Source organism: Hibiscus syriacus, unplaced genomic scaffold (genome assembly GCF_006381635.1).
Source record: "Hibiscus syriacus cultivar Baekdansim isolate YM2019G1 unplaced genomic scaffold, ASM638163v2 tig00003435_pilon, whole genome shotgun sequence".
Taxonomy (NCBI): Eukaryota; Viridiplantae; Streptophyta; class Magnoliopsida; order Malvales; family Malvaceae; genus Hibiscus; species Hibiscus syriacus.
In genome coordinates, this window is record NW_024061971.1 from 1,159,298 (window position 1) to 1,231,386 (window position 72,089).

At 34.2% G+C, this 72,089-nt stretch overlaps 1 protein-coding gene, 2 non-coding genes and 2 pseudogenes across 3 annotated transcripts; 2 read left to right on the plus strand and 3 right to left on the minus strand.

The window, feature by feature from the left end:
* Positions 1-19,547: 19,547 nt before the first annotated feature.
* Positions 19,548-19,705, minus strand: LOC120177492. Its single transcript, XR_005521417.1, has one exon. It is a non-coding gene; the product is annotated as a U1 spliceosomal RNA (small nuclear RNA).
* Positions 19,706-20,390: 685 nt separating this feature from the next.
* LOC120177485 lies at positions 20,391-20,553 on the minus strand. Its single transcript, XR_005521415.1, has one exon. It is a non-coding gene; the product is annotated as a U1 spliceosomal RNA (small nuclear RNA).
* A 7,711-nt stretch (positions 20,554-28,264) lies between these two features.
* Positions 28,265-31,403, plus strand: LOC120177410 (annotated as a pseudogene).
* Positions 31,404-33,923: 2,520 nt separating this feature from the next.
* On the minus strand, positions 33,924-37,512 carry LOC120177421 (annotated as a pseudogene).
* Positions 37,513-51,457: 13,945 nt separating this feature from the next.
* LOC120177180 (40S ribosomal protein S24-1-like) lies at positions 51,458-53,285 on the plus strand. The gene is made up of 5 exons (XM_039183406.1): positions 51,458-51,654; positions 52,031-52,072; positions 52,185-52,355; positions 52,914-53,000; positions 53,104-53,285. The coding sequence occupies exons 1-5, from the start codon at positions 51,583-51,585 to the stop codon at positions 53,134-53,136; spliced, it is 405 nt and encodes a 134-aa protein (XP_039039337.1). The 5' UTR covers positions 51,458-51,582; the 3' UTR covers positions 53,137-53,285.
* Positions 53,286-72,089: the final 18,804 nt, after the last annotated feature.

Below are 72,089 nucleotides of genomic sequence, written 5' to 3' on the forward strand. Positions count from 1 at the left end.
TCCATTCCCAGTATCACCTCGAATTCATCAAAAGGTAATTTCATCAGATTAGCAGGGAATTCAATTCCCTGAATCCGTATGGGACACCCTCGATACACCATATTGACTCGAGCACTGCGTCCTAACGGATTAGTCACTATCACCTCGTTGCTTGTAGCTTCTAACTTAATATTCAATTCTCTCACTAACTTACTACAAATGTAAGAATAATTATACCTCAAATCAATCAATACAAACACATTCTTGTCGTACAGTTGAAATGTACCTGCTATAATCTCCGGATCATCTCTATCCTCGCTAGTCTTGAGATTATACACCCGAGCTATGGAGCGTATCTCTTGTGGAGTCGAGGACTCTGACTGACTTCTTCCTCTACCTCTTCCCCTTGGAATAACCAAGGCAGACCTATCTGGTTGTACCGATTCACCAACTATCATAGGATAATCCTGAACAAAATGTCTGGTGTCCCTATATTTAAAACAATCTCCAGAAATCATTCTACATATCCCTGAATAATTCCTTCCATAATGTGGACATTGTCTGACTTGGCTAGGGTTAGATCTTCTAGCTCCAGATCCCACTGACTGAGTTTGTCGTCCCCTCATTGGATTTGATTCCCTTGCGGAGGATGCCAGTGACTCTGATCTAGGCTGAGGTCGAGGACCAGCATCTCTACCCCTTTTTATGGTTCCAAACTCGACGATACACCTGTTATTTTTTATGTTTGAGCCCGAGAATCTCCGAACCTTTCATTCTGAGCTCTTTCTAGAGCTTTAGCACGGTTCACCACTTCTTGAAACGAGGATAGATTTAATACAATTAACATTTCCTTCAGTCTTGGACGTAAACCTTCCACGAACCAATCACAAACATCCTTTTCTGTAGGAATAAGTTCAGCAGCAAAGCAACTCAATTTGTTGAATTCCCACTCGTATTCATAAACTGTACGGTTCCATTGCTTCAGATTCATGAACTCTTGCTTCATTTGTCGGATGAACTGATCTTCGATGTATTTATACTTGAAATCTTCTAAAAACAAAGACCAAGTTACATAATCACAGGGCATTCTCAATGTAACGTTATTCCACCAAATCCTTGCTTGCCCTCTCAGCAAAGAAACCACTCCATCTAGCTTATCAGCATCGGAACAATGAATTCCCTCAAGCATGATTTTCACGTCATTAAGCCAAATGTCCACAGTAACAGGACCTTCTTCGGCTTCACCTCTAAACTCTGGTGCTCCTAAACCCTACAACTCTTTTGCAATATTCATTCTTAGAGTTGAAGTAACAGAAGGTTGGAAACGCGCCAATACCGCGTCCATTGTTCTGACGAACACATCTTGATCACTTACAGGCACTCCAGAGGGTTCCTGATCTTCACTCTGCCTGGCTAGGACAGGTGAATTACTGCTTTCAGCAGGTCTATCATATTCTGCTTCACTTCTAGAGCTACCATGTCCGGACATCTATAAAAATTACCCATATCCTTCTATTAGCAAAACATTATACTTACTATTATATCAGATTAGAAGTTTTCTCTATTTTGTTGGCATGTATACATTATACGACACTTTAGACTCTGGTTTATGCCGAGAATCGACTAAATTGTAGCTCTGATACCATTAAATGTAACACCCTTAACCCATATCCAACCTGAATATGAGTCCGAGGTGTCACATTAACTTTTCAAACTTTGACACTTAAAGGAAAACAGGGAAATTTTAAACTTTTATTAAAATCAAATACATTAATTTACATAAAAGAGACCACAAAACACAAAATTGATCAGAGTATTCATAATTAACCACTTATTACATGCCAACACTCTATACACAATCAAAATACCTACTTTGTCAATTACTTCTGATCTGATCTTTTAGTAGTAATGTTGTCATTGCCGTTTCTATTACTGCTCCTCTTGTTTCTTGGTACCTACGTGTAAATCACTTACACGCTAAGTCGTAAACTTAGTGAGGCATAACATAAATATATGTATACACATGTATAACAATGAATTTATGAACATGCATTCTTATCATTGATCAGGACATTTCAACTTTCATGTATCTATTACACTATAACATATATGATGATAACATGTACACATAACACATACATTCTCATGCTAATTTCACTTTAATTTATCTTTGGATTGCCCATATACATTATTGAGAACAGAAGGTACACAAGTACATAGAGGTTGTGCACTATACTGTCACCACAGCTCGTATAATTCCCTCAAGGGGCACTGAATATTTGTCCCAAATGACCAATATGTCCCTAAGGACCACTATATCCTGAAAGACCACTGATAATCCCTCGACTCTTGGCATGCCAATTATACTTATAGATGTCATACTAATTAACATAGACTTAATTATCATTACATTTCTCATTTCATATTTCTTTCATCACTGTCCATGTAAACACATAAGTCACTTCATATGATCATTTCCATTATTTCACATACCTGGAAGAATTCTCTAATAATGGCATTCCTTCATATAATATCATGTTAAATCATGAATGAAAAATGCATGGAATCACTATAACGTTAATACATATATATATATGTATGCATGTGCATGTGCATGAATAGGGAATCATAAATTCAATGATAAGAGATAGACTTATGGCAAGTCTTATCTCAATTCCATTTCATCTAGGATATGCACTCACCTTAGCCTTACTTTGACTCAATCCTTCGATTGTTCTGGAACGAGATTACGTTCTAAATCTACATAGTAATACATTGATACATATCAACATACTGATTGATATATTCTAAATTATCACTCCTTAGGCTAAAAAGAAAGCTATTTTTATCTTTTAATGAAGATATGCATCGATGCACTACATCATGTATCGATGCATCCCTTGACAGGTGCATCAATGCACTATCTATACATCTGTGCATAAATCTCATTCGATGTTTGTATTTTAAGCAGGTGCATTGATTCACTCCTTATGCATCGATGCACTAATTGCATTCGATGTTCATTTATTTGAGAGTGCATCGATACACACGACCCATAAATTATATTTTAAGCCAAAAAATCATCAATTCTTCACTCAATTCTTCTCTTTTAAACACCTATCATGTCATTAAACCCAACCATCATTACTTAAACCAACTTATATCCATGAAAATCATCTTTAACCTCAAAATCCTATCCCTCATATGAAATTCAAGAATCATACTCAAATTTCAATATGTTCTAAATACAATTCTAACACTTCATATTCCTTACTTAGCATGATGACAAGTCAAATTTAACTTCAAATTCAACTTATCAACTCTTTTCCATAAATTCATTTAAAAACCCATTTTCTTTAATCTCTTATAACTTCTTCATCTTTTGATTACAAGACAACTTAAGCTTTCCTTAAGCTTAGTTATCATCTAATGATCAAAACCTAACTTAAATTTCAGCAAACAATTAGCTCATAAGAAATCTCACCTTTGTATTGACCTCTTCACGTGTGGAGAAAGAAGAGAATAAGAGAACTCTGGAACCTTGTGTTTTGCTTCCTTCTTTTCCACGTGTAACTAATATATATATATATATATATATATATATATATATATATATATATATATATATATATATATATATATATATATATATATCCCTTCTTTAATTATTTCCTTGCAAAAGACCATTTTATCCTTTAATTCCATCTTCCTTGCAATTTATCCCTATACCCAATTACAACACTATTCAATTATTTTGCTTTAATTATCAAATTCTGAAGATTTACAAGTTAGTCACTAACCCGATATTGAGGTTGTTACAATAAGTTAGACAAGCATTATGGATCTCAAAAAAAATAATTCATAAAATAAGGTGAAACGTTTTTAAAAATATCAAAATTTCTTAAAAATAATTCATAAAATAAGGTGACACATTTTTGAAAATATCAAAATCTCTTAAAATAATTCATAAAATAAGGTGACACGTTTTTGAAAAAATCAAAGCCTCTGATACTACCAAATGTAACCCCCCTAAACTCGGCCTGGACGTTATGCATATGTCTAGGTGATTACGTATCACATTCAGAAATTCTTTTTTTATTTTTTTAAAACAACGTTGAAATCCATGTTTCATTAATATATGAAATTTATCCATAATAAAGATTTATACGATAAACATATATGAATACATATTTTAGAAAACCATATAAAACACATATGTATCAAAATACCACAGAAATCGTATAAAATATTTAGGAAATAAAATATCGGTAATACTGGTATATCCAAAACGATAGCAAAATTCATGTCACCAAATACAACAGAAAAACATGTATAGATATACGATCATACAAAAGTAAAAGTAGTTAATCTCCCCTGATACCAAATCTGTTAGATTATGGTCTGCTGTTATCTGAAAAGGGTAAAATTTACAGAACGAGCTAAAAAGCCCAATGTGTTCCATACAGTGTATAAAAACATACTGATGAAATATTTCATTAAGATCAGTTTATTAAACATGTTTTAAAAATATGAACACTACCCCATCCAATCAAGTCCAAAATGTGTAGGTTCCCAGAACCATACACCTTGTTATGTCCAGTAAGGCCCTGAGCACAAAGCCGAGGAGCCTGCAAGTACACTTCCTCCAACAATATTTCTCACCCAATGACAGAAATAAACAAGTATGTATTCGAGTGAAAATGGTGATTAATCCATTAAAACATGAAAATGTTTCATGTTTGAAAATCATATACATAAAAACGAAAATCAGATGTTGGGTAAACAATATCCAGAAATCAGGTATCATGTATCATGTCATAACAATATTCAAAATTATCACCAATCTGAAACAATTCAAATGATATTTTAAAAGAGTAAAATAAAACTGTCAGGAAACATACCTGTAATAGTCTGAGTAATCGAATAGGGAAGCCTATTATTGAGTCTGTCGATCACGCTCTACGGCAGCGCTAGATCCTACAAATCGGAAAAATCCATATTGGAATCCTAATATGAATAATCTTAACCTTTATTTAAATAATTTACGAAAACCTACGAGCAATTCTTGTAGTACGCGGATCGGGCGGATCTGACCGACCCTAACTGATACTCGCTCAGGTAAAACACGAGTACCTTCATAAAATATCTTATTGGATCAATTTCATAATCATATCTCAAATAAATAATAAAAAATGCTAAAAATACTAAGCATTTTTGGGTTAACGAGCTCGATTCGGGGCTTTCGGGTCAGAATTTGGCAAAACGGACTTCAAAATCAGATTCAAGGCATCAAAAAACATAAAATTTAACTTTTCGAAAATTTTGACTTTTTGGTCAAAGTCAACGGGTTTGACTAACAATTTCGAGGCTTTCGAGTTCGAATTTGGAAAAATGGACTTCGGATTCGGATTCATGACATTGAAAAACATAAAATATGACTTTTCAAAAAAATTGACTTTTTGGTTAAAGTCAATGTTCGGTCAAAGGTCAACAGTCAAAGGTCAACAGGTCGGGTCAACGAGTCAGGCCGGGTCAAACCGTGTCAAATCTGGGTCAAACTGCCCCAACAGTTTTCGAAGCTACCCCACGCGCAGGGACTGCCCCAACAGTCCAATTGAGTCCAACAAATTTCCAAAAAATTCCTAAAATTATTTTAAGCAATTTTGAGACACTTACCAAGTTTGGTTCAAAATTTTGAGCGGTGGAGAGCTCGATTTCAACACGTCGAAAACTTCAACTTCCTCACCTCCCTCACGCATCGGCGACGACGAAGACACGACGAACACCGGTAGACTCGGAACGACGCAAGGAACACGATAGTGCGAGTGGTGTCAAAAACGGAGCAATGATCGGCGATGAACTGACGATTTTCACGGCGGTGGTGTTAAAAAAAGTCAAAACTTTGAATTGAAATTCACGTCATTTGACAGTGTTTCGCTATGATCGGTTTACGAAGTTTTGTTCACCGATCGACGACGAATACGATGGTGGTTTCGGATCGACGATCGGTGATCGGACAACGTCAGGATTGGGTTTGAAAGTAGGGGTGCAGGAGGAGGAAATTTGGCAATTGTTTCTGGTTTCCACGATAAACCAATTTCACTCAATTTAAAAGGAATTGCTTGTCGACACAAAAAGGTAAAAATTCAGGGTTAGCTTCCTAAATTTTCTTTAACTTCTAAAATGACTTACAAGTTCTAGAAACTTTTAATTTGACCCTCAAAGTTCACCGAATTGCTTATATTTAATTTTTTTTTAGGTTGTGGCAACGACCGACTTCAGCACCGATATTGTAGTAGGAGGTGATTCCGAGGTCTTCGACTTCTATGTTGAGGGAGCGGAGGTGGGCTACCATGGCATCTTTTAGCTCAGCGCCGAAGGAGTCAGCTCCGGCAATAACTTTGAGGGGCGTGGCGTCGGAATTGGCCATGATGCGGCGGTGGGAGGAGGAGAGTAACTGAAGTGAGCTTAGGAATCGAAGTAAAGGAGGAAATTAAGTGGCTGTTACGAATAGATCTAAATTCAATTAGATGATATACTCTTGAAGAGATAATGGACTAATACGCGACTGACAACCATCTTTCATAATATAATATACAAAATATGCTAATTTTTTTAAAAGATCGTCCAAATATTGGTTTAATAAGTAAATCGATATCACTTAAGCATGTATTGAGTTTGAATCTTTATGTATGTAGAAAATTTCCATCGAGAGATTCACTCATTAAATTAAATGTACGATCCGTGTCGATCATAATTAATCAAGTCTTAAAAATTAGGAGGATAACTAAAAAAATTTTAAAAAAAAAATAAATGGAGAGAATTTAATAATGTAATTTCTATTATCTTATAGGAAAATTATAAATAATACGAGTGTTCCTTGTCTTTGCCAACGCATTGGCACATGCATCAAATGGTCCGCAAAAGTCTACTTCGAGAATATTCTTCAATTTATCCACAAAATACAAGGTTTAATTATGATTTTAGTCACTATTTTATTCTTTAATTTGAGATTCATCCTTTTAATTTAATTTGACTCTCTACTTTTGTAGACTCAAAGAATATTTTTGCCCTCATACTCAATCAAAATTATCATTGCCCCTCATTTTTAATTGTATTAATATTATCAACGAACTTTTAAATATTATGGATATTGTTTTTTGATCAGTGAAAATTGTTGCTAACTTTAATTTTAAGGAAAAATAATAAAATCATACCTAATGTTACGTTTTAGTTTTATTTTGGTTATCTACCGTTAAAAATGTAATGGTATGCTAATATTTCATTATAAGGTAATGACACGTCATCATTGAAAAAATAAAAAAATATAACGTCAGTTGTTCTGTTAGCTTTTTAACATGTGACCAAAATGAAACTAAAACGTAACGTTCGGTATGATTCTAAAAAAATAATAGTTGAGTAACCAAAACGGAACAAAAGTAATTATTGAGGGTACTAAATATATAGTTTACCCTATTTTTATTATATCACAAGTAATGTGCACAAAATAATTTCCAAATTCAAATACTTTCCCTTACAAAAAATAAACAATTGTCGCATGGTAGCATTTTGCATTGAAATTCATAAACTATGAGTCCAATTTCTTCCAAGCATACAACAAGGAGAATCCTCCATTGCTCCTATAAGACCTAGTAGATGAACATCATGAGCTTCTTCCACATCATTGCTCTCATAGGCCCACTGTACCACACTTGAGCACGATGGAGACTGAGACAAGCTTGACGACATCATTGGCGTTGACCTTCCTCTAACCGCAAACATTTGAATAGTTCATTTGATTGAAAGCATATTTAAATCCGTATTTCCTTTGAAATATGTATTCAGTAGGGATGGTAGAACGTATTTTTTATGACTGATTCTTTGAATAGTTCGAATGCAGATTATATAAATAAAAACAAAATGAAATCAAAACGTAACGTAACGTAACGTTATGTATGATTTTGAATGTTAATTTCACGTCAACATTTCTATTACTTTTTCAATGGTGGGTGACCAAAATGAAACCAAAACATAATGATAGGTATGATTTTGAAAGAAATAATAGTCGGGTGACCAAAACGAAACAAAAATGATAGTTGGAATACTAAACGTGCAATTTACCCTATTGATAACTGTATTATATGTAAATGGAAAGAGAATGTAACTTACCCAATTGCTGCTATTAAGTGCCAAAATTGGAGTTACTTCACTCCACAAGTGATGATCCTGTAAAAGGAATGATGTAAAGCATAATCCTCCTGATGATACCTGCAATATATCAGCCAAGTGTTTAGCCAGAAAACACCGTTCAAATTCTAAAAGTTTCTCGGTTTTCCGACCAGGAGAAGTGAACGTCTGCCGAACTTATCGATTAAACTTGCACCGGCAACAACCATTATCTTCTGTAAACATGAATATAGGAATCCTCGGCCATCTTGATACATGCACTTCACAAACATCCATAGTTAACTTTAAAACTGCATTAGAGTATTGGATATCTCAACAACAGCTAACGTAGTAAGCCCAACGTATTTGATAAGCCTAGAAACAAAGAATTTTATTATGTTAAATATTGTGACACAGATATTATTTGGTTTTAGGACACATGATTTACCGGCAGACACAAAAATAACACCAACGTAATACCGTTGGTAGAAATAATTTGGTCTTCGTCGACTATTGACGGTTTATTTTTTTATTTTAACAAAAAGTTGCAGTCGACGAGAAAACAACCATTAGCTGGTTCTCCTTTGTGAGAAGGATGATGGAAGATGGTTAATACAGATAAAGAATAACAAAAAGAATTCCCTTCTTTACTAGTGAATTGACCTAATCTATAGATGTAGACACCCGTTTTTGACTGTATTTAAAAAATATTATATTATTATTATTGTTATTATTATTACTATTATCATTATTATTATAATTATTATTAATATATTTACACTATTTTACAGGCCTAAGTTCAAGCCCGAACCAATTACCCACATGAGATCCAATTCCAGAGACCAATACAAACCAGCAGCCCAAGACCCTGTTGGAGTCCATAATCCAACCCGACCCGTGAGACCCAAATCAAGCCCATACCTAAGGACCAACTGAACCGACCCGGATCACCTAACCCTAAACAACTTGATGTCATATAGTGCTCTGTCGCCGCTGCCACTAATCCTTGTTTCCTGCCACTCACAAAAAATGCATATGATATTATATTCAAAACATCATGTGTTTAATATTTTATGCTAGATCTGTAAAAACAATGGGCTATAAAAATCCGAATCAAATGTAAGAAAGGGGATCGGATTCCTTTCGATTTTTTTTCAATAAAAATACAGCAATCGAAACACTTTTTTGGCAATCCAACTCTAAAACCAAAAGCAAGTATTCAATGTATTCCAGTATTTTTTTTACGCTTTGTTTATGTGATAATGTCTTAGAATGTAACTAAGATATAATCTAAATTATAAGATCGTTCTTGTTTTTCATACGAATTTTACAAAATGCTTAAAGAAAATAAATAGAGATAGGGGTTAGAAGTAACCTTGTGGTCGTGGTGTCCATCGGGGAAATAGTGGTGACGTCGCCGGAGTTGTGGTGTAGTCGTCGTCGGGTTTAGAGTCGAGTGGTCGGTGTGGCTCTCATGTTCTCGAGCTCGGGCTTTGGTAGAAAAGAAATCGAGGTTTTTGATTCATCTATGGGCAGTGGAGCCTCCTTGGTGATGGCTAGCAGCATTTGGAGTGGTAAATGGCCACCAATACGTGGTATTCGGCGTTGTTTGTGAAAGTTCCACTTTCTCGACCGCAAGGAAAAAATGATGAGAGAAAGAGATTCAGTGGGGGTTTAGTTTAAGTTTTAGGTGATATATTAAGTTTAGGGTTAATTACTTAGTAAGTCCCTCTAATTTAGCTACTTATTTCTATTCTAGTCATCGATTTAAGGTCAAATATCCATGTAAGTCCTTGTTCCTTTGTAGTCTCAAGATTCGGGCATTGGAATGAAGTTACATTATTTCATTTTGAGCCTTTATCTTTCCATATTTATATCTTAGTCACCAGTTTACTTATTATACCATCTTTGTTTATATTTGACTTTAGTCATTATATGTGTAATTATTCCATTTTAATTATAGCCTTGTTTTGGGTTTAATTAGTATTTGCTCCCTTATGTTTCTTGTTATTTTATTTTAGTCTTCTATATTAGTTTTGGGTCATTTGCAATTCTAGTGCCTATAATGTTTATTATTTTGATGTTAGCTCTGTTTTTTATATATTTGTGGTTCAACCCTCTGAATTCTTGTTTTGTTGTTTTATTCTTTTAAATTTATGTTTTTGTTGTTTTAATCCCTTAAGTTTTTGTTTTTCTCTTGCAGCTCATTTCTAAAATTAATTTAATCCATAAATGTTAATTTTAATTTTAATTCATTCCTTTCATTTACTTTTTTATTTCGATTTTAATACTAACTCTTTTTTAGGATAATTTTAATGAATCAAAGGTAAGTAATTTGAATTGAATCTATAAATTTTAATTTTAATTTCAATTTTTGCAATTAAGACAACTGACAAATTAAATGGTACCAAAAGGGCAATTCAAGGGTGTTAATCCTTCCTTGACTGTAATCGACTCCCGAATCGGACATATTTCTGGTAAAACATAGATCAGGTAAGATGGTATCCGATCAACCAATTATTTACCCGAAAAACGACCGCGACAGCTTGGCGACTCCGCTGGGGACATGTAAGTGAGTCATGCCATAATTAATTTTCTGTTGTCTTTTTAAGCAAAAATAGTAAATTGAAATTGAAATTTATTTATTCGATTCTAATTATTTATCTTTGATTATTTTTTAAGTAAATAATTGTACTGACGTTTTTCAATGATTTCATATTTTCAAAATTTCTCATCTCAGGCTCTATATTCGAGCCCCAACCCCATTTTTTAAGTGGGGTGAAAGTGACGCTTTCGTGAGAATTTATTCTCCGTATGGGCATAGCAAGTAACCTTCGGGATTCATATATTTTATGTGTTCGTATGAATTTATTCTCTGTATGGGCATAAGGGAATGTATCCTCTCGAGTTTAACTTTGTCCATATAAGCTTGTAATGGGCTTAGGGCTAAGGGTCTGGCAAGCCTAAGAGGGCACAGCAAGGGGAACTCGGGTACCTTTCTTTAGAACCTAAACCGGGAGACTAAAAGGAGTTACAGCCCACCCCAAAACCTCATTTCAAACCCTAGGCTATTTTGAGATTATTTTCTGCTTTATTCTTGCTCAAAGCATGTGAACTAGAAATTTATGTGATTAGGACTGGTTCAAAATTAACATATTGGATAGAGATCATGTCCGGGTATGAATAATAAGCATGTGGGGTAGATATCATTGGGGTAGGATTTTTTATTTTCATTATTGTTTTGATTATTATCCTTACCTTACTAACTCTTTCATTTCATTTTTGTTCTCTTTCATTTTATTTTTATCATTTACATTATTGAAAAGAGGTGTTGATCCACAAAAATGTATTCGTTAAATGTAAATAGTATGCATTAATGGACAAAGGGGTTGTATATAAGAGATGAAAAACGTAGAGGGCCGACTATGGTTAGAAAAGACTCAAAAAGAAAAGTAGACAATCTGTAAGATAACTATGTGTCACATTCAATCAAGAAGACATGGTGCCCACCATTAAGTACATCAAAAGTCAACTTTTCAAAAATGGATTGGCAATGGTTACAGGGGAAAAATGAAGGTTACTGATCTAGAGAGTCCCTTCACAGACAACAAGAACAAAATGGCAAAGCGATAGTTAAATTGGAAGTCATTACTGACGAATTCAAGAAATAGGCAAATGAACTTCATATAGTTCCTATTGATAAAAAGGATCCTATGGCGTTTCTGTTAGGGAACAAGTTCAGCAAAGGATGAAAGCCAGAGATGCAGTCATTCGATACTTCTGGAAAAAAGTACAAAAAGCAGTTCGCCACTTATATTGTTTAGCCAGAGAAGCTGCAGCGGTTCGATAGGGTATTCAACCGGTGATAAACAAAGGCAGAAAATTAATCAACTTGTCAGAAGCTGTCAGGATGTTTTTGTCTCTTAAGAAATAACATTTTTGTCCCAATAAGGATTATTTATAATAACAGACACATTTTTGGATCAATGCCTCGAATATTTCATGCATCATTGCATTTTTTATAGTATTCATTTAAGCATTTTTGCATATATTAATCATACCTTGTGGGAAACCTTGAGGAGTTGTTTCTAATGGTAAATGCATTCACACAGTACCAAAAATGGATGCAAAATTTGAGCAACTGAAGAAAGAATTTGAAGAGAGTTTGCAAAAGATGCGAGCAGAGTGGGAACTTACAATGGAGCAGAAGCAAAAGGCCACCATGGATCGTATCTTCCAAAACCAAGATGACCTAATTAATCAAATTGTAACAAAGCTTAATGGACATAACCAAGAAAGAGGCAAAGAAAAAATTTCCTTGACCCTAGAAGCCTCTGAATGTGTGAAAGCACAGGTTAATCCACAAAGACTCATTTCACCCCACAAGCTTCCAAGTCACCAAGTAGACTTCCCTACCAGTAAAACTCAAGCCATTGTGTTAAATCCTCAAGATAATTCTACTGATAAAAACATATCAAATCCTGATGAGATGAAAAGATCCATGAAGGAGATTTCAGCACGTGTTTATGGAATCGAAAAACTCCAAGAGAACTTGTCAAGATTCAGCAAGAAATGAATGATCAAGCAAAGAAGTTTCAAGACGAGTCAAGGGAGCAGATGTCTAAATTGATGCACATGAGTCATGGAGAGAAGCCACCAGAGGATTATGCTATAGAGGCTTTCAATGAGACTTTGAATGTTGCTTGTGAGACCAATATGGTGACAGCAGATAATCTAGAACATGCTAAGGAATATGGTAATCCAAGTCAATTCCAACAATCGGGTGTGATTCTAAAAATGTGATAAAAATTAATCTAGGAAAAGCCACAATTGGGGGTGAAACTTTTAACACGAAAGTTGAGTATGGCTCAAAGAAGAGAGGCATAGAAGAAGTTCAAATGACAGTCAAGAAGGCTAAAAAGAACAAGAAGAAAAAGAAGAAGATACATCTCATTCAGATTCTAATGTTATATTTAGAATTGTTGCCATTTCTCTTTGAAAGTGTCCTTCTGACACCTATTCCTCCAAAGTCTAATACTTACTGGTGTCCAGATTGGCAAGGTGTTAAAAATTCATGAAGTTATCATCTTGGAGATTTTAGTCACTCTACAAAAAGTTGTGTGGCTATGAGATTAAAGGTTCAAAACCTCATTGCGAAAGGATTGTTATGCTTTGAAAATGGAAAACCTAAACTTCCCAGAGACTTAAAACTTATCAATGAGGAGAAATTTGTAAACCAATGTTTCCCACAAGATGTTTATCCAAAGTTGAACCTTCAAAATGGATATCTCAATGATCATTCACTAAGTGTTCAGGGTGATCATAATAGTGGCAAAGAGAAAATGAAGTCTCCACTCAGTTTTTCTTCATCTTCATACAACAAAATATATTCCAAGTTGCTTGAGACCTAACTGATTACTCCACGTCTGGTTAAGCCGCTGTTACCACCTTATCTGAGTTGGTATAATGAGAAAGTTTCTTGTGAATATCATGCCGGAACCCGAGGACATTCCATCAAGAATTGTGGTCACTTCATACGATAAGTCAAAGATTTTTTTGCTCATGGAGTTATAGAGATGGATGTCAACAATCAGTTGGTTTTAGTCAAATAATTGGGAGTCAAACACCAGAATGGAGTTGATAAGGTCAAAACAAATGAAGTGCATATAGAAGAATACCTGAAGAAAGAAAAGATCAAAATCCAAGAGATTAAGGTATGTGGGGAAAATTTAAAGGATTCAACTCTCAAGACTTCTTTGATGCTGAAAAAGGAGAATGAAATAGGGAAATATGATAAGGAAATTAAAAGAGAAGTAATTCGACTCAAAAGATGTCTTGGAAAAACATGAACCTCAAGGTTTTTCAGATGCTCATTTCTGACATGTTATCTCATTAATCAAGAGTCGATATATCACCCCCAAGGTCTTTGAGAATGAAGACTAGCCCTTCTGCTTATAGCTATGACCCGAATAGTGTTTGCGATTTTCATCTGGGGCATTGGGTCATCCTACTGATAAGTGCATATCGTTAATGGATGAGATAGAAAAGCTCGTTGACAAGGGAGTCATGACACGAGAAATGATTGAGAAATGGAGATCAAATGGGGGTAAAGATCCTAATCCAATTGGACATCCAATATTCAATGTGTAATGGGGCATTCTGATCAAGATTCGGTTGGGGCATCCATCAGGATTACTGGTTGCATTCTCAGGCATGTCATCTTGTTTGAACTTGTTTTTCTTTTGTACTTCTTATGTGTGAATGTTTTTAAGTCATTTGACGATCAAACATTTTAAATAAATGCTTCATTTTGAGGAAATGAACAATGAGCAAATTCTAATATTGAATTCTTTGAATATCACCTTAATTAAAAGCTTTTTAATAATTGAGGTTATAAATCTTTGACAAATGACTAGATTGAATCCCTGCAAAACAAGGACCCCTTTGATCTATAAAATAAACTAGAATACATACCCTTCTTTTACAGGAACCAAGCTAGTTCTCTCCTCGCATATATAGCTAATCAAAGGTTTTCTATTCAGGTATGTGTTAGGAGCGAACAGAATGGGGCTACTAGCACATGAGATTGAAAAACTAATTGGTTTTTACCTCTGTTTATAACATTCAATGACGATCATGATTTTCTCAGATGGAATGGTCAAGTAGGTTAATATAGTTTAGGTCAGTTGCTTGGGAATTGAACTCTAACGATGAGATTTTTTTACCTTCAACAAACACCTAGACTATAACATGTTCTCCTCCGCGAACTTAAGAAATAGAATCCGTTTACCCAACAAAAAAAATATAATATATATATATATATATACAATAAAGCTAAGCTATTCTGCTAAGGCAATTGGTTATAGAGGAAACTCGAAAGCTCTGGCTTTATGAATAGATTATATTCAAACCATGACATTGATCGGGTACCTGGTAATTCGGTGTATGCTCCACTTTGATTGTCAAGTCAAAGAGTTTGTGATGACATGAATCCTTCAGCTAGACTGATAAAGGTGATTATAATATATATACAATAAAGCTTGAGTTGTCTCTATAGAGCAATTGGTTAAATGCCCCGGCTTTATGGATAAAATTTAGCTAGCTAGACAATGGAAAATTAAATCAAATTTACTAAATAAGAAGTTTCGGTGAATATGGAATAAGGTAGTTAAGGAACGCCTGTTATAGTTGAACTCACACAAGCACCCAAAAATCTCAGTTTTAGACCGATATTTCTGCACTACCTTGACTAGGTGAGTCTTCGAAGCTTGAACAAATGGAAGATTTTAGAGAACTGAAACTGAAGTGTTCTGAAAGGTCTAGCTATTGATTATGCTAGTTGTGTCATTTTTTTGGCTTCCGATTAAAATGTCAAACCAATAAAGAGGGGCAAGCCATGATTGAATTGATGAAACAAACCTTAGATTTTAGGTAGCACACCTCTAAACCAACTTTTTGATCTTGATATTTGTCAAAGATTCGTATCTATCAAAGATTAAAAGAGCATTTGATTTTTTAATAGTCAATGAACTCTTGTTTTATGATTTGCTTTAATTGTGAAACCTAGAAAGAGGCAACATTTTCAAAAAAATCCTTTTGATAAATTTCAAAATTTTGAAAATAAGAAGAAGGAAAACATTTTCAAACAAGATTAGTTCTCTAAAAAGAAGCATATCTTGAAAATTAATTAATATCTCTCCGAAGCTCAAGATCGAAGCTGGGGGAAGAGAAGCCAAATTTTTTGGGAAAAATTGAATGGGGCAAGGAAAATAAATCGTCTCAGGTTGAGGTTTACAATGGTACACCTTGGTGGAAATAAAGACAAAATGAGTCAGGGATAGAATGAAGATTGCTCACTCAACAATTCCCTTCACAAATCAACATTTTGTACATCGGATTTAATCATGTTGAAGAATCCAAGATCAAGAATCATAAATTGAAGATTCCATAATCAAGAGTCATCAAGACTGATAACCAGATATTGAGATTTCTCTCTAAATCCTAAAATAACATATCTTGTATATACATTTTAGGCACACATAAGAGCATTGCATCCATATCATCGTATATGTGTATAATCTTGCAGGTTCATGCTAGAGTCAATTTCAACTTCGCAGTGAACGATATTGGACTCGAAGCGACATAATATTCGAGATTGTATTTCAACTTCACAACGAATGATATCCAACTCAAAGCCAATTTGGTGAAACAATACTTGGATTTCAACTTCACAATGAATGATATCCAACCCAAAGCCAATTTGGTGAAGTACAACTCGAGATTGTATTTCAACTTCACTACGAAGGATATCTAACTCGAAGCTCAACTTCACAGCGAATGAGTCATCCACGATTTCAACTTCACGAAGAAAGATATCGTGCCCAAAAGATTGACCCAACTTCACGACGAATGAGTCATTTGTGATACAACAATGAAAAACAAATGTCATTCAGAGTCAATTTCAACTTCACAGCGAAAGCTATTAAACTCAAAAGAGATGCAATTTACAAGTGTGGATTTCAACTTCACAATGAAGGATATCCAACTCAAAGCTCAACTTCACGACGAAGGAGCCACCCACAATTTCAACTTCACGAAGAAGGATATCATGCCCAATGGATCGACTTAGTGCCACAACAAACATTTTCATCCATCGACCAAATATTCTTATCACGTAGGAGCCGTGTCAACTTTAGATAACCAGGCATCCTCATTATGTATGAACCATGTTATCATCCCTAAAGATGTCCTGTCGTCCTCATCACGTAGGAACCGTGTCATCCCTCTACTAGATCTCCTCATCACGTAGGAACCGTATCATCCCTCGACTAGATCTCCTCATCACGTAGGAACTGTCTCATCATCCTTAGATGACCCAAACTCTTCATCATGTATGAGCAGTGTCGTTCTCCAAATCAAACACTATCAAGTCTCAAAACAAAAAAAAGACCGGATAAAAACTGGTTGTCTTTTTCGTCTTTGTCCTATTCTTGTTAACACAAGAATTTGCAAAGAGGGGCAGCTGTAGACACCCGTTTTTGACCGACCTTAAAAAATATTATATTATTATTATTGTTATTATTATTATTATTATTATTATTATTATTATTATTATTATTATTATTATTATTATTAACATATTTACACTGTTTTGCATGCCTAAGTTCAAGCCCGAACCAATTACCCACATGAGGCCCAATTCTAGAGACCAATAGAAACCAGCAGCCCAAGACTCAGTTGGAGTCCATAATCCAACCCGACCCGTGAGACCTGACTCAAGCCCAGACCCGAGGCACAACCGACTCGGATCACCTAACCCTAAATAACTTGATGTCGCATAGTGCTCTACCGCCGCTGCCACTAATCCTTGTTTCATGCCACTAAAAAATGCATATGATATTATATTCAAAACATCAAGTGTTTAATATTTTATGCTAGATTTGTAAAACAATGGGTTATAAAAAGCCGAATCAAATGTAAGAAATGGGATCGAATTCCTTTCGATTTTTTTTCAATAAAAATACAACAATCGAAACACTTTTTTTAGCAATCCAAATCTAAAATCGAAAGCAAGTATTCAAGGTATTCTAGTATTTTTTTACGCTTTGTTTATGTGCTAATGTCTTAGAATGTAACTAAAATATAATCTAAATTATAAGATCGTTCTTGTTTTTCATACGAATTTTACAAAATGCTTAAAGAAAATAAATAGAGATAGGGGTTAGAAGTAACCTTGTGGTTGTGGTGTCCATCGGGGAAATAGTGATGACGTCGCCAGAGTTGGGGTGTCGTCGTCATTGGGTTTAGAGTCAAGTGATCGGTGTGGCTCTCGGGTTCTCGAGCTCAGGCTTTGGTAGAGAAGAAATCGAGGTTTTTGATTCATCTATGGGTAGTGGAGCCTAGGAGCGTTTGGAGTGGTAAATGGCCACCAATACGTGGTGGTCGGCGTTGTTTGTGAAAGTTCCACTTTCTCGGCCGCAGGGAGAAAATGATGAGAGAAGAAGATTCAGTGGGGGTTTAGTTTAAGTTTTAGGTTATATATTAAGTTTAGGGTTAATTACTTAGTAAGCTCCTCTAATTTAGCTACTTATTTCTATTCTAGTCACCGGTTTTAAGGTCAAATATCCATGTAGGTCCTTGTTCCTTTGTAGTCTCAAGATTCGGGCATTGGAATAAAGTTTACATTATTTCATTTTGAGCCTTTATCTTTCCACATTTATATCTTAGTCACCAGTTTACTTATTATACCATCTTTGTTTATATTTGACTTTAGTCATGATATGTGTAATTATTCAATTTTAATCACTGCCTTGTGTTGGGTTTAATTAATATTTGCTCTTTTATGTTTTTGGTTATTTTATTTTAGTCCTCTATATTAGTTTTGGGTCATTTGCATTTCTAGTGCCTATATTGTTTATTATTTTGATGTTAGCTCTGTTTTTTATATATTTGTGGTTCAGCCCTTTGAATTCTTGTTTTGTTGTTTTATTCTTTTAAATTTCTGTTTTTGATGTTTTAATCCCTTAAGTTTTTGTTTCTCTTGCATCTCATTTCTAGAATTAATTTGATCCATAAATTTTAATTATTTCCAATTTAATTTTTAATTTGAATTTTCTTTCATTCCTTTCATTTACTCTTTTTTATTTTGATTTTAATACTAACTCTTTGTGTTTGTTTGTTTTATTTTTTAATTTTATTTATGATCTTTTTTAGGGTAATTTTAATCAATCAAAGGTAAGTAATTTGAATCGAATCTATAAATTTTAATTTCAATTTTTGCAATTAAGACAACTGACAAATTAAATGGTACCGAAAGGGCAGTTCAATGGTACTAATCCTTCCTTGACTGTAACGGACTCACGAATCCGACATATTTCTAGTAAAACCCATATCAGGTAAGATGATATCCGTTCAACCAAATTTTTTACGAAAAATAAATAATCGATGACGACTCTAATATTTTATTTAAGTCGAAGTCAAATTCCGAACCCACACAAAAAACGGCCGCGACAATATAATCTTATTTATAAGTCTTGTCCAATAGATGATAGATGTCTATTCATTGTTTTATAATCGATGATATTCGGAGATGATATCCGGAGGCATAACAAATACGTATATCCATGGGGCCACCGGAGTACAATAATCCGAATTCCGATCTATGCGCAATACGAGAAGTTCAAGTTACTTATAAAAGATCCGTTCTTATTTCTTTTCCTTCAAATTTTGCAAGTGAAGAAACAAACTTAAATGTTTACTTTTATAGAAGTTGCTTCCGCATAAACATTGGCTTTCTTTCCCCCGAGTTACCCTTTTAAATTATGGCATTAATTTGTATTGCTAATAAATTATCTTTAGTTCATCAATTGAGTTTGTTAATAAATTAATTGAACTGAGATAGGAGAGGGACAGCACGAACACAGGCCCCCACTGAAACAAATTATGACATAGACTACAATTTTGGGGAGACCTTCGAGTACACCTCCCAAAGTGCAATGGAGATCGATAAACTAGGCCATGAGTTTTGTTGTTCACCCAGTAACCCCGTCCAGGAAATAATTTTCAGTGTGGCTAGTTGCCTCTTATTTATACAGTCCAGGTCGTGGTTCTTCCTCTTTCTTACTCGATATGGGATTGTGCTTCATCATGATTCTCCACATCCTGGAGACTGGTGGGGCTAAAGAATACATGGGACTACTAATAAACGGATAAGAATTTGATTCCTTGTTTCGTTATCTCAATGATACAGCAAAGGCTGTAATTCAAACATGGACTCTAATAGTCATAAACTAAGATATCAGTATGCAAAAATAAGTCCTCAATGGAGTTTGGGGTTTTCGTAACGAAGTTTACTCATCTTTTAGCATCAATGCTACCAAGAACATATCCATTTCATATTGTTTTTCAGTATTCTCTTGCTTTTGGTGTGAGGTAATTCAATGTCCATGGCAAAAACCAAAGCATAGCTTACCTTGAGCTTGGATGTTTTTAAAATTTTTGAGAATTTGGGCAAAAACTTTTCTGTGGCTTTACACGTTCATCCAAAATGCGACCTTCGTTTATTAGTGTTGCCAAACATGTCACTGATTTTCGTCATCATTATTTGATTTATATTAAAAACACAAATGCCATATATATGATACAATCAGGTTTAAGAGGTGAAAAATTTGAACTAGACTCATAATCACAATTAACTGCAAATTCAATGTAAACAATACCGAAGATAACATTCGAACTGACATTGGACGGGGGCCGCGCGAACGCAGGCCCCCACTGCCACAAATTATGACGTAGGCTCTCCCACTTTGGGGAGACCTTAGGCGAGCGCCCCTCCCAAGTGCAATGGAGGTCGCTAACCTAGGCCCATGAGTCTTGTTGATCACCCATTGACCCCGTCCAGGTAAGTATGTTGTAAGGTTGCTAGTTGCCTCTTATTTATTAACTCCAGCTCCCAGTTCCTACTCTTCCTCAGCCGATATGGGATTAATGTTTTATCACGAATAACAGTCTCCTGTATTTGAGCTTTTCCAGCTGACTGGTGAGTTGGTGAAGTTGAATGAAGCGGCGACGGATTTACAAATTTACAAAGAATACACGAAACTACTGAACAGAATAAAATATGTTTCCTTGTTTTTTTATCTCACTGATTAAGAATGGTTGTAAATCAGACATATAAGAGTCTGCAAAAGCCTTCCTCAATGGAGTTGGTGGGTTTTTGACTTAAGTGTTCACTTTGGCTACCAAGAACGGATTCATTTCATTCATGTTGTTTCCAATAATCTTGCTTTTGCAGTGAAACTATGAATATTTTCATTCCATGGGGAAATTGTTAAACAGACTAATGAGGACACTGTCATTCTTATAATTCTGATGAAAAATGCTTACATCCCAAGCCCTCTAAGAAATATATAAATAACGTTATTGTGTGACAAATCCAGGGTCTCAAGACTCTGCAGGTCACCAAAACTCACTGATTTTGCCAGAAAGTTCATTGAATGAAAGGTTAAGTAGCTTCAAACTTTTGAGACCACCTAATGAATGTGGAATTTCTCCTGAGAACTGGTTCTTTGACAAGTCCAGGAAAGTATAGATGTCACGGTTTCTGATCGAGAGGCCTTGCTTTGATTTCTTCCAGTTTACTATCAAGTGTTGGATTTCAACTGGAAAATTGAAGATTTCAGAAAGTGTTACTGGGACATCTGGTGTGTCAATCATCCCTGTAAGTTTTTCCAAGCTTGGAGGAATTTCACTCTTGAGGTTGTTGTTGGAGAGGTTGAGGATTTGGATGCTGCTAAGACTCGAAAGATCATTGGAGATTGATCCATCGATGGAATTGTTCCTAAGATTAAGTACTTGAAGAGAGGACACTTGAGAGAAGAAAGCTGGGAATTCACCACTGATATTGTGGTCATGAAGACCAAGGTGTTTAAGCATTCTCAAATTGCTAAAATTTTCAGGCAATGGACCGGAAAAGCCATTTTGACTTAACGAAAGCATCGATGTGAAGCGTGCAAAACCCGCAGTAACTTTACCAGAGAAATTATTGGAAGAAATATCAACATAAGCAATTAAGCTATTTGGTCCAAATGCTGGAAACTCAGTGCCAGAAAGGCTATTGTTTGACAAGTCCAGCAGTAACAATCTGTAGATATTTGAGATAGATTTTGGCACTGGCCCTGAAAACTTGTTTCCTGACAGCATGAATATCATTATTGAAGTAGTATTGATTTCTGGCAATTCCCCAGAAAACTTGTTTCTCGACAGCACAGGGAGCAATAGATTTCGAGATTGAAACAACAGAGGTGGCAAACAACCCGAGAGCTTGTAATCTGATAGAATAATAGTTCCTCAAATTGCTAAAATTTTCAGGCAATGAGCACCACTCATTTTTAAAGATAATATATATATATATATGGTTTTGAAAAAAAAAATCTTTTTAATTTTGGGTTTTTGCTTTTGCATTGATTTAATTTAGTTATATATACCTAGGGTTTTATTATTACTAAATATGGAGATTTTTAATGGTTGATTGGGCTTTAAAAGTGGCTTATTCTTGTGTGGCATGTGGCATTGTTTCCAAGCCCAAATACTCTTCTAGTGTTCTTACTTCTTGACCAAGCTGCTTGTGTGAATAATGTGGACTAATTTTAATCATTATATGTTTAATATTTAAACTATTATTTTTATTATGTTTTGTTACTCAATTTTTTTTAAAAAAATCTATATCTAACGTTTAGTTTAGATTTAAATTTAATATTCTGTTATTAAAAAAAATATTAATTATTTGTTAATGTTGTACAACATGTTGCAGGCCTTCCTTTAAAGATGAACTAAATTGTTTTCTTAAACTGTGTAAATAATAAAATGCATTATTGTAATCTTATTTTTTATAGGAAAATATACATATAGGTCACATTGTTCTTGTAATTATAAATATATAAACCACATGAAACGCAACGAAATTTGTTGTCTTTTTTAGCTGTCCGAATGCTTCGAGGGAAAACTTCATCTTACCTAAACTTTTTATTTCCATAAAAATATATTAAATACTTCAAATTTTATATAAATGAATTATTAATATCCGTATTTTAAAAATATGTAATTTTTAGATATGATTATAACAAAGGACATGTATAAATTGGATTTTTTGTCGTCCAAAACTCAATCCGAAAATCTAAAGTTTTCACTTGAACTTGATTCGATCTAATATCTTATGCTTTTTTATCCGACTCTAGTTCTAGAGTTAAAACTTGTCTCCGACCATAGTAGACGTGAAACAAATAAGTTTTTTCCTCATTTTTATTCGAAAAAAATAGAGAGATAATTGAAAAATTAGACCAAGACATTATAAAAATTATTCATATTTTTTCATTTTATTTGGTAAAGATAGGGAGATAATTGGAAAAACAGAAAAGGAGATTCATACTAAATATCTTTAAATATACATAGAATGATTATAATATTATAACAAATTGATAATTTTTCACTCTAAACACTCAAATCTGATCTTAAATTTTTTTATTAAAAAAAACTCACTATTATAAGAACGGGTCGAAATCAAATTTGGATAATTTGAACATCCTATAATATAAAAAAAAAAATACAATATGTAAATAAAATCATAAGTTAATTGTATTAGCGTTCTCGAACTATAATTTTATTTTAAGTTGATTCTCAAACTTTTGAACAGATTAATTTCATCTTTAAATTATTAATATATTTATAACATCTCTCAGTTAATAAAACTATTTGAAATGTATTAAATATCATGTAAATATTGATGTATATTATATAATAACATATTATAACATGAATTAAAAATTAATGTTGAGATAAAAATATGCATTAAACCCTTATTCGAAGATCCTCCAATTCCATTTGTTTTTTGTATAACTATCGATATCTCATCTATTAATCGACTAATCCAAATCGAGTATTACAAAAACAAGTGTCACTCTCTTAACCTAATTTACTTCATTCGCAAATGACATAATTAACTCTGACTCTACTCTAAACCTTGAATGCGTTGAACCCTAGCCACCAATTTAGCCCGATTTATTTGGAGCCCAAATTAAATAAAGCTAAATGTCCAAATTATATTATCCAAATTAAAAGCTAACCCAATATACAAAACAATCCCAAATTTTGTGAACCCTAAAGCCCACATACATTATGTCATCCCAAAACCCTAGCCACCACCAATCCTTAGCCGTTGGATCTGTTGATGATCTCATGGTTAGGATTAAACCCTAACCTTAAGAACATTTTAACCTTAATATTGTCTAGTCATCGTCGTCGCCAATCTCTAAGCCGATTCAGCAAGATCTCTAGAAATCGGGGACATTAAATGGCCCTCATTAATACACCCAGCTACCAAAGCCGGCGTCAGCCTCCACAGTTACCGTTGTTACTTTTCCATCATCTGAGATGTTCACCTCTCTGACAGGTCCATGAGAGGAACAATGCTTCTATAAAGATGAAGACATCTCTCCATGCAAAGGACCTTTTTTAGGGGGGAAAAGAAGGAAAAAAAATCAGAGAAAAACATAAACAAATCAAAAAGAAAAGAACAAAAAATCTTCTAATTTGTATCCAAAAAGCAAAATTAATAGGAAAATCCTTTGAAGGTATTTCTTGGCCACTTTGCTCCTTTCTTTTTTCTTCTTCAGTATATTTAAGTAAAAAATATTTTTTTTTAAAAGGGGATGACTGATCTAGGAACTCGATGAAAGGAGAGGAGACATTTCAAAGAAGATCTCTTTTAGATCTGGCCTTCTCCGAGGGTTTCCAATGAAAATAGTTCATGGATTTGAGTAGAGTAGATGAAGATGGATCGAAAAATATAATTTTCCTAATGGTGTGTTTGGTTTACGAAATATAAGATTACCAGTGGGAATAAAAGATTACCGGAGAATAAGATTACTAGGAATGTTGTATTTTGTGTTTGGTTCATTTAGCATGAATGTAAGATTATTGTGTTTGGTTAAATGAATAAAGCATTATTAGAATGTATATTTTACCAAATTGTTCTTATTCGATATTTGTTTTTTAACAAGTTGAATTCTATTATAATATTACTATAATTAATTTATATATTTTCTTTAAAAAATTTAAATTCATAAAATTTATATAATTGTTTTTACAAAATTGAAAAGATAAATAGGTTTAATGAAAGGGTAAAATTTCATTTTAACCCCTGAACTTCACATTATTGATATGATATTTTTACACGTGTCCAATTGATAATATAGCATGTGTCACGTCACCAAAAATGATATAATTAAAAATATGTGTCACGTTACCAAAAAATGATCTAATTAAAAATTGATAATATAACATGTATCACGTTATACGTGTCCAATCGATAATATAACATGTGTCATGTCACGTCACCTAATTGGTTCTATTTATAATGTAAAGATTTTAATTACGGTATTATGGATCTAATAATTTAATCCTATTAGATCAACTAGTAATTAGTATTTCTTTAAATATTTTACTCAACGTTAGACTAATAAAAAAAGGTTTAAAGATATTATTAAATTTTATTGAATTGTTTCATTATTTTTTTTTTAAATTGAACTCTATCATTAAGTTTTAATTTTTTAGGCTTAATACAAAAATAAATGTTTAAACTATATCCTAAATTAATTTTAGGTGCATAAATAATTTTTTATTAAAAATATACGTCTAATGTTTTTTTATTACACTTTTAGGTATCTAAAAGTGGCACACGTCACTATTATTTAAATTAAAATATTAAAATTATATATATATATATATATATATATATATATATTATAAAAACTCAAATTTTATAAAATTATATATAAAAAATTAAAATCTTTAAAATCCCTAATTTCAATCCTCCATATCTTCGTTGGCCTCCAAAACTCCGTTGATCAATCTAACGTCGCCAGCCGAAACTCCTTACTTTTTTTTCCCTATCGTTACTGTCAAAATTCCTAAATTTAAAAATCCTCAACCCCGAAATTCCAATTAGATTGAGAAATATGCTCGTCGGTGTTGATACGCAAAGGTGGGGGTTACACGGGGTTGAGATGGCCCCCAAATGACTGAACCGAAAAGGGAAGATTAACAGCTAGCTGCGGCGGGCTTGGGGAGGAGAAGGAACACAGGGGAGGGTTGGGAAATTAGGGGAGGGTTGGGAAATTAGGGGAGGAAAAGTAACACATGTCATGTAATAATTTTTTAACGATTATTATTACATAGATATTTAAACGTGTAATAGAGAAAACGTTAGATATTTATTTTTTAAAAAAAAATTAAATATCTAAAATTAACTTGAAGTATAATTTAGACATTTTTTTTACATTAAGTTTTTTTAATATTTTAAATTAATTTAAATAAAATATTTGTTTTTCATAATTAATAATATAAAAAATAATAAAAGAAAAGGTAGTTAGGTTTCGTGGGGAATCCTAAGTGCTGGTTTGGCATTAGCTTTGGGAGAATGCTTTTGTATAATATTGACCAAATTTTCGTACGGCAATCCACGGAATCAGATGAGAAGTGGTCAAACTATGATTTTTATTTTAATTAATTAATTAATTATTTAACGTTGGTGGCTTTTCCTCACGTTATCGCATATCGTACAAATTACTGTATAATTATCTTGAAAGCTGTAAAAAATCAACAATATATACGGTTTAATATGATTCAAGTCCTTGTACTTTTATATATTTTTAAAATTGAGTCATACTTTTATTTATAAGAAGTTAGTCCTCAACTTTTTAGATTAAAAAATCCAAGTCTAAATGTAAATATTAAAATTCTTTCATTAAATTTATTGATGTGATATTTTAAAATAAAAAAAATACTGAACTAGTATCCATTTAATTAAAAAGTGACGTAATCTTGAATCTAAGTGAAGAATTTTAATATCGTCAATAGTTAGATTTGAGTATTTAAATCCAAAAAGTAAAAAAGATTGAATTCCTAAAAAAAATAAAAGAACTAAGTTTTTTTATAGAGTTCTTTTAGTCTTATTGAAAATTGAATATCTAAAATTACAATAAGAAAATGTTAAAAACCTAACCACAAGACTCAAATAAAAAATTTAATTGTAACGACAAACGAACCACAAAAAAAAATATTAAACTATTGAAATATCACTGAGAACTACAAATCAGAGTCGTGCGTTATGAGAAACTATCTACGATCGCAAAATCGTGTATCCAAATCGTAGAGTCCATAGCATGGAAGATCAACTGGATTACGAATAAACGCTATATTGATCAGTCGTGACGTCGTCAAATCCAATCATGAGAAAACATAAAATAAAAAGAACGGCTAAACGACAAAAAAAATAAGACAAAAAACGTGATACCAAGACAAAGAAAAATATGTCGTAAAGATAAAGATAAACGTGTCACAAATGCATAGTTATTCTTATTTAAAAAAACTAGAAAGAAACAAAGAGAGAAGAGAACTTACGGTCGGCAACTAACATCAAAATCGTTGTCGTTGTAGACTAAACAAAATCAAAAAATAAAATGTTGATATGATTTATAGAGAAAAGGACTAATTTCGAACATTATGAATAATCAGATGTCTATTTTATAACTTTGAATAGTAAAAAAAACTCAACAAAACGACACCTATGTAAGGGGATTATTTATATTTGAAAATTTATCTTATATAGAAGTTATGTAAACTTCAACATATAAATTTGTCCACTGTAGGATTTAAGGGTACTTAATTTCTAATCATTTAAAATTCAACAAGCTTTATTCAAGTGAAAAATGATGACTTTTTTCTTCTTTCCTTTTCAATTTTATATTAAGCAAGCTAATGTTCACTTACTTCTAAATTCTAGTAAATTTTAAGAACAGGATTGAATATCATTGTATAATTGTATGAATATAATTATTATTCTAGTAATTTATACTCATAATAGTATTAGGAATTTTAATTCTCAATATTTGATTAATAAAGTGTAATTATATCTTAAGTTTTTATGTATTTGATAATTCCAATTGAAATATATATATTTTTATAATAATACAATATTATTTAGTTTTAATTTAAATGATTTTTTCTAACCATTCACACTACATTTATATATTTCTTCATATTTTCTTCTACGTAAAATTTATAATATTATTTAATAAATCAAATATTATTAAAACTATACATACATTTATAATGTTACTTTTTAAAAGAATGATAAATGCATAATTGTTGTAAACACAAAAACAAAGGTGTTGGTTGAATAAAGGTTGAAGTTTTGTTTGGTTAAGGTCTTAGGGGGACACAGGAATAGTTAGAATGTTAGATCTTACACTGTTTGTCAAAGAAGCAGCTGTTTTGTATTTATTAATGTCCAAATTTTAACACGTAAAAAACTGGAACAAGAAACAGTTTTTTAGCATCAAACTCAAGGTGGGGGTCATGTTTTTCTAATGAATTTACCTTTAATTTGTTTTTTAACATTTTCTAATATTTTTTTAAAGATTTCTCGTCTTCTGTTTGTCATCTTCTTTCATGGGGTGTTTTTTTCTCCCTTTTTAATGTATCCCTTCAAAAAAATTGTGGCAGATTTGGCCTAAAAAACTTGTCTTTTAACTCCACAACCCTCCTTTCTCTGTTCTTTTTTTCATGTGAATAATTCCTCATTTCTCATCTTCATCTTCCTCTATCTTCTCTCTCTTTCTTCATCTCCAAAAAGGCTACAATAAATTAATTCTATTTATCTATTTTTGTAGGGGGGAAAACCCATTTTCCCTTGTTTCTTACACAGTTTACAAGGAAAAATCTCTGTTATAACAGGGAAAAGGGAGTAAAAAGGATAATTTAAGCAAAATATAATCTTTTGAGGATGAATGGTCTATTACATCTTGAAGAACCAGATTGCTCTGAGTTTGTTGAAGTTGATCCAACTGGAAGATATGGCAGAGTATGAACAAATTAACTCTTCCTTCTTTATTTTCTCCCCTTTTTTTGATCTTCTAGTTTCATTTTTTTTATTCTTTTAGCTCTTTTGTTGTTGTTGTTGCAGTACAATGAAATCCTTGGAAAAGGTTCTTCAAAGACAGTGTATGAATCAAAACTCCATTTTTTTTTTCATTTTTTTCAATACCCATTTCATATTTCTTCATCAAATTTGCTTCTATGCATCTTTTTGTTCAGAATTTGAGCTCCATTTGATATAAAGGGTTGATCTTTATTGCAGTTATAGAGCATTTGATGAGTACGAAGGGATTGAAGTTGCTTGGAACCAAGTCAAACTCTATGATTTTCTTCAAAGCCCTGAAGATCTTGAAAGGCTTTACTGTGAGATTCATCTTCTCAAGACATTGAAACACAAGAATATTATGAAGTTTTATACTTCCTGGGTTGATACTGCTAATAGGAACATTAATTTTGTCACTGAAATGTTCACTTCTGGGACTTTAAGACAGTAAGTAAAAAAAAGACATGTTGAAATTTTGCTTCTTTTTGGTGTAGTTTAGGTGTTTGATCTTTTGTCTGTGTTGGGATTCCCTTGGTTTTTGATCTATGATAGGTATAGGCTAAAGCATAAGAGAGTCAACATCAGAGCTATGAAGCATTGGTGTAGGCAGATCTTGAGGGGCCTTCTTTATCTCCATAGCCACGACCCCCCTGTGATTCATAGAGATCTAAAATGTGATAATATTTTTGTTAATGGCAACCAAGGAGAAGTTAAGATCGGTGATCTCGGCCTCGCTGCGATCCTCCGGAAATCTCATGCAGCTCACTGTGTCGGTATGTTTACTTGAACTGAACTTTGGTTGGAATCTTGTATGATAAATGTTCAACTTTTTTGAGTAATGGAAGTGGGGTAAGACGATAAAATGAAAGTCACCGTTTTTTGGGGGATTGCTTTTTCTCTCCAGGAACACCAGAGTTTATGGCTCCCGAGGTTTACGAAGAAGCCTACAATGAATTAGTCGACATTTATTCATTTTGGAATGTGCATTTTAGAAATGGTTACTTTTGAATATCCTTATAGTGAATGTACTCATCCGGCTCAAATCTACAAGAAAGTTATATCTGTAAGGGCTTTTCACTTTGCTTGACTTGCTATTTTTGCTTTGTTTCATCTGCTGAAACGACCGGTTTTCATTGACGTGCGTTGTTACTTTTAGGGTAGAAAACCAGATGCTTTGTATAAAGTTAAGGATCCTGAAGTTCGACAATTTGTCGAGAAATGTTTGGCAACCGTGTCTTGAGGCTTTCTGCGAGAGAGTTGTTAAGTGATCCTTTTCTCCAGATTGATGATTGTGAATCTGATTTGAGACATCTAGAGATGCTTATGGAAGGGAATATGATGATATGGGTCCCCTCCTTAGGCTACCATATCTCGAACTTCATCACAGTAGTAATTCTTATGGTAACGGATACTCGAACGATTATGGTTATGAAACACCGAATGAGTGGGGGTATCATCCTGCTGAAATTGAACAGAGTGGAATTGAGCTTTTCGAACATCAGGAGGATGAGCATGCTGCAAATGTAGACGTAAGCATCAAGGGGAGGATGGGAGATGATGGTGGTATCTTTCTGAGACTCCGGATTGTGGATAAAGAAGGTTAGAAACTTCTTAACATTTGTTCTCGACTTTACTTTGCAGAGATCTGACTCGAGTTTCGCTTTTTGTCTACTAACAGGTCGTATCAGAAATATATATTTCCATTCGATGTTGAAACTGATACAGCACTGAGTGTTGCTACTGAAATGGTAGCAGAATGGATATCACTGACCAAGATGTGACGAAATAGCCAGTATGATTGACGGAGAGATCGCCTCCTTAGTACCCGAGTGGAGACAGGACCAGGAATCGAGGAAACACCCGTTTTTCGAATCGAAACTTTTGTCACAATTGTGCTTCGAACCATACATCTACTGGTTCCCTTTTAGATTTTTTGACGCATAATGGAGGTGCCAAAGACTCGCGTCTTCTCAGTGTTGCAGAACTGGATGTGCTTCAATGCATGGCCGATTTGAAGAGATTACATTTCAGGTCGAGGAATCCAAGCATTGCATGACAGATGATGCACCAAATGAATCGAGCCAATCGGACAATATGCATTACCAGGAAATATGGGATCAGAAAGAAAGCCACGAACATAGCCTGGAGGTATCTAGACACAGACATTTAGACGGAGAGTTTGAAAAACCGGATCAATCTTTATCGGCAAACACGAGAAAGAAGCGAGAGAAGAAAGGGAAACCCCAACTCCTACAAGTAATCCAATCCAATGTTTGAAAGGTTCTCGTTCTTTCTCCACAGCTCCTTCATTATACTGCGATATCTCCGACAATTCCGAGAACGAAGTCCAACAGGAACTCAGATGGCTCAAGGCAAAGCACCAGATGGAATTAAAAGAACTTAGAGATAAACAATTAGGAATTGTATCAGACTCTTCAAACTGCAGTGACGAAGAGAAGAACAAAACCGACGAGGTCCAGTCAGTATCAACTTTTGCCCCAAACGAGCATTCTAACTCCAACTTCCATGACAATAACAAAATCTTTCCCAATTCACATAACCGAGGGGGCCGGTACTGCAACCCGATAGAATCTCCGAGAGTTAAGGACATGATCACTGCTCAGAATTTCTTTACTGGATCACTGCTTCCTCACGCTCTTCATAGGACAACTTCCCTTCCTGTTGATGCTGTTGATATATAATGTAAGACTCTTCATTCTTTTGAACATTCTCTACATTTTTAGAGGCTGAAATAATATGAAAACAACCCTTTTTGGTCCAATTTCTTTCTATGTTTTACACATTGAATGAATAGGCATATTGCCATTTCTAACAGGGCAGGTCAATCATGTTCAACTAGAAGGAAAAATAATAAATGATAATAATAAAAGATAAAAGGGACAGCTGGCCAATGACAAGTTTTCTAAGAGCTTTAATATTTGATAGAAAAATCACCTGTCGGATTGGATCAAGTGGTAAGTAGTTTGATGTCAGATATTAATTTTTTAACTCAGAGTTTCAATGATTGGGGATGTTCAAAGGGGGAGTAAATTAGATGGGACCCCAATGGGGGTATAGAGAGGAATGGGATAATGTCAATGAGATTGAGAATCATGTTCCATTCCCATGCATTGCATGTTAATCCCTTTGTGATTGGCCCCACAAGTGACCATCATGTTCCATTCCCATGCATTGCATGTTAATCCCTTTGTGATTGGCCCCACAAGTGACCATCATGTTCCAATGCACGTTATGACCTCATTTTAGCCGACTTTGATGTTATCTTATCATTTAATTCAAATATATTTTATAATTTTAAATACAATATAATTATATAATATTAATAAAATATAATTATATCTATAGAATGTGTTATCAATAATTAAAAATGATTTTAAATAAATATTATATTAAAATTATTTCAGATTATTTAAAAAAATAGAATATAACATGTTATGAAAAATAATCAAGTATGCTATGTATTAGATTGGGGTGTTATGTGACACCCTAATTTTTCTTTTCTTATTATGAGTATAGAAACTATGAAACTCAAATGAGTTTATAAATAATCAATAAATTAGGCCCTATGGATTGTACAAATTTTAGTACAACTAATAAGATTTGAGCAGTGAAGTTACAAGTTGGGTTGGTTAAAGTTTTCGAAGTAGTGCTGTGATTAAGAAATTGAATGTTGGTTTATTTCTTTCATGCCTCAAATCCAATTGGGAACTCATTACTTTTCAAAAAGGAAAAACGAAAGGGAATATAAAACTAAAAAGTTTTACATTTTATTAGTAGGGGTGATCATTTGATCGATTTGAGTAAAAAAATTTCGAATTATTCAAGCTGACGATTCATATTTTATAACTCGAACTTAACTTAAAAGTTTTTCGAGACGAGTTGTTCGAGTTTTTATACAAATTTAATTGTACTTATTTATAGTAGTATAGTACGGATTTATTCTATTTTTTCGACTTTCTTTAATCGTATAATATATGTATATATATATTTTCATATTATTTTAACATTACAATACTATTTAATATCACATACAATCTAAAATTATAAAAGCATAAGATTAATGGGAGTATAAAAAAAGTCAAAGAATTGATGTGAAGAAATAATTTGTAAACAATTGTAGTCAAAAGACTAAATTGAGTAAAATGCAAAGTTAAAGGACTAAACTAAAACAAGAGAGTATATCTTTAGTAAAAAAAATTGAAGTTACGTAGGTATTTTATAGTGGTAGAGGAGCATATGGCTTAAATTTAATAAAAGAACGTTCTTAAGATGAAGGATGAATTGAAGAAATACGGAAATCATTGAAAACTGAGAGACTAAATTGAAAAAAATAGAAAATTTGTCATCAAAAGTGGAATTGAAAGTACATATGTATTCTATGAGCATGTGGTTCAAATTTAGTAAAAACTTGACTTAAAACGAAGAAGGAATTGAAGAAATAGGAAATCAAGGACCAGACCGCAAATCTGTCAAAATACTCATCCAAATTTTTTTTATTTTTTGAGCTACTCAAAATTTTGAAATTTCAACTCGACTCGAACTCAAAAACCAAATTGATAATTTGAGTTGACTCAAATAACTCGAAATTGAAAAAAAATCGATTTTTCGAGTTGAATCGAGTTTTGCTCACCCCTACTTATTAGGATCGTTGGATGAGGGGAAATCAAAGATGTGATCAACAGTAGAAAATGATAAGATATTATTGGAAAAAAACAATAAGTTAATCTTAGTCTTTGATTTTCCTTCATCTAATGATCCTAAAAAAGCGTAAAACTAAAAAAGCGTAAAACAATTACAATTACAATGTGTAAAATTAAAATAGTTTTGCACAGATTTAGAAACCGTTGAATTAGCTAAAATAGATAGTTGATATTAACAATAAGAAATGAGAAGATATTAACTGAAAAAAAAACAAAAAATGTAAAATTAAAAGTTTTACATAAGGGTAAGTGGATTTTATCTCATATATATATATATATATATATGTTAATGATCTAACTTTTCATCATAACAACATTATTAACCATGCGTCCAGTGATTATTATCATTTTTCTATTTGTCTCATAAAGTCCAACATTATAAACAAAAATTAATAATGAACTTAAATAATTTAGTCCAACGCTCCTTTTACAGCGCACCTCGTCGCCTTTTCAAGAGTCGGAGCAACATAGAATAAAATATATATATATATATATATATATATATATATAAAAGCTAAGCTATGCGGTGAACAAGTACTAGTAGTGGTCAAAATCTTGGAGTTGGATCAAGAGAACAAGGGGAAAAAAACTAATCTTTCAAGCAAATATATACCCTCTCCTCAATATGTATGCAATCTAGTTCACTACACAACATCGATCTTTAGATGATCAGAACCTCAGTATTATTATATACAAATGAACACAGATTTAAGAAGCAGTTCCAATTCATACCTAAAGATACAAGGTATCTAGTTATAAAATCTTATAGAGGCCTCAAAAGTGGGTAGTCTTCGAGTAGTTCTCGCTCCGATAATGTGTCATCTTCATTTTGAGGTCCACAAGACCTCAACTGCCTGAATGGGAATCAAGGAAATATCAGGAATGAGCAATCTCAAGTACTCGTAATTCGGGGGAATAAGACAATTCTTACCATTATTTTGCTTGAAGGGATGGAGGCAAGCTTTTGCAAGGCTTCCTTTAAGTCACCACTTCCATTAATGGGAGGCAATCTATGCACTCCCTCAGCAGCCACCAATATTGTTATCTGAAGTTTCAGAAATTGGTTATAAACAAAAGATGATATTATGGATATTATTAACTCGAAACTAGACTTACAGTCCTTATTCCCTCTGAAACTTAAAATGGCAACCCGTCATAACCAAGTTTGTGGATTCCTCTATCGGTTACCCGATACAACTCAATGAACGGATGAATGATATGAAAATACACATTGCTTTCCATAATGATGTCTTAAATACATTCAACCCAATATATTTGCAGTAACTATAACTTAAGTAAGGGCTTACCACTATGTACTCATTGCTAAATCCACTAGCTTTATGACTACTTGTACTTTGTCTTTTAATATTGTTCACATTCACTAGAGTCTCTTCATCAAATTTACCCCGTTCTTCAATAGAGAGTTGATTGAAGCGTTTCTCCCCATCATCTATGCTCCGTTTCACATCAACCTGAAGATATATAATATGTCAAAATTACAACAATGGTATACTTTAAAGAGATTACTACAATAAAAGGACCCTCAAGTCATATGGTCAATGTGGAATGCAAAGAATGACAGTCCCGGATATCTTCAACCCTTACCTTTCCAACTAAAATATTATCTTCAATGGAATTCTTACATCCACAGTAAGAGCACCCAAAACAAACTGCCACAGACACACTCACATCCAGAATCAGAGACTTAATGTCTGTCGCCCAATTAATGAGATCGGCTGAAATATTACTACCTAAGTAATTACCAACTTACATAAACTTCAGAGTGTGGCAACGTTTTGATTTTTGAGAAAATTATATGCATGCAAAAGAATCTTTATATCTACCACAGAGCATGTGATTGTCTTTAAACTATTCTCCAAGACTTGAGTTACAAAAAAAGCATATCCACATACGCAATTCGTTCAACAAGGAACACAAACAAAATATTACAGAAGGTAACGTACAGATGAATAACCAGATATGCAATAATCAGGATGGCGAAGCAAAGCTAATGTTGTCTCTGCAAACATAAAAAAGAGGGATTTAAGATAACCATTCTGACAGACATTGAACTTGACATGGTTAAGAAAAATAGCAGGCATACACTACTTAGAACCAGGTCACCTTATACATGTTACAAGTATTTCTGTAGTAAAACAGAGAGAAGAAAGATTGCAGCTTTATGCCCATTCATTGTATGGGAAATATCATTTAACCATTGGCAAAATAAGAGGAAGCAATGTAATGAATGGTATCTATGTGCATTTCAATCAAACTAAGCCACTAAATGAGTAAAAAGCTTATGCCCCTTGTTGTAATAATTGTACGTCAGCAATTTTATTAGCTACCCTACAGTGTTTATTCTCAAAAGCAGATTTCAGAATAGCAAATAGCATAATTAGGCTATAGAGCTATAAAATATGTGCATGCCCTCTAAGGATATTATATTTTCTTTATGACGAGGTTAATACTGGAGATACTGAGATAGTGCAAAAATAATTGCTACAACAGTTAAAAAGGAAGAGCATTTTCTACATAATGTGTAGAACATCTACACTTAATCCAATAAGATTCAAAACCTTAAACTATAGAAAGATCTTAGAAAGCTTTACCTGTCAATACAAAGCTTAGACCCTCAGAGCTAGAGGTATCAGCCACTTCAGCGATCTTATTAAGATCCTTTTGAAGAGTCCGTCCCATACCCAACAACCCAACCTAATAAAACAATAGTGAGACTACATATGAGCAAATGGCAATCGAACTTCATTAGTAATGGTAATCATCAGAATTGTGTGCCCATCTTACTTCCTTGTCTAGCTCATTTTACATAACAATTCTTCATACAGAATATAGTCTCAATACTTAATGAGAAAAAGGGAATTCATATAAACACTATTTGACTATAAAGATTCTACTAAAATTCACATTTAAGCAACCCTCCACTATATAATTTTTATTTCACATTCAATATATGCAGTTGATATTCCTAGTTTTCACATGTCAATTAACCATGTATTTATCGATGCATTCGAGAACCAGTACTTCATATCTTACATTTGTAAACACAACTGATCAGTAGCATTCTCACTCTTGGAAAATGGATATCAACTTGTTGTTTTGTATCAATTATACAAAAACAATGGAACAATTCCTTATAACACAGTATTTATTCTAACCTAAAATCAACTTCACCATCATTACTAGGAGATTGGCATACACAAAAGATAGACTTTTTCATAATTACAGAACGAACAGTAATCAGTTCAGTAATGCTAAACATACATTTGAGAACTTTACACCTATTCAAAGTTGATTAAAGTAAAAGAACAAGTAAAAACCAATTAAAATTATCCAAAAACTTACCTGAAGCTTAAGAACAGTAGTCTTTTCACTAGCAGTAAGCACACTGCTCTCAGACCGATCCGAAAGGAAGCCGGAAACCAAAACAAAGGCAGCAAACCCAACCAAAATAAATAACAAACTCGAACCGGCACCAACACCAACCCCAAAAGCTGGCCCCATGTAAAACCCACCACCACCAAACGGAGCAGGCGCGTAATAAGGAACCGAATACGAAGAAAAACGCGACCCTCCATTCCTAGGAACCGAATAACTCCTCGAAGAACTCGAAGAAAAAGACCTTCCCCCCATCCTCCCACCGGATGCAGCCAAAGCTGCGTTATTAGGATCGTACATTAGCAACAAACCCAATAAAACAGCAGCTATAGCCGGCCTTTTTAATGCGTTCAAAGCTCTGGAGATTGTTTGAGCAACAATCTCGAATGGGTTTTTATCAATCGGGCTGGAACTCAATTGGTTGTTGGAACCCAAACTCGAGCTCGTCAAATGTTTCCTCTGCTCCGACGAGAAAAAGCATTTAACAGCGAACTTAGCCGAACGGTGGCCTTTCAAGGCCAATGTTCCGCTGAATTTAAATAAGCGAGGAGTGGAAACAGGAGGCAGATGAAGAGGTAAAGAGTGTTTAAAGTTCAAAGTGTTGGATTGGAGCAAAGAAGTAGTTGTTGTTGTCATGGTGAACGGAGAAAGATGATGACGATTGACGATGAACTTTGGGTGTGAAGGAGATATTTTATGAAGAAAGGAGAGAGATGAGACGGAGAAATTGTTTGGGTTTAGAGGGGGAATAATAAGTTTGGGGGATTGAGATGGTGAAATGTGGAGTTTCTTTGTGGCCGTGGAAGGAGGAGGCTTCTTGTGTAACCTCATCTTCATTTGATTTGTCATTGAAAAATTATATAATAACTAAATTTATAAAGTTAAATTATGTATTTAGTGATTTATTTATTTTCACGATTCCATTTTAATTATATTATTTTTTTAATAATTTGATATAATAATAAAATTATATTTAACGTTTGTATAAATGATCATTTTATATTTTTTTAATCATTTTATCTCTAATGTTTTAAATTTTGTTTAAAATAAACATTGTTGAATGAAAATCATTAGTTAATTAATAGTCAATCTATGTTGATTACGTGTCAGTTTCACATGTATTCAATTGTTGATATGACACATGTTACGTAATCATTTTTAGTGATATAATACACGTCACATCAATTTTTTTATGACGTAACATTATTTTGTGACACATGTCACATTATTATTTTAGGTGACGTAGAACACATCAAGTCATCAACTATACACATATGAAAATGTCACAATAACATGATTTGACTTAGTCAATTAACTATCTTCATTTAATAGATTATATTTGATAAAAAATTTAAAAGTTGAAAGATAAAATGCTAAAAAAAAGAATAATGGGCGAAGTGGTTAGGGATGGAGCCAGAACTAAATATTGACAGGGCTGAAATATTGGACTATTTAAAAAATATAAAGACTTATTAGGTATTTAAACTCAAAATTCAGCACGAACTAAGCGACCTTAGTTATTAAAGGATTGTTGTTATCATTGAGGTCTCGAGTTCTAACACTGCGCATGTAGAGGTATGAGCGTTTATTGTCAAATAGTTAAGAGTATGCATACATATATTATCTTGTATTCACCATGTATTTATAAAAAAAATCAAAATTCATAAGATAACACTTAATCTGTATAATATTAAAACTTACGATTACCTAAATTGTTATTAGACAAAAATTTTGAGACCACGGGGTTATCATTATTTAGTTTGGTTCCTACTCGATTAAATATTTAATAAATTCTTATATTATTTAATTTAAATATTTATTTTTATATGAACTAAAATACTACTAGACCAAAATTATATCGAATATATGAATGTTAACATGAGTCAGGGTCCCTTTGGGCTCTCACTAAACTCCGTCCCTGGAAGTGACCATTTTCATAAATGGTAGGAGTATTTTTATTATTATGTCTTTAAAATTATATATAATGTTATGATTTGATTACAAATAGCTAAAAAATAATGATAATGTTAGTATGTCACTTTTTTAATAATAAATGATAAAAAAAATTAAAACCTAATATTACATACGACTGAAAAAAAAAATAATTGAATAACCAAAGCGAAACTATAAAAAAAAGGTTGATGAATGATATTACTATCTTCTAAAAAGATGACTGATATTAGTCGGTGTAGACACCAATTTTCGTCCATTTTTTATTTATATATATATTATATAGTCTGAAATCATTTTGAAAATTATATAATATATGGTTTTTTTATTATTTTGAAAATATATAATATATAGTTTTTGAAAACATTTTTTGAAAATACATATTATATTGTTTTGAATTTTTTTTAAATATATATAATATATAGCTTTTAAAAACATTCTTGAAAAACATATATATTATATAATTTTGAAAATTAGTTTCTAAATATATATTATATAGTTTTGAAAATTAGTTTTTAAAATATATATATTATATAGTTTTGAAAATTAGTTTTTAAAAATATATTATATAGTTTTGAAAATTATTTATACGTTATGTGGTTTTGAAAATTATTTTTTTAAAAAACATATATTGTATAGTTTTGAAAATGTTTTATATTAATTTATCTATTAATTTATTTTTTTTTTCATTTATTATTTATTTATTTATTATTGTTTGTTTCAGGTCCAAGATAGGGCCCAAGCAATCAGAGAATCGGGTTTGGACTAGCCCAATAGCATATTAGGGTTGCTTGCTTAGGGGAATTACATAGTCAGCGCCGCATAGAGCAATGGACGGTCACGCATGCCGAAACGGCCGGCCGGCATCCCGGGACTGACCCATCCCGGGATGACCGGTCACACATGCCCGAAGATCTCGGAACAGTCCACCACGTCCCGTTATTCTCGGGATCACAACGGCCGATGAAGGCTTATAAATGCTTTGCAAAGCCACGGTTACGATGGAGGATGAACAGTAAACCGAGCGAAACCAGGCAATACAACTAAACACAACCAAATCTAGACAAAAACACCAACAACAGTACCATCGACGGTATCCACAGAGAGAACAAACGACCATCAACATATAGAACCATCAACAGAGAGTAAGCCGAGAACCAACAGTGAGAAAAAACAAAACCATCGAGCAACAGTACACACAAAAGCCACCAGCAAAACAACGAAGCACAACCATAAACCAAAAGCAGAAACAAAACTCATAAAAGCACACACAAAATAAACAAGCGAGACCCGAGCAAAGAAAGAGGCTCGTCGGAACCGAAGAGCCACCGAGAAGGCGAAGAGTTTTCGTCAAGAAAGGGTAGATACTGAGCGGTTTTTTTTGTTTAGATCTGCGTTTATTTGGGTCTATTTTGGGGATTTGGTCGGGGGTTTTAGGCTCACTGGACTGGAACGAACGTTTTGGAGACTTCGATTTCTTTCCGGCCGCCACCGGTGGCGGCCGGAGCGGCGGCGTGCGGTTGCCGGGATTCGGCCAACCATTGGCCGAGAAAGGCTGGTTGGGAGCTCTCTCGGTTGAGAGAGATGAGATTGTTGAGAATGAACGAAATAAGCCTGGTTATGTATATATATATATAGCAGGGACCATTATGCAAATAGAAGATTCTTTAATTCTCTCCGCAGTCCCTGGTAGTTTAAATCGCATTTCAATCTGGCCATCACTTGTAATTTCGTCTCTGGATTCTCAATTCATTCAAATTGGTCACCTTTTACATTTTTTTATATTTTGTGAATTAACCCTCTAATTTTGTTTTTTTACAGTTTGGTTTTAGTATCACTTTCGGTGCACAAGGTCCAATTTAATTCATTCTGATCCTTTTATTTATTTACCTTGTTTTGTTTTTCTAACATTTTTCTAATTTCAAACTTTAACCTTTTTTTTATCTATTTTTATTATTTTATTTTATTATTGTTATTTCTTTCCCATATTACACTTTTCACTTTTTCCTCTTATTTTATTTACCTTTAAAAGTTAACGTTTTAATATTCGTTCTAATTATTATTATTTTAATAGTATTTTTATTTTTATTTTCCCTATCTCGTTTTCTTCACTTTTTATCTTTTTTATTCTTTTGTTTATTTTGACTTTAGTGTTTTTTTTATTTTTTTTTATTTTTTTTAATTCTTGCCATTTGATTTATATTCATTTATTTATTATTATTTTTTTTTCCTCTTCCTAATTCATTACTTATTTGTTTTTTTTTCCTAACATCTTCAACTCATTTTTTTCAGAAATCTCAATTAATCAGAGGTAAGCAATTCGAGTCGGATTTCTAAATTTCAATTTAAATTTGTAATTTTCGCAATTAAAAAACAACTGATAAATTAATTGGTACCGAAAGGGCGGTTCAAGGGTGCTAATCCTTCCTTGACCGTAATCGACTCCCGAACCCGACACATTTCTGGTATAACGCAGATCAGGTAAGATGGTGTCCGGCCCACCTAAATTCGTTTTAAAGTGGTCGGTGGCGACTCCAACTCATTTAATCCAAGTCGAAGCCCAATTTCGGGGCCCAAACCGAAAGACGGTTACGACAGCTTGGCGACTCCGCTGGGGACAGGTAAGTGAGTCAGGCCGAAATTAATTTTCGGTTGTCTTTTTATGCGAAAATGGTAAATTTAAATTTAAATTTTTTTTATTCGATTCCAGTTATTTACCTTTGATTATTTTTCAAATAAATAGTTGTACTAACATTTTTTAATGATTTCAGATTTTTCAAAGTTTTCATCTCAAGCTCTAAACCCGAGCTCCGAACCCGTTTTAAGTGGGGGTGAAAGCGACGCATTCGTGTGAATTTATTCACCGCATATGCCTAGCAAGTAGCCTTCGGGATTCATATACCTTATGTCTTCGTGTGAATTTATTCACCGTGCGGGCATAAGGGAATGTGTCCTCTCGAGTTTAACTTAGTCCACACAAGCTTGTAATAGGCTTAGGACTAAGGGTCTGGTAAGCCCAAGGGGGCACCGGCAAGGAGAACTCGAGTACCTTTTTAGAACCTAAACCGGGAGAGTACAGGGAATTAGAGCCCACCCCGAAACCTCATTCCAAACCCTAGGCTGTTTTATTTCCTACTTTATTTTCTGCTTAAAAGCATGCGAACTAGACAAATATGCGGTTAGGATTTGTTTGAAATCAGCATGCGGAATAGAGATCATGTCCGGGTAGGAATTAAAGCATGAGGGGTAGATATCATATGGGGTAGGATTTTTCATTTTTTTATTTTGATTTACCTCACTAACCCTTTCATTTTTTGTTCTCTTTTATTTTGTGTTCATTGTTTGCATCATTTAAAACGATGTGTTGATCCACAAAAAATGTGTTTGTTAAAACATGAATAATCTGCATTAATGGACAAATGGGTTATAATACAAAGAGATAAAAAACTCAGAAGTCCAACCGTGGTCAAAGAATACTCGAAGGTAAAGTTGCAGGGGCAATACGAGGAAAAGGTCATTGACCCAGACGCTCCTTTTGAAAACTACGATAACAAGTGGCGAAACCCCAGCTAAGCCGCAGACCATTATTGACAAATTCTAGAAACAAGTCGATAAACTTCGGATAAAGGGCTCCAATGACACTTTCGTTAGAAACAAGCTCGGTAGAAAGTGAAAGTCGAAGATGCAGTCCTTCGAGATCTTTTTTTTGGGGCAAGCATCTCATTATTTGCACATTTTAGCCAAAGGAGCCGGAATAGTGCGACAGGATATTCAAAAAGGACGAATTAACTTGTCAGAAGATGTACAAGATTTGTACCATCAAAAAGAGTTTTTTTTGTCGCTTCAGACGTAACACTTTTGTCACCAATAAGGGTTATTCAGAATAACAGGCACATTTTTTGGATCAATGCCTCGGACATTTCATGCATCACATATTTAGACATTTTGCATTTCTTATTTTTCTTTGCATTTTGTTATTTTCTTTGCATTCACATTAACTAATATATACATGTCTCATCAAAAGGAGTAAATACTGGATACACCGCCTCAAGTATTGGACACACCCCATCCACATAACACTCGTTTGAAGAAGAAGAGGATGGAAGCCAGAATTACACAAATCGAGGAGAATATGTTAAAACTACAAAAGGAGCTAGAAGACAAAATAAACCAGAACAGTCGAAATACTCTAGAAACAATCACAAAGAACCAAGAGTCCTTGGTTGATCAGATCGTTGCCAAGTTAATTGGCCTACAACAGACCAGTGCGCCTGGGGCAGGTTCATCGGAAGGGGTAACTATACAACCTACCCCACAAGTGGTTATCTCACCTGAAATCTTACCAGAACTTCGAGGGGACTCATCTGCTGCAAAATCAAAGCCCTTGTCCTCTGTATTTAACCCTAAGAACAATCCGGGTTATTACCATGTACCGGATTTGGATGAAGAGGAAAAAGCAAGGAAGATGGAGGAAAAAATCAAACAATTGGAGGACCAAATGAATATAGTCAAAGGAGACCGTGACTACCATGAAATCGATGCAACGGAACTTAGTCTAGTCCCGGACTTGGTTCTTCCCCCGAAATTTAAGTCCCCGGAGTTCGAGAAGTTTGACGGGAATAGTTGCCCATCCGCTCACATCACCATGTTCTGCCGAAAGATGACAGGATATGGAGGAAACGACCAACTCCTGATCCACTGCTTTCAGGATAGTCTGTCGGGCTCAGCCATTCGGTGGTACAACCAGCTAAGCCGATCAAATATCAAGACCTGGAAGGACCTGGCCAAGTCATTTCTGGAACAATACAAGCATAACAATGACATAAGGCCAGATCGAGTTATGCTACAAAACATGGAAAAGAAGCATAACGAGAGTTTCAGGCAGTACGCACAAAAATGGAGGGACTTGGCTGTGCAAGTTCATCCACCGTTAGATGAAAAGGAAACCCGGAAACTTTTCGTGCAGACTCTGAAGGCTCCATACTTCGGGCATCTGGTGGCGATCACATCAGGAAGCTTTTCAGACTTGGTTATGGCCGGAGAAATGATTGAGTCGGCCATAAAGCAAGGCAAGATTAAGGATGGGGAAGCCAGTAAGAAGCCTCCTATGAGGGAGAGGGATGGAGAGGTTAACAACATCAAACACTCCAGCAAAGGTGTTACAATCTCCAGCCCAAAACCAACTGCGGCTGTACCGTTAGGTACTTCTAACAAGAGTCCAGAAGGGAAAGGGAACATTTCGACCCTATTCCCATGACCTACAAAGAGCTTTACCAGCAACTTCTTGACACCCATGTGGTGTCACCATATCCAGTAGAACCCATGAAGCCCCCATACCCCAAACGGTATGACGAGAATGCGTATTGTGAATATCACGGCGGAGTCCCAGGGCACACAATTGAGAACTGTTACGCATTTAAGAGGGTCGTACAAAAGATGCGTAACCAGAACTGGATCGACTTCAACAACTTGGGGGCATCCAAGTGAGGAATGTCATTTCATCATTTGAGGCATTCTGTTTGACTTTGTTTTTCTTCCATTTTTTTTCTTCTCAAAGTTTTTGTAAGAACATTTTAATCAAATTTATGTTACTTTAAAAGATGCCAAGCAATGGATCATATTTGCAAATTTGTAATTCTTTGCATATCATTTGAATTAAGAAACTCTGTAAACGATTCAAAGTTATGAATCTTTGACAAAGTAACATGATTTAATAACAATGACTTTGACCTTATCCAGAATATACCCTCAAACACCATACCTCGTTCTTGGAATTAACCAATTTTCCTTTCATAAGGTACGGACAACATGGGGCATCATTTGCATATGACAATTACTATGTTTTTTATTTAAGACGTTCAATGACGATGATGATCTTTACAAATAAAAGAGTCGAGTAGGTGAATCCAGTTTAGGTCAGTTGCTCGAAAATTAAACTCTAGAGATGAGATTTCTTGACTTTCAAAAAACACCTAGGCTATAACAGGTTCTTCTTGACAATCTTAGGAAACTAAATCCGTAAAAACTGAGCTATTCCGCTAAGGCAATTGGTTATAGAGGAAACTTGAAAGCCCTGGCCTTATGAGTAGATTACGTTCAAACCATGACATTGCTCGGACACTTGGCAATTCGGTGTTTGCTCCACTGCACTTGTCAGGCTGAAGACTCTGTGATGAGATGAACCCTTCAGTTAACTTGGTAAGAGTGATTATAATGATAAGTTGTCCCTCTAAAGCAATTGGTTAAACGCCCCGGCTTTATGGATTCAGCTAGCCAGATAACGGCAAATTAAATCGAATTTATCTAAGCATGAAGTTTCGGTAAAATAGACTAAGGGGGTTAAGGAACACCTGTTATAGTTGATTACACACAAGCACTCTAGAATTTCATTTTTAGACCGATATTTTTCGCACTGCCTTTGTTGGAAGAGTCTACAAAGCTTGAATAAATGAAAGATTTCAGAGGACTGAGATAAAATGTCTAGTAATTGATCATGCTAGCTACGTCATTTTGTCCGCACCCAATTAAAGTACCAAAGCATGTTGCGATATTTAAAAAAAAAAATGACATTTTTTACCAAAAAAACCTTAGAAAGGAGGCCAACCTAAAGCCGACTCGTCCCTTTGAACATTTGTCAAAGATTTGTAACTCTGAAAGCATTAAAAGAGCTCTTGATTCCTTTGATATTTTTTGAACTCACGTTTACAATTTGATTCAATTGCGAACAATACTTTACAACATTTTTATCATTTCTCTCTCCTGAAACAAGAAAAAGGAGAAAAACGTTTTCAAACAGAGCAATCTCAGATGTGAAATGTCTGTAAAGCCCAAGCTCGAGAAGCAAATGGGGCACGATCGATTCCATGGACCAGATTGGCAGGCAAAGCACGAGACTTCATCCAAGAAATAACACATAATTCATTCATGATTGCATGCATCTTAGACATACTCAGGTGCATCACATTCATCATTTTAGCATACATTTTTTACAGCCCTTTGAGTCAGGTTTCAATTCTATTTCAAGATATACTCGACTTGCAAGCACCTTTAAAGAACGATGGTGTAACTCAGCAGCAAGAAGCTACACCTCAACCGACTTTACATATATACGGATCTCAGAACCAATTTCAGATAGGTTCGAGAACCAATTCAGATCAAATTCAGTTCAGCTCAACTCAACAAGGAGCAACATGTTTTCAGTTAATACTTTCAAGCCAGATTTCAATTCCACGACGGAAGATATCCGGCTGTCAGAATTTATCAGTAGGTTTTCCCAGACCAGTTTAGGGGAACCACCGGAAGAATCATGACCGTTTTCGACCCATAAAGGGAAGTCATTTTTAAACATCATTTACAGCATAACTCAAGGCTAGAAGGGTTATCTGTGACCAAAAGACCCGAGTTCGATTACATTCAGCTTCGAGGGCACATCATTTGCAGCATAACTTAAGTCGAGAAGGGTTATCTGCCAACCAAAGACCTTCGAGTTCGACTACGCTCAGCTCCAAGGCATATCATTTGCAGCACAACTTAAGTCTACAAGGGTTGTCTGCCAACAAAAGACCTTTGAGTTCGACTACGATCAGCTCCAAGGCACATCATTTGCAGCATAGCTTAAGTCGAGAAGGGCTATCTGCCAAAGACCCCCGAGTTCGACTACACTCAGCTTCGAGGGCACATCATTTACAGCGTAACTCAAGGCTAGAAGGGTTATCTGTGACCCAAAGACCTTCGAGTTCGACTACGCTCAGCTCTAAGGCACATCATTTGCAGCATAGCTTAAGTCGAGAAGGGCTATCTGCCAAAGACCCCCGAGTTCGATTACACTCAGCTTCGAGGGCACATCATTTGCAGTATAACTTAAGTCAAGAAGGGTTATCTGCCAACAAAAGGCCTTCGAGTTCGATTACACTCAGCTTTGAGGGCACATCATTTGTAGCATAACTTAAGTCGAGAAGGGTTATCTGCCAACAAAAGACCTTCGAGTTCGACTACGCTCAGCTCCAAGGCATATCATTTGCAATACAACTTAAGTCTAGAAGGGTTGTCTGCCAACAAAAGACCTTTGAATTCGACTACGCTCAGCTCAACGGCACATCATTTACAGCATAACTCAAGGCTAGAAGGGTTATCTGTGACCAAAAGACCTTCGAGTTCGACTCCGCTCAGCTCCAAGGCACATCATTTGCAGCATAGCTTAAGCCGAGAAGGGCTATCTGCTAAAGACCTTCGAGTTCGATTATATTCAACTTAGAGGCAAATCAGGCTTACAACATAGCTCAAGGCAAGAAGGGCTATTTGTCAATAAAATTGTCGAGTTCAACTCTATTTAGCTCAATGATACCTCAATCACACTACTGTCCGGCTACAATCAAGGTTTTCAAGTCGAGATGAAGACCTGGGTTAACCGTGCCTTAGTGACAAAAAAATCGCTTTCCGACAGCATAGCTTAAGTCGAGAAAAGCCATCTGTCGACAAAGACCTTTCGAGTTCGATTTCGTTCAGCTCGAGGGACTATCTACCATATGATTTGGTCAATGAATTGCTTCCCATTTGAATTTTTAGCCAAGATCTTTAAACCGAGAAGATAACCAAGGTTGACTATGTTTGGGCAATGAGAAGTCGCATCTCGATTTAAATTTCGAACTACGGTTTCAATTCCATATCATTTCGAGATGGACTTGACTTCGCGACGAAGGAGCTATCCGCAGCTCAAATTCGACAGGGAGTTATTCCTAATTCAAATCAATTCTCAACTATATCGAATGAAAATTTGTGTCCTTTTTGTCTTTGCCCTATTTTTCGTTCCACGAAAAAGGACAAAGAGGGGCAGCTGTAGACACCAATTTTCGTCCATTTTTTATTTATATATATATTATATAGTCTGAAATCATTTTGAAAATTATATAATATATGGTTTTTTAATTATTTTGAAAATATATAATATATAGTTTTGAAAACATTTTTTGAAAATACATATTATATTGTTTTGAATTTTTTTTAAATATATAATATATAGCTTTTAAAAACATTCTTGAAAAACATATATATATATATTTTGAAAATTAGTTTCTAAATATATATTATATAGTTTTGAAAATTAGTTTTTAAAATATATATATTATATAGTTTTGAAAATTAGTTTTTAAAAATATATTATATAGTTTTGAAAATTATTTATACGTTATGTGGTTTTGAAAATTATTTTTTAAAAAACATATATTGTATAGTTTTGAAAATGTTTTATATTAATTTATCTATTAATTTTTTTTTTTTTCATTTATTATTTATTTATTTATTATTGTTTGTTTCAGGTCCAAGATAGGGCCCAAGCAATCAGAGAATCGGGTTTGGACTAGCCCAATAGCATATTAGGGTTGCTTGCTTAGGGGAATTACATAGTCAGCGCCGCATAGAGCAATGGACGGTCACGCATGCCGAAACGGCCGGCCGGCATCCCGGGACTGACCCATCCCGGGATGACCGGTCACACATGCCCGAAGATCTCGGAACAGTCCACCACGTCCCGTTATTCTCGGGATCACAACGGCCGATGAAGGCTTATAAATGCTTTGCAAAGCCACGGTTACGATGGAGGATGAACAGTAAACCGAGCGAAACCAGGCAATACAGCTAAACACAACCAAATCTAGACAAAAACACCAACAACAGTACCATCGACGGTATCCACAGAGAGAACAAACGACCATCAACATATAGAACCATCAACAGAGAGTAAGCCGAGAACCAACAGTGAGAAAAAACAAAACCATCGAGCAACAGTACACACAAAAGCCACCAGCAAAACAACGAAGCACAACCATAAACCAAAAGCAGAAACAAAACTCATAAAAGCACACACAAAATAAACAAGCGAGACCCGAGCAAAGAAAGAGGCTCGTCGGAACCGAAGAGCCACCGAGAAGGCGAAGAGTTTTCGTCAAGAAAGGGTAGATACTGAGCGGTTTTTTTTGTTTAGATCTGCGTTTATTTGGGTCTATTTTGGGGATTTGGTCGGGGGTTTTAGGCTCACTGGACTGGAACGAACGTTTTGGAGACTTCGATTTCTTTCCGGCCGCCACCGGTGGCGGCCGGAGCGGCGGCGTGCGGTTGCCGGGATTCGGCCAACCATTGGCCGAGAAAGGCTGGTTGGGAGCTCTCTCGGTTGAGAGAGATGAGATTGTTGAGAATGAACGAAATAAGCCTGGTTATGTATATATATATAGCAGGGACCATTATGCAAATAGAAGATTCTTTAATTCTCTCCGCAGTCCCTGGTAGTTTAAATCGCATTTCAATCTGGCCATCACTTGTAATTTCGTCTCTGGATTCTCAATTCATTCAAATTGGTCACCTTTTACATTTTTTTATATTTTGTGAATTAACCCTCTAATTTTGTTTTTTACAGTTTGGTTTTAGTATCACTTTCGGTGCACAAGGTCCAATTTAATTCATTCTGATCCTTTTATTTATTTACCTTGTTTTGTTTTTTCTAACATTTTTCTAATTTCAACTTTAACCTTTTTTTTATCTATTTTTATTATTTTATTTTATTATTGTTATTTCTTTCCCATATTACACTTTTCACTTTTTCCTCTTATTTTATTTACCTTTAAAAGTTAACGTTTTAATATTCGTTCTAATTATTATTATTTTAATAGTATTTTTATTTTTATTTTCCCTATCTCGTTTTCTTCACTTTTTATCTTTTTTATTCTTTTGTTTATTTTGACTTTAGTGTTTTTTTTATTTTTTTTTATTTTTTTTAATTCTTGCCATTTGATTTATATTCATTTATTTATTATTATTTTTTTTCCTCTTCCTAATTCATTACTTATTTGTTTTTTTTTCCTAACATCTTCAACTCATTTTTTTCAGAAATCTCAATTAATCAGAGGTAAGCAATTCGAGTCGGATTTCTAAATTTCAATTTAAATTTGTAATTTTCGCAATTAAAAAACAACTGATAAATTAATTGGTACCGAAAGGGCGGTTCAAGGGTGCTAATCCTTCCTTGACCGTAATCGACTCCCGAACCCGACACATTTCTGGTATAACGCAGATCAGGTAAGATGGTGTCCGGCCCACCTAAATTCGTTTTAAAGTGGTCGGTGGCGACTCCAACTCATTTAATCCAAGTCGAAGCCCAATTTCGGGGCCCAAACCGAAAGACGGTTACGACAGTCGGTCCTAGATGCAGGGTTATGGGGATATACGAGGACTTGATTGCGACTTGAGAGACGAGCAGTAAGGCGATCATCATAGAAACAGATAGTAAAGAGGCTTGAACCCTACTCAGCAAAGGATAAAACAACTGATAAAAATATTTAAAAGATTTTAATTAATTATATTACAAAATTGTTGTCGTTTTTATTAATTATATTAACATTTTCAGGTAATGATAAAGCAACTGATAAGTGTTTAAAGGTGTACATGTGTTAACATGATGTTGTTCACTCGATATATAAAGCTCATATATAAATGTCGTTGTCGTCGTTCAGCTCGTATTCGTATAAATATATGTAATGCACATTACTTTTTTGGACAAAATTTCTATGATTCTGTCATTTTAATTTATTTATCTTCGTCTTGAACCAAACGCATAATACGTGTGTTACTTCTTTTTAAACAGAATTTTGATATTTTTCGGTTTGATTTTTGTAATTGTATTTTTCATTAATTTTAGTCTATACAGTAAAAAAATCATCGATAACTACTAATAATTTGTTAAAGTGTGTTCAGAACTCGTCGTGTGAAAATGACGAGTTTCATAAAATATAATAAATAATTAAACTCGTCATGCGAAGAGTTTTATACAATTTTCGTTCAGTTCAAATGATAAGTTTTATTTTTAATATATTTTATAAAACTAATCGTGTGGACATGACAAATTCTTCCTATACTATAACGAATTATCTAGATTTCAAAATAAAAATTTAATACCTGCATTTAAAAAAATAACAACTCCCGCTCATAGTATTTCCAAATTTTATTCGATATATACAAAGAATAAAACAATAATTTTAGTTTTTAAAATCCCAAAAATCTCGTGCATAGTGAAAGTCAAGAGAACAAAGGCCTTGTCAAATTTTAGGCTAAAATGGTGGGGGAAACCGAGAAAAATGGATGCTCAAACAGCATTATCACCTTCATTTATGACCAATTTCTTGAGAACAAACCTTCGCTTATTATCAATTTTCTCTATAAGCTTTGGATTTAAACACTACCCATATTAGCATTTTCATCACCACTTTTGTAAAACTATGAGATACTTTCAGAGTTTTTCTCGATTCATCGTCATCGTCAGAGATAAACTAAGAGAATACAATAGGATACAGTCGTACTTTCCTTGAAAATTTCAAGATCATTATGTAGTTTAAGTATTTATAGTTTCGATCGATGATTTGATTTCATATTTCATGTCATTTTATAATTTTACATCTCTTAAATTTTTAGTGTAACTTCCTATTTCATTCAAAAAAAAATAGTGTAACTTCCTAAGTTAATACTCTTGATGCGTTATTCTCTGGTATCATCATTGTGTACTTTAACACGTTTAAACGATCTTAGAAGATAGTCTCCTTATGATACATAAAAATTCGAATTTTGACATTACGTTAAAAAATGTTATTAAAGAACAAGGCAAAGAGCCTTTATTATAGACACCTAAAATAATCGATGTTAAAAATGGCAGCCCATACGCAGAAGCTAAACTAGCCCAATTCAAAACCTAAATAACCCTAATGGAGTTTTAAAGCCGATCACGTTGGAAACCCTATAAAACCTTGATTTTTCTCTCCATTTTCCGACTCTTTCATTGAGCTGCTGCCGCTGTTTGTAATCCTTTGGTGATTCCACTGCGTCGAAACCAGGAAGGTAGATTTTTGCTTAGCCATGGCGGACAAGGCAGTGACTATTAGGACAAGGAAGTTCATGACGAACAGGCTACTTTCCAGAAAACAATTTGTAAGCTCCATTTCCATTTTATGGCTCATTTTCTCGTTATCAAACATGGGGCAACTTTAAATTTAAGTCTTGCAGTGTATTTTTCTCGTTATCTTTCATTTTATTTTCCCGTTACATTTGGCAGGGTTTAGTTTTTAGGTCGTAGATCGGTCAAAGATAGAAAATAGAAGAAAAAAAGTGAAAAAAAGAGTTGGGTTCTTGTAAGTTTGGTTGGAATAAGTGTGTTTTAGGGATTTCATTCATTTTCCATTTGAGGATAATAAACTTTTTTGTGTAAGAAATGTGAAGATATGGTGAAGATGGTTTATTTGGGAAACTGTAAAGTCAAATTAGCTTATATTTGTTTGACTTGTATAATTTGCTCCTTTTTTGGTAGATCATTGATGTTTTGCATCCTGGGAGACCCAATGTTTCCAAGGTAAATGTTTAATGTTTCTCAATAACATTGTTGTATAGTTTTTAACTGCTGGAAATTTTGAATGTTTGTGTTAACTTGATTTTTTTTTCATTTTTTGATCCCGCATTGTTAGGCTGAGCTGAAGGAGAAGCTTAGTAGAATGTATGAGGTGAAGGACCCAAATTCAATCTTTGTGTTCAAGTTCCGGACTCATTTTGGAGGTGGTAAATCTACAGGATTTGGTTTGATATATGATTCTGTCGAGAATGCGAAGAAATATGAGCCTAAATACAGGCTGATCAGGGTAATTTATGAATTATGATATGTTTTTTTGCACATTTTCTATTGATTTTGTTTGTAGTATGATTGTTTTATTAGTAGTATATTGAAGTCACTTTCCTGACATATTTTTCTTTGCGTTGTTCACTTTCATGCTTTAAGCACTGGTCGACCCCTGGTGTTTAAACATCTTCTAATGGTGACACCATTGAGCATAGAAACAACTGTCTTTTAAGCATAACTTACACGTATTCAGACTTGGATATGAAGATATGACCCTCCAAGGGACCTGCAAAATGGATTGAATTTTTTTAAATTTCTTGTATCTATACTCGCATTTTAGATAAGTAATGTAGATATGAAAGGCATTCGACCAGTCAAGTTTCTGCCAAGTTATGTTTTTTGATGTCGGAAATAGGTTTTTTGTAACTCTTAAAATAATGTTTACTTGACTTTCTGGGTTTCCTGGCATTTCTTTTCTTTCGGTTCACCGTCACATTTGTCATGAGAATTGCATTTGAATATTCTCTTTTAAGGGCATTAAGGTATGATGCATGATGCTAATTATGAGTTGCAATTTCAGAATGGACTCGATACCAAGGTGGAGAAATCAAGGAAGCAAATGAAGGAAAGGAAGAACAGGGCTAAGAAGATCCGTGGTGTGAAGAAGGTACACTTAATTTTTTCTTTTTGTTATTTGAGATTCTTTCACTCCCGAAACATTCGGGGACCGATGAGGCTAATTTTCTGACCATTTTGCTTGTTTAATATAGACCAAGGCCAGTGAAGCATCGAAGAAAAAGTGAGGTGAAAGGGATGAAGGATAAGGTGAAATCTATGTCTATCATGCTGTCAATCTTTTCTCGCAGCTGTTGTTTACTAGTCACAAGTGTTTAGGTGTTCTTGAACCAGATTTCCATTTTGTTTCGGAAACCGGATTCCGTTCCGACTATCCTGTTTTGATTCTTCCAGTTTAGAATTTTGAAATGCTGTTTTTGGGAGGAATTTAATTCTCCTACTTTTGGTGGTGTTGGTTCAAACAAGCGTCATTTAGATGTAAGTTGAATTTGGACCAAGTAAAGATCAATGAATCTTTGTCGAAATTCTAAAATACAACTTGTTAATATAAGGCTGAAAATGATAAAAATTGATTATAACTGAAAATCTTTTCAAGAGGCTAATATTTTAGTTTGGATATCATAAAATTTTCGGTTTTTATTCTTCATAACATCTTTAGTTCCAATTGAAAATGCTATCTTTTTCCTAACATAACATTTTTGATTGTAACAAAAAATTACTTTTTTCATAATATTTTTATTGTATTTCTTAGCCTGCAATGTAATTTTTTTATTGTTATTGATAATGTTATAAATTTGTTAGATTGAGTAAAATAATATTTGAGGTTGAAAATTGTCTTAAAATAATATTTGAGATTTTATGAATTTAGAGGTTTTTAAAAAGTTTAAAGATTTTATGGGGTTATAAAAAAACAATAACAATTAAAATAAATTAACAATCAAATCACGTGTCACGTATTATTAGGTGATAATTTCTTTTTAATTGTTAACTTTAAATTAAAAATGAAATAAAATATTAAATAACCACCTTAATCAACAAAAGTTAAACAACTTGAAAAAAATTGTATTATTTAAACACTTGTGTGAATGTGTATACGTTTGTTACATGTGAATGCATGAATTCTCACACTAACAATAAAGTAGTTAGTGGCAGTTTGGTATATATTTTATCCATTTGGGATCTCGGACAACGAATTAAAACTTGATACTCCTCTATTGTTGGTGCCAAATCCACTCTACCAAATGTGAAACAACTATAAGTCGGGTTCTAGAACTGCGTCAATGCTCTAAACAGATTTCGGTCAATAAGAACATCCAAAAGATAAGAAATATCGCCATATAACTGATAAAATATCTCTTTAGCGGCCACTTCCCATCTTCCCCATACCTCTTTTAGCTCACTCAGATCATTCTGACGTACATTAATGTGAGTGTAATCAAATAATTCCGACACGTATCCAGGCATCACACTGTCCCCATTGGTCAATTGGGACTGTTCCGACCACCTTAGAACATCATCATTGTCCTCAACCTCTTTCTAAACCATTTGTTCCATATTACTGGCCTTCTATATGGACATCGATCCCAAATCAACACCATGTAATGGATATTGCAATGCAAAACAAAAAGAAATAAAGCAAAAACAACAAAAGATTGGTTAGTAAACATAAATCAATTAAGTCGGGATAATAATTTGTTCAATAATCCTACTCACACATGTTGGCTACCCAATCATGCTTTATCAGATCCTACCCAACATGATATCTACCCCGTGCTTTGTTATTCAAAAAGAAATCCTAACCGCATGATATCTAATTCGCATGCTTGTTCGAAAAATAAACCTAACCGCATGATATCTAGTTCGCATGCATTTATTCGAAAAACGAAAATGAATGACTCAAAAAAGCTTTTCCTTGTGTACCCTCCTCACGAGATTCTTAAGGTTCGGGTTAGGCTCAACCTAAGTTCAGGTTCTATGTTCACTATATACTGGGTTCGGTTATAAAGTAATAAATTCTCGAATTGTCCTTGCCGGTGCCCCTTGGGCTATCAAACCCTCAATCCTGGCCCATCACAGGCTTTAGGGGATCGAGTTAAATTTCTAGGGAACACACCTCCTTATGTTCATGCGGAGGTGATTACCATCACGAGGACCATAAGGCGTGAGCTCCAGGAGCGATCCACTATCCCATGCGGAGGTGAAAACCACACGAGGGCATAGTCTCTCACTCCTACTTAATTTGGACGGAGCGAGGTTTTAGCTCATGTCATGATAATGTAACTGTGCAGTGTGTGAGGAAAAGCGAAAACACACACAATAAAAACACTCAAAATTTCCTAATTAACACAATTAATCTGAAACCATTAGCAAACAAATCAGTATTGTAATCACCATTTTTACCTCTCCATTCCAGCATCTCCACGTTGCATTTCCAGCAATTTCCAGCAGCTGCAGCAGCCCCTCCACGCAGCATTTCCAGTAGCTTCCAGCGACAGCTGCCCCTCCACGTTGCAGCTACAAACAGCCTCCAGCAAGCCGGGACAGCAGCCCCTCCACGTCCCAGTTCCAGTGGCTTCCATCACCTCCTTTGGCCAGTGACTCACCGGGTTATCCTCCTTTAACTGGTCCAAAGGGTGTACGAAAAAGCCTATAAAAAGCCCCCACCAATGAAGCAAAAGAGGGGGCAGAGCAATCAAACAAAAAAAATAATAAAATAGAGTGAAGATACCGAGCAACTTACCTTCGTCGGAGCATCCAAATCACCGGAAAACCACCAAAAAACCGAAGGTAAAAACTTAGATCTACGGAATTTGGGGGGTTTTTAGAACAAGAGGAAGCCGGAATCGGATTTAGAAATAAAAGAGGATTTTTTTGGGTAATTTTGTAAAATTCCGGCCACCGTGGACGGTGGCCGGCGACGGTGACCGGCCGGTCACCGGTATTCCTCCGATGAGGGAGCTCTAGAGAGAAGCTAGAGCTCTAAGCAAATGGATAGAAATGATAATTTAGGCCTATTTTGGCCTATTTATACCCTTACCAAAACGACGTAGTTTTGGTGAGGGCCTCTGTGTAATTTCCCGGATGGGAAAACCATACGAATTATCCTCCTGATTTTATAGACTTGTATTTTAGTCACTAAATTAAGTTTTAGAGCATTTTAATTTTGTTCCTGAATTTTATTTTATTATATTTTAGTCATTTCCAGTAATTATGTAATTTAGGGTAAATAATATATTTAGCCCCTGTAACTTTATTAATTTTTAATTCAATCCCGAATAATTAATATAAGATAAATCATACTGTTAATACTTAGTTTTTATAATATTTTAAATTAGGTATTTAATTTTATTAGATTATAATTTAGTCCCTAAGTTTAATATTTTCATTTATTTTACAAGCTTTATTACTTTTTATTTTTTTTCATACCATGTTTTAATTTTATTTTAAACATTATTTAATCATATGTTACTTTTATATATTTATGTTCATATATATTTAATTATCATTACTATTACTATTATTATTTATTAATTATGTCAATATATATAGTCTTATAAATATATAATATTTATTTATTTATTCTATTTTCCTATTTATAAATTTAATTTTATAAATTACTTTTAAGAAAAATAATCATATTTTGATATTTATTTATTTTTTAATATCAAAGAAAAGAGCTGTGTTAAGGCATCTAGAAGCCCTTTTCTGATATTTTTAAATAAATAAATATCTTATTAAAATAAATTTTTATTTTAAGAAAATGTTTTGGTTATTTATTTATTTTTCAATATCAAATAAAAGAGCTGTCTTAAGGTACCTAGAAGCTCTTTTCTGATATTTTTGAATAAATAAATATCTTATTATATTAAAATAAAATGTTTTTGATATTTATTTATTTTTTAATATCAAAGAAAAGAGTTGTCTTAAAGCACCTAGAAGCCCTTTTATGATATTTCTAAATAAGTAAATATCTTATTTATGTATATTAATATATTTTCTTAAAATTATTTGAAATAATAGAATTATGAATTAAATATATCTTTGAATTTTTAAATTTCCAATAATAGAGACAATTTATAATTAAAAAGTACCAATTTTGGGCGTTGTAGGGGTGCTAATCCTTCCCTAAACGTAACCGACCACGAATCACTTTTTATTATTAAAAAGAACGAATTTTTGGTTATAAACGCATATCAGTTCATCTTTTAACTGATGTTTTCTTAAAACTCTTTTAAAAGATAATTTTTAGGTATTCGACCTACCTAACCCAAAAGGTCGATGGCGACTCCCAAATTATTTTAAAAAACCATTTATTCACATCACTTTTCCCGCCAAGTAAGTACAAAATTCGTGCCCGGGCGAAAACCAGTTACGACAGCTTGGCGACTCCGCTGGGGATTGACTGGTCATGCTTTGAAATTAATTATAAATTGTCTCTATTAATTAGAAATTAAAAATTTATTTATTTAATTTTTAATTCTTTTTTTCAAATTTTTTATTACTTATGATTTTCATAATATTTATTATATTTTTTATTTTTACTTTATTTTCAAATATTAAATTTTTCATTTAATTGTTTGTCAGAGGTTTGAACATTTCTCCTCACACACAACACTTGCATTGCATAACATAAAGCTTTCTAATCAAGCTTGTCCCTTTTTAAGTGGGAGTGAAAGCGACGTCTTCGTGAGAATTTATTCTCCGTGTCAGACCTAGCAAGTAGCTTTCGGGGTTCATATGCTCTATGTCTTCGTGAGAATTTATTCTCCGTGTCAGGCATAAAGAAATGTATCCCCTCGAATTGAACTCGATCCGCTTAAGTCTGTGATGGACTAGAATTGAGGGTTTGACAGCCCAAGGGGGCATCAACAAGGACAGTTTGAGTACCTTTACTCCTAGAACTGAAGCCCTGCATATATTAAACCTAGAAACTCTCCCGATCTGAAACCATGCCGAAATTTTGTCAGTAGGTATACACAAAGGAGAAATAAGTTCTAGCTTTTATTTCCTTTTCTTTTTTCTGAATAAATGTATGCAAACTAGAAATCATACAGTTAAGCTAATTTTTCCAAACAAAGCATGGAACTAGAATGCATGAGGTTAGGATTTATACCTTGATAAATAGATTTTTTTCCATTAATTGGTACTAACTATTCTATTTTTTTCTTATTTCTTTTGCTTGCATTGTATGATCATGGCATAATCAAAAGGTGTTGACTTGAAAGACTGTTCATCAAATTGGAAAGAAATCGTAAATGAACAAAAAGTTTTATGATCAAACAAATATGATGCGGCCAAGGAAAAACATCCTGAAGAAACTACGACGATCGAGGGAAGTTTTGTACATAGAGATCCGGTTATATTAATACCAAAAGTGTTACACAAAGATCCTACCAGATTGATACCAAAAGCAGTCTATGGTAAGAACAACAGTCAGGGCATTCAGAGTAGTGGAGGTTTTTATGAAGCTCAAGCATGTTATTTGAAGGACTTGAACGACCAAAACAAGAAATTGATCACAAAAATGAAAACCATGCATGAAGATTTTCAGAAGATCAGTCAAGCCTTTCGAAATACTGGCATAGGAAACACCCCAGAAGAGTGGATCACAAGGGTCACCAAGCTGAAAAAGAACTGCAACATATATGAAGATCTTGTTCAAGAACTTCTTGGACAGAAAGGTTCTCTTACAAGGGAAAATGAGCAACTCCGAGAAGTGACACAGAAGATGAAAGAGAATGTCATGGAAGAAGTTGCAGTCCAGACAAGCAATATGGTTCTTAAATGATAGATTTAGCTGACTTTACAAGGAGATGAAGCAGACTGAAGACTCAACTTTTGAGCATGAATGGAAACTAACTGGGCTTTGGAGAAGTTAGAAGTGAAAGATATCCCTATATATAAAGTTTTGTTTGATGTACCGAAACTTTTGTGTTCAATGAAATCTGTTCTAAGATGATCACTCTTGAGTAACACCTTTTCATGCATACATTTGCATTTTGCATCCTTGCATTTTTCATTTTGCATTTATACTTTTATATTTGCTTTTGTACTAAACAATTTGCATTTTTATTGTTACATTCACATATTTACATTTGCATTTACATTTGCTTTTTTTTTTACGTTTGTATTTACATTTTCATTTTTACATAATTACGTTTGGTTTTAAACTATTTTACATACATTTAAACATGAAAACATGAGAGTAATTTGTGGAGGATTCCATAACAGAATTTTTGAAATCAAAGTGGAGCTAACTTGGTCTTCCTAAACAAGGATAAGAACCATGAATGAGATCTTAGCAAGGGTCAGTAGAATCGAGAAACTGCAAGAGCAACTTATTAAGACTCAACAAGAAATGACTAATCACGCAAAAAAGATCCAAGCTGATTCAAAAGAACAAATGAACACATTAATGGATATGATGAATGATATGATCCATGGAGAGAAACCCTTAGAGGATTCCGCAGTGAAGGCTATGAATGAGGATCTGAATCATAATGATGAGTTCAACGTGATATTGTCTGATGATTACGAACCTATTAGTGAGTATGGTAATTCAGGACAACTTCAAGATTTGGTCCCGAAGGGTATGGATGAATTAATAGTGAATGAAGAATCAATGAATGGAAAAAGTTCACTTGTGAGAGATAAGTTTTACCCAAAGAAAAAGGATATATAAAAGGGTCAAAGGCTAGTCAAGAAGAATATACTCTGGGGCATCCCACTTGAACCCAAAGAATAGCCTAGTTCATTATTCACAATATGAGGAAAGATTTAAGAGGATGAATGAAGCAATCAAAAATATGAAATATGTTGATACTTCCCACAAAGAACTAGAAGCAAGAAAACTCAGTTTGGTTCCAGATTTGATTATTCCCCATGAATTCAAAATGCCTGATTTTGAGAAATATGATGGCACCAGTTGTCCCTTAATCCATTTGAGAATGTTTTGCAGAAAAATGGAAGGATATTTGAGTTCTGATGATCTATTAATTCACTCTTTCCATGACAGTCTTGTTGGCCCAACAGTAGTATGGTACAATCAATTGACCCAAGAACAGATCAAGAGATGGGTAGATCTAGCTGATGCATTTTTGAGACAATATCGGTATGTTAAAGGCTTAGCTCCAACACGTATGGATCTTCGAAGAGTAAAGAAGAAAACCAATAAAAGATTTCAAGAATATGCCCTAAGATGGAGAGGAGTGGCAGCACAAGTTCAACCTCCTATGTTAGAAGAAGAGATATCACATATGTTTCGGGATTCCATTCCTGCTCCTTTCTGCGAGTTAATGCAGGCAAATCCGACGAAGGAATTCAAGAATCTTATGACAAGTGGAGATTTAATTGAGAATATAATCAGTGAAGGAAACTCAAAAGTCACATCCAATAACCCGATTGATCAGAGAGCTAAAGTTGGTAATGTGAATGAGTATCACATCCAAAGTCCCCGCAATTGCAAAAGAAAAGGAGCAAATAGTTGTTCGGATCGACCAAAGAAAGTCATGCGATCAAGAAAAACTTTGGAAGTATTCCAAACTTCCATTTCAGACTTGTATCCTCATTTGGTTAAAGGTCAATACATCACACCAAGACCAACTAAAGTGATATCAAACCCTTCTGCTCATAGCTATGATCAAGATAGTGTTTGTAATTTCCACTTGGGGGTAAAGGGGCATTCTACAGGCAATTGTAGGCCAATGTTAAAAGAAATTGAGATGCTTATTGACAAAGGGGTTTTGACACAAGAAATGATCAAGAAATGGGAGGGGGAATGAAGAAAAGAACCCTGATCCTATTACATACCCAACATTATAGGAATAATGAAGCATGATAAAATAAATAGGTGGAAGTGTTATCTACCACTGTAGTACCTTTCTACTTTCAGCATCTTGTTTGAACTTGTTTTTTTGTTTCCTTTCTCCACCTTTTGTGCAATAAATAAATATGTATTGCTTTTATGGTTATGAGCAAGGAATCAAGTTTTGACCTTGAGATTATTGAGTATCAAGTAGATTAAATATTCTTTTAATTTTTCAAGAGTTATAGATCTATTGGCAAGTGATAAAATTATATCTTCAATATCCCATCCAATGCCAATTACTCGACCCTTACCAAAACCAAATCCTGACACTACATTTATCTGAGACTCTGAAGTAATGTCTCTACCTATTTTTGAGACACCTACTCCAGATGTTTACCTTTTCGGGTAGAGTTAATTGATGATACTACATTCCACTACATATACGACTTCATAAGTCACACATTGGTCCTTCCAAACACAAAACCATCATAAACCAAAAGACCTCAAAAGAACCAAACTTTCAATTATCCATGAATTTTACTACAAGAAGAGACGAGATGAGGCATCATGGACCATATCATTGATGATAATTTCGAGTAATTAGGGCATACTCAAAGAAGAAGGACAAAGTGATTGATTGAAATAAATATATCATGCATTAATTACATTTTTCATGTAAGTAAAATTAATCTTGAATATTCATCCCCCTGGAGATACCTCTTTTTACAAAGGTTTCTGTGTATGAGATGACGAATGACATTATTTCATTTATCCTTTAATATATATATATATATATATATATATATATCCTTTGTTGTCCCCACTTGAGCCTAAATGATTTTTCTTCTGATTCAACCCTAACCAAGGATCACCCTCCACATTAGGGGGCAAGGTAAAGGATATTTGCTCACAAGAATAAAGATTGTCAATACATTTTTATTACGAAGACAAGTTTCCATGAAGTCATGAAAGTTTTGAACTACAAAGTATGTCAAATACAGAGTGCTTGAAGATCAATCCAATCAAGAATAATGGAAAACCTCTAAAATGCAAAAGGAAAAGGAGGTGCTCAAAGCAATTGAAGTATTATACTCATCCAGCAAAGAAAGAAAAAAAAAAGGAAAATTGAATCAAGATGGGTGACTTATTGAGCCTCAAGTTACAAGGTTGATCAAGTACAAACAAGAGAGCAAGAAATGCTGGAGATATGAGAAAATGGAAATAAATCCAAAATTTGGCAGTCTAGAGGGATCCAGATGATGGAAAATTCCCCAGCAAGGCAGATCCAAGTCAAACAAAACAAGATTGATGGCATCAGAATGAATTAATCCTTGGTTTGATTACCCTTAAACACTTATTTGGGCCTTTTTATCCTTTTTTTCATAACCATAAGCCATGGCCTACGTTACGTACCTGAAAAGTCCATTTTAATCGTACATGGATTTCTAAGTAAAAGAGAATATCTTCAGAATTCATTCCGCCTCTCAAGATTGATTTTTATTTGCAAAAATTGGTTTTTAAAATCTTTAATGCATGATATGAAAAATGATAAAAGGAGGGTTCAAGATATAAATTTTTAAATAACATCTTTGAAACCAAAGGAGGATTTGAGTTGAAAACCTGAAAAGGCGGCTCGAATATTGAATGGTGCAACAACGACATAAGAGACGATCTTAAGCTCTTAATGAAGCACCACACATCCCAAAGACATTCCTGAGATTCTAGAATCAAGAAGTATCTCTACAAGATGAGCATAACAATCATTTCTTCAAGTTAGTGGAAGCCCGAAGAGACATACTGAACCAATTTGAAAAAACCTACTTTACCAGAACTAACCTACACCTCAAATCAGTCAATAATTTTGACACTTGCCATAGGACTATGATTTTTGAATGATTTAAAAGTGTAGTTGATTTATTTGATATTCATTAAACTCAAGGTTTATGATTCGATTATATTGTGAGCCTGAAAGGGATAATACTTTACAAAATTCTTTCATTCTTCAATAAAGAAAGGAGAAAAAAACATTTTCAGACAGGACAGTCTCAAATGAGGAAGGTCTTTGAAGCAATTGTTACTTATTCTACCTCTGTTGTAGAAAAAGAATGAACGAGGCCAGAATAATGAAGCACTTCACATTTTTGAAGGCAAGTGGTCCAAGAAGCCAGAAAGTCTGGAGACTTAAACTTGTGACACTCTCCTATGACATTATTAGCAGCTCATCAAGAAAGATTATCGTTTATCTCATGCTGAGGGCGATAAGCATCACCAGATAGGTTATTTTCCCCAACCATCAATTCATGTTCTCTAGAAGATTACATCATAGAACCATGAGCAAGTCACTACCTGCACTCTGGTGTTAGCTCAAGTCTTGATACATCATTGCTACTTCTTCTATGCCGATCACTTTCTTTGTCAAAATGATATCCATTATGTCCTTCAGAAGATTGCTAAATTTGAAATTGAGAACTTATGGCACAAAATAAGACATTGGAACAGATTCTACACTTGTATGCTGTACAGGATTCCAAAAGTTGAGATGACCAGTTTTACTGTCAACTAAACGTTTCATGATTCGAAAAGAGTGGAATATATTGGAGTAGCAGAAGAGACAGCTGTCGTAGCAGTCATTGCAAGAAAATGAACTAACAAAAATCTTCTATTTCATCCTGATGATGTTTATTTCTTCCAGTAAGGTTGTTACGCTGGATGCCATCGACAACAAGGTCGAATCCACCAAATCTACTCATCAATTGCTCCAATCGATCATCATTCAGTTCTTGCACATCTGTTTTCAAAGGTATGCCAAGACAGTAGAAGGCGACATCTGCATCACTGATCCCAGAAAAAAGAGACAGGACATTGATATCACCAGAGAACATGTCTCTAGCAGCTCCTTATGTATGGTTTTTAGGGAAACCTAGAAGCATTTCTACCTCATCAGGTTCAAGTGGAACAACTTTATTTCTTCCAACCCATACCAGATTCCATTTTCGGCACTCATCAAGAACATACTTCTGGACACTCGAAGGTAGCTCATCGTCATAAGCTTCAAGAGCCTTACAGATCCTTTCTGTCAAATCTGGAACTTCTTGTACATGTTTGTAAGTAGTTCAACTTTGTTCTTGGATCCCAGGAAGGCCATCATTTCTTTGTCAATGGAAAAATATCATGTATAGTGCATGGAGAAAACAAGATAAGAGGAAATCTGTTCTCAATTGGCAGATTATGAATATAGCCTATTTTCAGTGTAACAGCATGAAAATGCTTCGAATCTACAAATTATGACTATACATCGAATAAGTACTGTGATATTCCAGTCTAAACATTAACTGGAGCAAGTGCCATGTTCTCATAGTAGAAATAAGGAGACCCAATAGCATCTTCTCGAAGTGTTCTTTGAGTTATCTGATCTGGTTCGGTAGGAACCCCAGAACCAATCATTGGAATTGAAAGATGAACTACATGATCGTCTTCATTAAGAAGCTTATTTTCAAGCTTCCTCTGCTTCTTCCTTTTCAAAAAAAATCATAGTCTAAGTTTCGCCTTTGCTTGTAATTGGGATCATTGCATAATGGCTTCATATCTTATACTGAAAGAAGTGCGTCAGTAGCCTTAGCCATTTGAGCAGCACATATAAAATCTGTCAACTTTGCAATTGATGAATCTGGACCACATCTGTCCATGGCTATTGAAGCCTCAGCCTCTGAGAATCCCATTTTTGTCAAGTATAACAGTTTATTCTCCTCATCAGAATCAGAATTCAGGATTTCCTCGATATCAGAAGAACTATCAATATCTGTGAAATCATCTTGAAAGATCGCTTCATAATCAGATGAGTTATTATCAGAATCAACATGTTGCATGAGTGTGGATTTTTCAAGAGCCTGTACCACTGTATATGTAGTCTTGCTATTGCATCAGATTACTGTTTGCATAAATTGGTTTCTCTCCCACAGAAAAGTCTATTTCAGAGATGGCCTTCACTGAAAGATGATAAGCCACTGTGTCAGCCTGGAAAGGATTACCAAGCTATTTTTACTGCTCTATCCGACTAAATCCCTCCAGATACAGAAAATGGTCACCTCATTCAGAAGACACATATCTCAAACGTTTCTGTTAGAATGATTGAGTACTTCTTAAGTTTGTGACAACATGAAGAGAATTCCAGTTACTTGACAATACTACTGTTTAGTGACACCATAATGAGAGCATTCAAGATAAACAGATTTGGGGCACGAATAAATCCACATGTACCCATAACAATGCATTGTCAAAATTGGACCTCGTGGGGATCATGACATTTCAGTTAAGCAGACATTGAGAGTGAATCAAAAGCAGAATATTGAGGCATCTTGAAAGCCTATTTCAAACAGAAATAGAATATTAGGGCATTTTGAAGGCTCACGTCAGTATGAATATTTGGGCATTTTTAAAGGCTCATCTCAACAAAAAGTAATGTTGAGCACACTTTTAACATCTGTATCAGCAAATGTTGGGGCATTTTAAAGGTTCTTTCAGACAGATCCATGTGGGGCATTTTGAAGGCTCAAATTAACAAGAAGCGAAGGTTGTGGCATGATGAAAACCCCTTTTAATCAGAATCAGGACTGTTAATCCATTTTGAACACTTGTATTAGCTAATGTTGAGGCATGCTGAAGGCCCACATCATCATGTGTTAAAAATCATTGACTTGAGCAGATATTTCCAATAAGACAGAAAAATATGAAGAATGAAAATGGTGAAACAATAACAGTCAATCTGACTACACATAATTGCTTCGTTCATCAAGCAGTTTCATTAGGGTCCTGTTGTTGAACAAATATTTATTCAGCAAGTATGGTTTCAAATACCCAATCTTCTTAAACCATGTATCACATGATAGTGTGTTCTTTGTTAAGCTACATCATGGTTGCATGAATAAAGATGGTCTCTTTGTAAACCATTCGATCCAAGGATCAGTTCCTCGAGACCTCGAAATTTGAATTTGGCCTTTTGTATTTCGGTGATAATTGAAAATATTTCTTTGAGATTTCTGTCAGTTAGTTTCAACCATACTGTTGAGGTTACAAAGTTGTTTTTCACATCAGTTTTGTTTACTTGATGACATTGAAGAAAGAAGCTCATGTATATTGCTCTTTCCCGATGTTACTGGGGTTATCATTGCCAGCTAGACTGAACCGAGTTTTCATCTATTTGATTTATCGTGTACGTTTCATCCCCAGTAGCAAGAATTTCATGAACCTTTTTCTGTACATGGATCCTACAGTTGATGTGTTTCTACTTCCTACAATTCTCATTATGAAAGAAAGCATGATCAGTATCACATTTGTCTTTGCCCGAGATGATATCAAGATCAGTTAGTGTCTCCTATTCAATTCAACACTAGCATATCTTGTGAATTTGACCAACTTTTTGGTCATATCAGCATCTCATTTGTATTCCTATTAAGTTTTGTTCTCAAGTGGTCTTGTGACGTCATTCAAAAGCTTTGAACACTAGGCAAAGAGCTTCAATGATTGAGAACATCTGAGCAGAAATCACAGGAAATGATGAATGTGTTGTCAAATGTTTTACGAACATCTGAGCAGAAACTACAGGAAATGATGAATGTGTTGTCAAATGTTTTACGAACATCTGAGCAGAAGCCACATGAAAGGATGAATGCGCCGTCAAATGTTTTACGAACCTGCTATTCTGATGTTGAACCAATGTTACGATCATATGATTTCCATTTATTGATCAAGTTTGTCTTCTTCCACCCCAAGATTAGAAGTGAGATATAATGAAGATTTCTTTCCATAGAAGGGAAGCAGAAATTTTAACAACAAGAAACTAGTGGCACCAACTAAGGTTGAACGACAGGTTGTTGTTAAACATCTCGACATGATATGGTCCAAGTTGCCGTATTCGAGATTGGATTAGATGTGGAGACATGAAAGGAATTAAGATAAATCCTCCTTGTGATATGTTTCAAGAGTCAAATCAGAACAGACTATACTCTCCTAATTAATCCCTGCTGAGTCAAACATATCTACATCTACATTCTTCAAAGATGATAGATTCTCTCTTCAAAGATCATAGATTCCCTTTTTAAAAATGACAGATTCTCTTTTCAAATATGAAAGCTTTATCAGATTTCTGCACAACTCCAAGCAAAGAAAGTTGGTTTTATCCAAGACAAAATGGGGCATCAAGGTCATAGTTCTGACTACGAAAAGAGTTTCACAAATGAAACAATTCTTCTGAGACTTTCATAAAGCAAAGAAGACATAAAGATAGAAGTTGATCAGATGGTTCTTCAGAAATGCAAGCTTGATAGCATAAGTTGCTACACTGATATCCAGAGGTGACCCTGACGATAAATGATGAAGTGGAGGAAAACCAAGTTCACCATTTTGAAGTTAAATGAAGATTGCATCAATATTCATGCATCATATTTAGGCATTTACAAAAATAGGTGCATTTTCATTCATTTTATCCATGTTGAATTTTGACAGGAATTTCAAAGATTTTAGCAAAGATTTAAATCCATCATTCAATGGATCAGCATTGCCAGGTCGAGTTCATAATGAGAAGAACTCATCTGAAGAATAAAGAAGAAGTTCATAATGAGAAGAACTTGTTCAACTTTTCGCTTGAATTCATTATTCGATGGATCAACTTTTCCAGAGAAAGTTCATAATGAGAAGAAGTCATCTGAAGAAGGAAGAAGAAGTTCATAATGAGAAGAACTCATCTGAAGAAGGAAGAAGAAGTTCATAATGAGAAGAACTTGTTCAACTTTTCGCTTGAATTCATCATTCGATGGATCAACTTTTCCAGAGAAAGTTCATAATGAGAAAAACTCATCTGAAGAAGGAAGAAGAAGTTCATAATGAGAAGAACTTGTTCAACCTTTTGCTTGAATTCATCATTCGATGGATCAACATTGCCAGGTAGAGTTCATAATGAGAAGAACTCATCTGAAGAAAGAAGAAGAAGTTCATAATAAGAAGAACTTGTTAAACCTTTTACTCGACTCTATCCCAGAAGGAGATAAATCAACATCAACATTTCCAGAGAAAGTTCATAATGAGAAGAACTCATCTGAAGAGGAAGAAGAAGTTCATAATGAGAAGAGCTTGTTCAACCTTTTGCTCGACTCTATCGTAGAAGGAGATAGATCTGCATCAATTTTTCAGAGAAAGTTCATAATGAGAAGAACTCATCTGAAGAAGGAAGAAGAAGTTCATAATGAGAAGAGCTTGTTCAACCTTTGTTTGATTCTATCACAGAATGAGATAGACCAGTATCAGCATTTCCATAAAAAGTTCATAATAAGAAGAACTCATCTGAAGAAGGAAGAGAATTTGTTCAACTTTTTGCTAGATTACATCACAGAAGAATATAAATTGTCATCCCTAGCGAAAAAGTTCATAATGAGAAGAACTCATCTGAAGAAGAAGAAGTTCGTAATGAGAAGAACTTATTCAACACTGTTGAAACATTTTGATATTTCGATATAACAAATTAAGTTAAATGGATTTTAAGATTTTCCAAATGATTTTCTAAGTATATTCGATATAACTATTCGAATATCAAAACATTACTCCAAATATTTCAAAGATCATTTTTAATCCTTACTTAAGTGTAAAATTAAGTTTTAATCATAAAACAATTTCAAAATAATTTTACAAAGTATTTCGAACCAATTCAAAGCTAAAAATTACAGATTGCTCAGAGGGAACCGATTCCCCCCATAGGAGGAACCGATTCCCCCTAAATGGTTTTGGCCCCGAGATTTCCAGAATGCTCGGAGGGAACCGATTCCCCCCATAGGAGGAACCGATTCCCCCTAAACAGTTTTGCTCCGAGAATTCCAGTATGCTCGGAGGGAACCGATCCCCCCAAGGGGGTACCAATTCCCCCTTGTACAACGGTCGAAATATTTGAATTTTACACTTAGGAACCGATTCCCTTCAAGGGGGAACCGATTCCCCCCACGCTCCAAGCTGTTTTATTAAATGTTTTCACACTAAAACGGCTATAATATCTTCTCTAATCATCCCCAACGTTCAGAAGTGATCCAAGGTGTATTTAAGCAAGCTTAGAAGCCATTGATCAACAACAAGAAACATCAATCAACTAGAATCAAGAGAGAATCAAAGAGAAAGCATCAAACCTCAAGTTTGAGTATTTCAAGCCTATTTTTCATCCAATATTCATTTACTTTCAAGAACACTTTTGTACTCAATTGTATTTATCCTTGAGTGTTCTTTTTTTTGTTCTAGAATTGTGCAAACATCTTACCTTGTGAGGTTTTCTTGTAAGTTTGCAAATTTGTAATCTTCTCTTTGGGAAAAAGAGTGTTCTCAAGAGTTGGGGTATACTCTTGAGGGATTTTGTAAGGTTATCTCTTTGGCCTCAAAAGAAAGAACAAATTAGTGAATTTGTTGGAAAATCCTTAGTGTGGATAGCTAAGGTAGTGGACGTAGACTTTGTTTGAGAAAGTCGAACCACTGTAAATCGTTGTGCAATTACTTTAAATTTTCTGCAAAAGCTTCCACGAAATTTTTAATTGCCAATTCACCCCCCTCTTGGCCGATTCCGTAGATCGATTAACTCAATAATTGGTATCAGAGCCTCACTCATTTGAAGGTTTAATCGCCTATTGAGTCGATTCGGGAAGAGTTACATCGATTACCAAGTCATCAATGGCCTCTACTTCAAATTACGACTCCGGTCTTGATTCGATGCCCGTCAACAAGCCTCCTTTCTTCAATGGAGCTAATTACGCCTATTGGAAGAATAGAATGATGTACTTCATTCAAGCAAGTGACATGGGAGCATGGAATGCCGTAGAAGAAGGATACATCAAGCCTATCACTCATCCAAGGTTGTGGAGTGAAGGAGAGACAAGAATGTTCCAGCTCAACTCCAAAGCCATCCATATTATTTTTTGTGCTCTTGGACCAGATGAATACGGAAGAGTTTCATCGTTTACAACCGCCAAAGAAATATGGGATAAGCTTCAAGTCACACATGAAGGTACATATGAGGTAAAGAAATCAAAAATTAGTATTCTAACGCATAGCTATGAAAATTTCAGGATGAAACCAAATGAAGACATCAAAGCTATGACGGATAGATTTTCAACGATTGTCAATGGTCTCAAATCATATGGAGAGATCATCTCAAATGAAAAGCTTGTGAGGAAGTTAGTCTACTCCCTCCCAAAATCATGGCAATCAAAGAAGACGGCAATTATCGAGTCTAAGGACCTATCGTCCTTAACTCTTGAAGAACTTATCGGTTCACTCCTCACTCATGAGATGATGCTCGAAGATGAGGTGGACCTTGATAAAGTTGAAGAGACACCAAAGGAAAAGGAGAAGAAGAAAATATTGGAGTTGCTCTCAAATCCACAAAAGATGAGAGTGATTCTAATAATGATGATGATGACGAGGAAATGGCATTGTTTGCCAAACGGTTCAGAAAAATGATGAGACCTTACCAAGGAAGAAAATTCAAACGAAACGAAGGCCTCAAAAATGAACCAAAAGAGAAGGACCCAATCATTTGCTATGAATGCAAAAAGTCGGGGCATGTCAAATATGATTGCCCACAATTGAAGAAAAAGGGTCAATCAAAGAATAAGCACAAGGCTCATGTGGCTACATGGAGCGATGAAGAAGGTTCCGATGAAGAGGAACAAGAAGTAGCAAACTTGTGCTTGATGGCATTCGGGGAAGATTCTAAGGTAACCTCTAACTCATCCGATTTTGATGATTTATCTTATGATGAGTTATTTGAGGAGTACAATGGGTTGGCTTCGGATTATGAGAAATTGTTTTTAAAATAAAAATGATGTTTCAAAATTGAAAAATGAAAACAAACTCATATCCAAAACCAACAACGATCTTGAAAGTAAAATCAAAGATTTGCAAATCAAACTAGAAGAGTTTGAAAAGAAAAATTTAGATTTGCAAAATTTACTTTCAAAGATCAATGATGATCATCAAAAGAAAATTGATGATCTTAAAACTTCTTTTGATAAAGTTGGAACAAAACATTTTGAAAAGATGGAAATTCAAAATCCAACTTTGTTAGAAAAAGTTTTAGAACTACAATCATAGAGGTCCCCAAAGAACCTCTAATGGAAAAATCATTAGAAGTATGTGGGTTCCTAAAGAACTCATTACTACTAAAGATAAAATATCCTACACAAATGGATACCTAAGGGGACTAGGATTTTGGAAACTAATGAATATGGACCCAAAAGAATTTGGGTACCAAAAATCAAAAATTAATCTATGTTTGTAGGGAAAGGAGCATTGCTACAAGGAACGGGAAACAAATTCAAATTCATGGTACCTTGATAGTGGATGCTCAAGACATATGACCGGAGACAAAATCCGGTTCATTGAGCTTAACGCCAAAAATGGAGGAGAAGTGACTTTTGGAGACAATTCAAAAGGTCACATTGAAGGTATTGGTACAATAGGTAATACCTCTTCCATACAAATTAAGAATGTTTTATATGTGAATGGATTAAAGCATAATCTATTGAGTATTAGTCAATTATGCGATAAAGGATTCAATGTCTTATTTGAAATTAATGGTTGTAAAGTCATTGACATTGCATCTAATCGGATTATGCTTGTTGGTCATAGAATAGGAAACATTTACATGGTGCATTTAGATTCTATTGATATGACTAATTTATGCCTAGTTGCTAAGGATGAGCATGATAGTTGGTTATGGCATAGGAGACTAGGTCATGCTAGTATGAGTGTTTTGCAACGGTTAATTCAAGGAGACTTAGTAAGAGGGTTGCCTAAGCTTAAATTTGATAATGATAAAATCTGTGATGCTTGTGCTAAAGGAAAACAAAAACGAGTTTCTTTTAAATCTATTAATGATGTATCAACTAGTAGAGTATTACAATTGATCCATTTAGATCTTTTGGGCCAACTAGAACTACTAGCTTGGGAGGAAAACAATATGCATTTGTCTTGGTAGATGACTATTCTAGATACACTTGGGTTCTATTCTTAAGTACTAAAGATGAAGCATTAGAAAATTTCATCACATTTTCAAAAATAATCCAAAATGAAAAAGGTTACTCTATCACTAGTGTTAGAAGTGATCATGGAACTGAATTTGAAAATCTTGGATTTATTGAGTTTTGTAATTCTAATGGTATTAGCCATAATTTTTCAGCACCTAGAACACCTCAACAAAATGGATTTGTTGAGAGGAAAAATCGAACTTTAGAAGAAATGGCTAGAACCATGCTTTGTGAAAATAATTTGCCAAAATATTTTTGGGCGGAAGCCACAAATACCGCTTGTTATGTTGTAAATCGAGTAATGATTAGGCCAATTTTA

Excerpts from the sequence above, each read along its gene's own strand:
- LOC120177180 (XM_039183406.1), top strand. The coding sequence starts at position 51,583 with ATGGCGGACAAGGCAGTGACTATTAGGACAAGGAAGTTCATGACGAAC. Across the intron at positions 51,655-52,030 it reads TACTTTCCAGAAAACAATTT|ATCATTGATGTTTTGCATCC; the intron begins GTAAGCTCCATT and ends CTTTTTTGGTAG. Across the intron at positions 52,073-52,184 it reads GGAGACCCAATGTTTCCAAG|GCTGAGCTGAAGGAGAAGCT; the intron begins GTAAATGTTTAA and ends CCGCATTGTTAG.